Source organism: Cibotium barometz, chromosome 42 (genome assembly GCF_041138505.1).
Source record: "Cibotium barometz isolate CiBa-2024 chromosome 42, ASM4113850v1, whole genome shotgun sequence".
Lineage (NCBI taxonomy): Eukaryota > Viridiplantae > Streptophyta > Polypodiopsida > Cyatheales > Cibotiaceae > Cibotium > Cibotium barometz.
Genome location: NC_141087.1, coordinates 44,704,806 through 44,776,894, shown reverse-complemented (window position 1 = coordinate 44,776,894; position 72,089 = coordinate 44,704,806). Strand labels below are relative to the sequence as shown.

At 40.2% G+C, this 72,089-nt stretch overlaps 1 protein-coding gene and 1 pseudogene across 1 annotated transcript; one reads left to right on the top strand and one right to left on the bottom strand.

Annotated features, from left to right (window-relative positions):
• Positions 1 to 26,840: 26,840 nt before the first annotated feature.
• LOC147614531 (uncharacterized) lies at positions 26,841 to 34,130 on the top strand. Its single transcript, XM_086781083.1, has one exon. The coding sequence runs from the start codon at positions 32,123 to 32,125 to the stop codon at positions 34,037 to 34,039; it is 1,917 nt and encodes a 638-aa protein (XP_086637209.1). The 5' UTR covers positions 26,841 to 32,122; the 3' UTR covers positions 34,040 to 34,130.
• An 8,326-nt stretch (positions 34,131 to 42,456) lies between these two features.
• Positions 42,457 to 43,303, bottom strand: LOC147614530 (uncharacterized; annotated as a pseudogene).
• Positions 43,304 to 72,089: the final 28,786 nt, after the last annotated feature.

Below are 72,089 nucleotides of genomic sequence, written 5' to 3'. Positions count from 1 at the left end.
CATGTATGTGGTATTGTGTGATGTAATAGCAACTTGGGAGCAAGCACTAGCATCGATTTAAAGCCATCTGATGCATTGAACAAGAGGAAAAATCACTGTTTTTGGAAGCTTCACAAACCAGAGAGTATATGCCCAAAGTTGATGCCATTGGAGGTGTGTAATGCACAAATTGGAAGCATTCATGTGTCAGGAGCATACATAGGTGGATTGCTAAGGTATATGTGCACCCATTGATCATTGCAAAGCTTCCCAAACTCACTAGGAGCTGGAGGTGCAGAGAAAACAGTCCATTGGAGAGCAGAATTTCACAATTTTACACATGTTTGGTACCCCTAGGAGCTACATGAAGTGATTGGTTACACATGGAGCTTAGAAAATTGGTGCACATTGATGTGGAGAAGCCCTTGCAACACTTGGTTAAGTTTATTGAGCAATAAGGAGATGATTTGGAGCAGATTAGCAGAGGATTAAGCCTATAATTAGCAAAACAGAGCTTACTAATTCATCAAATTACTCACTCAATACTTAAAATTGGATCATTTCCTCTTACATGGAGGTGAAGCAACTTCATATGGAGCTAATGAATGCTTGGGCCTTGAATTTGGATCTCATTTGAAGTGATTAGAGTTGGATTAGTGACTATAAACCACTGTTTACAGGTTATTATCAAAACAGAGTACAACATTTCGCATCTGTTTAATGACCTTGGATGATGTTTATATGCTACATGGAGGACGTATGGATGTTAGTGCATATTGTCCACACTTGATTTGATCATTTCCTAGTGTTTTGGAAGATTGGAAAGCTCAGAAAAATCCATCACAACAAGGCAAAGTGGACTGTTTGTACATGGTTGAGCTCAAATGCTATGTGGATGATCTTGTATGCATAACACGAGCAAATTAAAGGTTTTTGGAAAGTGGAGGACTATTTTGGATGCTTTTCAGCATTTGCAAACAATGTTTTTGAGTCCAAGAAGTTGTCGGCCATAAACATTTTGGGATGTGTGGACAACATTGGTGCGGAGGTGTATGTGCGTATGTGCATGTCTGAGTTGATTATTGGATATGAGCATTGTGCTAAACAAAATGAGTGACAGTCCTGATAAAATTGTTGGTGAGAAGCTTGACAGGCACAACTTTCGCATTTGGAAGTATGGAAGTATCGTATGATAAATTTTCTCAAAGGCAAAGGCCTATGGAACTTGGTGATAGGTGATGAGGTGGAGCCAAGGTTTCCCCAAATGAATGCAACACCTGCCTAGCTTACAGCACATCGAAATTAGACAGAGAGAGCCTTCAAAGTGCTGCATTACTTCTCAATATGTGTTACAAATAACATGTTATGCCATACACAAGACTCACAAAATCCCAAGGATACATGGGATACTTTGGTAAAGTTGTATGATGCGACTATAGCACCAAAAAAGATGCAATTGAAGCGGAAGATTTATGGTGTGACTCGAGGCAATAGAAGTGTAAATGATTATGTACAAGAGATCAAAGAATGTGCTGATGCACTAGAAACTATTGGTGCCCCTATGAATGATGATGACTTGATAGCCATTACATTGAATGGCTTGGGTAAAGAGTACAAGGCATTTGAAACCTCTATCATGTGGGTTTACAAAGTGAAGTGTAAATCAGATGGTTCAATAGAGAGGTATAAAGCAAGGTTGGTTGCAAAAGGATATGCACAGACACATGGTTTGGATTATGATGAGACATTTAGCCCAGTGGGCTAAGATGGCTCCAGTTAGGTCTGTGATATCTATGGCCGCTTCTTGTGGATGGAATTTGTTTCAAATGGATGTGAAGAATGCCTTCCTCAATTGTGAGCTACAAGAGGAAGTATTTATGGAACAGCCACCAGAGGGGTATGTACACCCTAAGTATCCCACACGTGTATGTAGATTGAAGAAAGCATTGTATGGTTTAAAGCAGGCACCAAGAGCTTGGAGTGACAAAGTCAGTATGAGCATTGGTTTTCATGTGGGAAACTCAGATTCTTCACTTTATGTGAAGAAGACAGAATGGATTGGTTGTGATAGTCATTTATGTGGACGGCTTGATTATGATAGGGGATCATGGGAAAGACATTGAGGATGTGAAGACATCTTTAAGCACACAATTTGATATGAAGGATTTGGGTGAACTCAGATTCTTTGTTGGTATTGAGGTGATCAAGACATCTCATGGCATATGGTTGGTGCAAAGGTAATATGCCTTAGACATGTTAGCAAAGTATGGAATGACAAGTTGTAAACCTATGATGACACCTTTGGAGCAGAATATGAAGCTTATGGCTGATTTGGGTGATGAACTGGAAGATGTCACCATGTACAGGAAAATGGTTGGTAGTCTTATCTACTTGACTATTACGAGGCTGGACTTATGTTATGCTGTGGGACTAGTGAGTCAGTTTATGCAGAGTCCTAGGAAGCCTCATTTGGATGCTGTCAGGAGGATTATGAGATATGTGAAGGAGGCCACTGCCCATTATGGTCTATTTTATGAGTCAGGGGGAAAGAGTTGAATGTGTATGGTTACACAGATGTAGATTGGGCAGGAAGTTCATATGACAAGAGATCTACTAGTGGGTATGCGCTTAGCATTGGGAGTTCTGCAGTGAGTTAGAGTAGCAAGAAGCAACCCACAGTTGCCTTGTCTAGTACAGAGGCAAAGTATAGAGGTGCGGCTATGGCCGCATGTGAGGCGATGTGGCTGAAAAAGCTACTTGGTGATTTGGGTCAACACTATGATGATGGAGTTGTCATACACTGTGACAACATGAGCAATATACAGTTGGCTAGTAACCCTGTCTATCATGCGAGGACCAAACACATAGAGGTCCATTATCATTTCATCAGGGAGAAAGTGTTGGATGGACAGATTGTGATGGTGAGTAGAGATGTGTTTGTTTCTTGTGTGTGTTGATTTGAAGGAGAAGGCATGATTGACATGTTTGGTGGTGCAGTCCACCACGGAGTTACACTCTCACAGTGCACTTTGTGCCAGCCTTCGATTACCTCGTCTCATGAACACGGTGAGAGCATATGTGTTTGTTAGGTGTTTACTTTGACTATGGTGCCCCTGTTTTGTGCTAGTGATTCCAAGGTTGGGGGAGTGGGAAGCTATAGAGGCCTATTTCCTTGTTTTTTTTCCACTCCACAGCTTTTTGGTGCCCCCACTGAGGAGAGACAAGTATTTTTCTTTGTCTACAAGGGTGTATGCCCCAGGGGTTGAAGGTTTCAGGGAAGGTGTTTTTCTTGTTTTTTTCTTGGGATTTGAGGTGAAGCTTGGGGATCAAAATGATGTTGTATCCAGAGTTTATTGGTGGTCCTAATGAAGATGTAGTAGATTTTCTTGAAAGAATGGAGGTTGCGTGCATAAGCAACCACATCAATGAACCGGCACAAGTATTGCGGTTGTTGAGTATATGTTTGAAGGGAGATGCGAGGACATGGTTCCGAACTTTTAAAGAGTCGTTAAGGGATGCTGAGCCATGAATTCCAATGACTGAGGATGGATTGAAGACTGCACTTTTGAACAGGTTCAAGAAGGTTCAGGACCCAGACAGAGTCTGGCATGAAGTGCAAGGGTTGACACAGGGCGAATTAGAGCCAATTGATGATTATGTAAAGAAATTCTCCTTGCTGTGGGAGACTTTGTGCAAGGCTTTAGGGGAGGATCAAGTACCTTCAGACATGATGAAGAAGGATCGTTTTGTTGCGAGATTGAAAGGGGACATTCGCTGGAAGGTTGAACTAAAAAAAGCCCAAATCTTATGAGGATGCTGTGGAGATTGCCAAATCAAAGGATTGGAAGTTGCAACGGATGAACCAGCTAGGGATGGTTCCAGTGGTAGTGAGGCCTGAAATTAGAAGGGTAGAAGAGGTATCGATGAGAACCGTGCTGGAAAGAGTGCAACCAAGAGAAGCTCAAATGAATAATGCCACACCACAGGGGACAAAGGTAGCACCCACAACTGTTTACAGCTTCTCATGAAGGGCTTCAATAGGACATGAGGCAAATAGTGGATTGTATGAAGAATTTGAGTCTGAAAATGATAGGGAATACAGGTGGTGGTGGACATGGCCGAGGCAGAGGTTATAATCAGGAAGGGGTTGAAGGTCAGACAGGCTATGGAAGTAGCCGTGGTTTTGGCAGGGGTAGACGGTTTATTCCTACATGTTGGAATTGTGGTGAATTGGGGCATATAAGTCCCGACTGTGTGATAAGCCGCCGCGAATGGGGGGTGATATGTATCCCTTACCCTCTCAGATTCCCACTAGGGCAAATGATTATGGAATTGAAATTAAAGGTGAGCAGGGACCAGTGGGTTAACAAATGAGGAGAAGGGTAAAACTAAGGTGGTGAATGTGGTCACCCTTGAGAAGACAAAGGAGATGGAAGCTGATGTAATGCCTTTGGGGAAACAGACGCCACAGGAAAGGGAAGACAGGGATGCTGCAGGGCCTAGCAAGAATAAAGGTAAAGTGAAGGAAGGAGGGGATGTAAAGGTCAAGCGGAAGCAAAAGCCTCGTAGGAAGTTTCAAGTGACTGATTTTCCATTGGGGGTTGGGCAGGATAGCTACAATTTGCAAGAGGACATGGCTGGAAGGAAAGCTAATATTACTTTTGGGCAATTGATAGAGTTAGCTCCCAAATTGAAACGTCAGTGTGGAAAAGACTCGTGAACCCGAGAGAGAAGGAACCTGCCAGGGGGACAGTGACTGTTTTATCTATTGAGGAGTTGCCTGATATATGTCCTGTGGTGGATGTATGGCACAAAGGGAAGAAACTGGGAGAGGCATATATAGATGGTGGTGCACAAATTTGCGTAATCACACTAGCAACTGTGGAGAGGCTTAGTCTTCATATTACTGAAGCGTCTGGTTTCCATATTCGGTTGGCCAATCACCAGAAGGTCAAATGCTTAGGTGTGATCAAGGGATTAGAACTGTAGGCTTTTGATGTAAAGGTGCTTGTGGACTGTCATGTTATGCCAGCAGGAATGGGTGCATTCCCCATCATTTTGGGAAGACCATGGCTAAGAGCGATGAAAGCTATTCAAGATTGGAGGAAAGGGGTCATTACTCTGTATGACAGGCAAGGGGATAAGGAGCAATTTAATATGGATAATCAGAAGCCTGTTGATGATGAAGGGGAAAATGAAGCTGATTCGAGTGTTGATGACACGACTAGTAGCACTACTACTAGTGAGGGATCAGAGGATACTTCATCCAGTGAGGAGGATGTAGAGATGGCTGCCCTGGTTATTGATGAGGAAGTGCTTAGTGATAAGGTTGCCCAACAAGAAGAGGCCATACAGGAAGAATGCGAGGAAGTAGCACGACTGATTTTATGACAGAGGATGCCCTTGAAGAGTATATGTTTTTCGAGGCAGATTTCCTTCAAGATCCTGATGTACTTCCTTTGGATGCTATGGTTGAGGAATCATGAGGAGATATATGCATGTGATGTGGAAGAGTATGCTTTTGAGTCTTTAGATGATGTACCTTTGTGGGATGAGTGGGATATAGAAAGTCTGCAGGGAGGACGATGAACCCGAGTTGGAGTTGGATGATCAGATATGCATTAATGTTAAGAAAGCCACGAACAGAATTGATGCTATGAAGGAGGAGCAACACCAGAAGACTATGAATGATGTTGATGCTATGGATGAGATTATGGATGCTATGATAGATGAATTTCTTATTGGCCTTGATAAAGATGAACACACAAAAACTGAGGTGGATGCTTTAGCAATGGTGCCTTTTGAAGGGGAGTTTGTTTTGCCTGTAGTGGATGGCTTTGATGGTGATGTTTCTTATGTTGATGGACAAGAGAGTGCTATGGGGCAAGAGGTTATAGAGTTTTGTTCTTTGGGATGTGTACAGCAGGCCTTTCTTGATGAAGCTTTTATCAGTTTTTATTACCCTGCGTAGGAATTGCTTCACTGGTTTTCCAATAATAGTGGCGCGACCACATCAGTGATTATGGAATTGAAATGAGGCAGGATGCTATGTATGTCAAAAGCTTTGTTTCCAAAAGTTCTCATATTATGTTGTGGGATGTGGGATGGCAAACTACGTTTTGGGAAGATGACAATGTTTCTTCGAACACATGGAATAGAGATGTTTTGGTTACTTTGTATGATGCTCAAACGTGGTCGTATGTTTTTTGCTGCTGATCATAAATGATTCAGCAGGCTAGGGGTTGGGCAAAGTATGTTAGGCAAAATTTTACAAAAGTGTTTTGGGCTTGTATACATATGGGATGCATGGCATGCAAAAAAGCTTTGCCCTGAATGCCCTGGCAGGTGTACAGAGTGGGTGGTTTTGTAGTAGGCTAGTACATGCATGTTTTTTTCTGGGAGCAGGTGCTTGAGGTTCTTGAGTGCTGTGGAAGGCTTGTTCCAGAAAGAGAATACAGGGAGCCCTTGTATTTGAGCCACGTGTTCTCTTGCAAGATGTAAAGAGGATCTCAAGGTAAGCGTGGGAATGTGCCTTTGGACAGAATAAGTTGAGGACCCTTGTGTTAGGTGGGAACAAGGACTAAGGCGCACTTAAATCAAATGTTTTGTTACTAAGGTTTGAGCTTTGGCTGAAGATTAATGCCTCCACGTGGAAGCACATAGAAACCCAAATTGGCAGGATGGCAGATTGATCTGGGGTTGATTCTGGATGCAGTCCATGGTGCTCCATTTTTAGCAGGCACGTGATGATGGTTAGCAGTGCATGGCACCGATTGCAATAGCCATGTTTGGTAATTTATGGTGTAGTTAATGAAGAGTGTGTGGTGGCTCTGCAGTGTGTGCTGACGATGGCAATAGGGCTGCTCTTGCGTTCATTTTGGAAAGGTGCAGGCGCTGCACATAATACTGGTGAAGCACGAGGGATCGTAGAGGCCCTTCTGGAATCGTGGGCGTGAGCATTAAGGCCACCAGTCCAGGACGCCACTGTGGCCATCCTCTAGGCCTTCCGAGATGCCACCGTGGCCATCCTCCAGGCCTTTCGAGATGCCATCGTGGCCGGAAAAGTCGACTTCTAGGTCCTGGCCGCCCGCTTCTTTGACTGCACCAAGCGCAACGGAGACTTCGGCTGGTTTTTTTCGTGGTCAGATGCAGAAACCTTTTGAAAATGTGACCTATGCTTTGGATATAGGGGAGTTTTGTTTCATTGAGTTTGCCGCCTGTGGTAGCGGGGAGTTTTCTGGTGTTTCTTTGCTTTGTCTCACCGGCAGAGTAGGCAGCAGCTGGTAGCAAGGAGAGTGAGTATATAGCCACCGCAACTGCAGAGCTTTTCCTGTGTGTTGATTTTGTTTGTCTAGTTGTGGTGGCTGGTGTCTGAGCCCAGCTCATGGGATGAGGTGATGATGTTCTAAGAAGAGGTGAGAGAGGGATTAGTCATCATGTTTGTGGGCAGCTTGTAGCAAAAGGATGTATTGTCTTTTACTAGTATTACTGCTGTTGCTGCTGATGGTGAGCAGAGATGTGATTGTTTCTTGTGTGTGTTGATTTGAAGGAGAAGGCATGATTGACGTGTTTGGTGGTGCAGTCCATGGAGTTACACTCTCACAGCGCACTTTGTGCCAGCCTTCGATTACCTCGTCATGCACACGATGAGAGCATATGTGTTTGCTGGGTGTTTACTTTGACTATGGTGCCCCTGTTTTGTGCTAGTGATTCCAAGGTTGGGGGAGTGGGAAGCTATAGAGGCCTGTTTCCTTGTTTTTTTTCGACTCCACAATGCCGATTACAAGCAGTACGCTTGTTTGGTTGTGGGAAGACACATAGTCTATTTGTTGAAAGAGATGCATTGTTACATGGCCAGGGATTTCATTAACGTCTTCACAATTTCGTGATCACGTTAACAAAACCTATTGTTAACATAAAAATTCTTGTGATCACAATGTATATTCACGGGCATTTTTTATGACCTGCAAAAATCTTCTCTGCCAGTAATCCCGCTGGGAAAATGTCCAATTCCCGGCGGGCCCGCCGGGAAAACCATTTTCCCGGCGGGAAAATTAAAAAAATAAAAAAAATAAAAAAAATAAAAAAATAAAAAAAATAAAAAAATAAAAAAAATAAAAAAAATAAAAAAATCATGTTCACATTCATTCTTACCATTTTTGGGCTTTCTGGACTCATTTATGATGTCAAAAGTTCAAAATTATTGGCACAAAAAAAGTTTTGTATAATTTGCTGGCCTTAAGTTCAATTGACACACCAATTAAATCTAACTATACTTACATCAATTGACTCAATTGTCCATGACATCATTGCACTCAATTGAGTCCAATTGGACTCAATTACACTTGATTTACACTCAATTGATATTAATTGGGTGTCAATTGATGTCAATTGTGCCTAATTCGACGCAATTGAGCCCAATTTACACCAAATTTGCAAAAATTGGGTGTAAACTAAGTATCAATTGAGTCGAATTGGACTCAATTGATAATAATTGGATGTTAATTGATATTAATTAAGCCCAATTGACTTCAATTGGGTGTTAATTTATTATAATTAATGTCAATTAAGCTCAATTGAGCTCAGTTGACATCAATTGGGTGTCAATTGAGCTCAGTTGACATCAATTGGGTGTCAATTGATATCAATTAAGCTCAATTGAGCTCAGTTGACATTAATTGGGTGTCAATTGATATCAATTGAGCTCAATTGGGCTCAATTGCACTCAATTGACACTCAATTGGGTGTTAATTGCATCCTATTGTGCTCAATTGAGCCCAATAGGATGCAATTAACATCAATCGGGTGTCAATTGATCACAATTGATATCAATTGGGCTCAATTGCACTCAATTGTGTGATTAATTGTGTGTCAATTAATATCAATTGAGCCTAATATGATACAATTGAGCTCAATTCACGCCCAATTGGATGTAAATTGAGTGTCAATTGAGCCGAATTAGACTCAATTGATAGCAATTGGGTGTTAATTGATATCAATTAATATCCAATTAACACAATTGAAGTCAATTAAGTCTAATTGACTTCAATTGGATAATTTGGGTGTCAATTGAGCTCAATTGGACGTAAATGATATCAATTAGGGGTCAATTAACATCAATTGAACCTTATTGACATCAATTGGGTGCCAATTAACATCAATTGGACTCAATTGACATCAGTTAGGTTTCAATTGAGCCAAATTGGATGCAACTGACATCAATTGGGTGTCAATTGATTACAACTGAGCTGAATTGGGCTCAATTGCACTCAATTGATATTAATTGGGTGTCAGTTAAACCTAATTCCATGCAATTGAGCTCAATTGACATCAATTCACATCAATTGCTCTCAATTGATATTAATTGGATATCAATCGATGTCAATTGAGCCTAATTCAATGCAATTGAGCTCAATTCACATCAGTTCATATCAATTGGGTGTCAATTGATGTCAATTGAGTAAAATTGAGTCTAATTGGGTGTCAATTGAGTCAAATTGAGTATAATTGGGTGTCAATTGATATCAATTGAGCTAAATTGAGTCTAATTGAGTCCAATTAGACTTAATTAAGCTAAATTGAGTCCAATTGGGTGTCAATTGATGTCAATTGAGCCAAATTGAGTCTAATTGGGTGTCAATGGAGTCTAATTGACATCAATTGGGTGTCAATTGATGTCAATTGAGCCCAATTGAAGCTAATTGTGTATCAATTGAAACACAATTGATGTCAATTGGGCTCAATTGACATCAATTGGATTCAATTGACACACAATTGATGTCACATGGGCTCAATTGACATCAATTAACACCTAATTGATGTCAATTAATATCAATTGGGTGTCAATTGATTATAATTGATGCTAAATTGAATGAATTGAGTTCAATTGACATCAATTAAGTCTAATTGGGTATTAATTGATCAATTGGACTCAATTGATATCAATTGACACCTAATTGGACTCAATTGACATCAATTGGACTCAAAAGGGTGTTAACTGATGTTAATTGAGCCCAATTGACATCAATTGGGTGTTAATTGAGCTCAATTGGACACAATTAACAATAATTGGGTATGAATTGAACTCAATTGACATCAATTAGGTGTCAATTGAGCCTAATTGCATCCAATTGAACTCAATTGACATCAATTGGACAAATTGCATCCAATTTAATTCAATTGACATCAATTAAGCTTAATTACATCCAATTTAACCCAATTAGACTCAATTGAATCCAATTGGACTCAATTGACATCAGTTAGGTGTCAATTGAGCCTAATTGTATCTATTTGGACTTAATTAACATCAATTGGGTGTCAATTAAACCCAATTGGAGTCAATTGATATCAATTGGGTGTTTATTGATATTAATTGAGTTTAATTGACATCAATTGGGTGTTTATTAATGTCAATCGAGTCCAATTAGATGCAATTGGACTCAATTGGGTGTGAATTAGACTCAATTAATATCAATTGGGCTCAATTGATATCAATTAGGTGTGAATTGATGTCAATTGAGCCCAATTCGATGCAATTGATATCACTTGGGTGTCAATTAGACTCAATTGGCACCCAATTGATGTCAATTGAGTCCAAGTGGATGTCAATTGATATCAATTGAGCCCAATTGATCAATTGATACCCAATTAGACTTAATTGATATCAATTTGACTCAATTAGGTGTTAATTGATATCAATTAGACTCAATTAGATACTAATTGATATTAATTGAGCTCAATTAGACTCAATTGACATCAATTAGATGCTAATTGAGTGTAATTGATGTCCATTAAGCTCAATTTGGCTTAATTGACATCAATTGGGTATCAATTGACTACAATTGATATCAATTGAGCTCAATTGACATCAATTGGGTGTTAATTAATGTCAATCGAGTCCAATTAATATCAATTAGGTATCAATTAAGCCAAAGTGATATCAATTGGGTGTCAATTGAGCCTAATTGGGTGTAAATTGAACCTAATTGGACTCAATTAACATCAATTAGGTGTGAATTGATGTCAATTGACCCCACTTGGATGCAATTGATATCAATTTGGTGTCAATTGGACTCAATTGGCACCCAATTGATATCAATTGAGTCCACTTGGATGTCAATTGATATCAATTGAGCCCAATTGATCAATTGACACCCAATTAGACTTAATTGATATCACTTTGACTCAATTGGGTATTAATTGATGTCAATTGAACTCAATTGGATGTTAATTGATGTTAATTGAGTCTCAATTGACATCAATTGGGTGCCAATTGAGTGCAATTGATGTCAATTAAGCCCAATTTGACTCAATTGGGTATTAATTGATGTCAATTGAACTCAATTGGATGTTAATTGATGTTAATTGAGTCTCAATTGACATCAATTGGGTGTCAATTGAGTGCAATTGATGTCAATTAAGCCTAATTTGGCTCAATTAACATCAATTAGGTGTCAATTAACTACGATTGATGTCAATTGAGCTGAATTGATATCAATTGGGTGTTAATTGATGTTAATTGAGTTTAATTGACATCAATTGGGTGTTAATTGATGTCACTTGAGTCCAATTAGATGTAATTAGACTCAATTGGGTTTGAATTAGACTCAATTGATATCAATTGGGCTGAGTTAATTGGGTGTCAATTGAGCCCAATTGACATCAATTGGGTGTGAATTGAACGTGATTGGACTCAATTGACATTAATTAGGTGTGAATTGATGTCAATTGAGCCCAATTGGATGCAATGGATATCAATTGGGTGTCACTTGGACTCAATTGGCACCCAATTGAGGTCAATTGAGTCCAATTGGATGTCAATTGGTACCAATTGAGCCCAATTGATCAATTGACATCCAATTAGACTTAATTGATATCAATTTGACTCAATTAGGTATTAATTGATATCAATTAGACTTAATTAGATGTTAATTGATGTTAATTGAGTCTAATAGAACTCAATTGATATCAATTGGGTGCCAATTGAGTGTAATTAATATCAATTAAGCTCAATTCGGCTCAATTGGCATCAATTGGGTGTCAATTGACTACGATTGATGTCAATTGACATCAATTGGGTGTTAATTGATGTCAATTGAGTCCAATTAACATCAATTGGATGTCAATTGAGCCCAATTGACATCAATTGGGTGTGAATTGAACTGGATTAGACTCAATTGACATCAATTAGGTGTAAATTGATGTCAATTAAGCCCAATTGGATGCAATTGATATCAATTGGGTGTCACTTGGACTCAATTGGCACCCAATTGATGTCAATTAAGTCCAATTGGATGCAATTGATATCAATTGGGTGTCAGTTGGACTCAATTGGCACCCAATTGATGTCAATTGAGTCCAATTGGATATCAATTGATATCAGTTGAGTCGAATTGATTAATTGACACCCAATTATACTTAATTGATATCAATTTGACTCAATTGGGCATTAGTTGATGTCAATTGGACTCAATTGGGTGTTAATTGATGTTAATTGAGGACTCAATTGACATCAATTGGGTACCAATTGAGTGCAATTGGTGTCAATTCGGCTTAATTGGCATCAATTGGATATCAATTGACTAGGATTGATGTCGATTGAGCTCAATGGACATCAATTGGGTGTTAATCGATGTCAATTGAGTCCAATTAAGCCCAGTTGTGTCCAATTGGGTGTCAATTGATTGAATCCAATTAAGTTCAATTAAGCCCAATTGAGTCCAATGGGGTGTCAATTGAGCCCAATCGATCAATTGACACCCAATTAGACTTAATTGATACCAATTGGACTCAATTGGATATTAATTGATGTCAATTAGACTCAATTGGAAGTATAATAAGATCTAATTGATGGTAATCGAGCTTAAGGTGATAAATTTAGAGATAACTTTTTTTGTACAAAGAATTTTGAACTTTTGACATCATAAATGAGTCCAGAAGGCCCAAAAATGGTAGGAATGACTGTGAACATGAATATATTTTGACCATTTTTTTAACTTGTTTTTTCTGCCGGGAAAATGGATTTTCCCGGCGGGCCCGCCGGGAAAACAAAAAGCCCGGCGGGCTTCGGCAGGTTACCAGGTCACTGGTAACCTGCTATTTTGAGAACATGAAAACATGTGAACATGTTAATAACATGTTCACAAGTGTTATTAACAAAAAAAATCTTGTGATCACGTGAATATAAAATCCCTGTACATGGCTCATGAGGGATTCCATGACCAAGCTGAGTTCGTGTCACATGTTCTTGAATTTGGCAACAAAGACTGCCATGTGTTGCCATGTAAATCTTCCTTAGAGCTTGCACATTCATAAGATTGTCTTCAGATATCTTTAATTGCTGAAGTATAGTCTCCTTTACATTGGCATATTTGTTTTCCTAGTCATCTTCGATCATGTAAATAATGTTTCTGAATTCTTGTATACAATGAAGAATCTCCTTGTTGGTTATGCTTTTTTCACTGGTCTCCGCTCCATCAAGAAAACTTAAATACGCTTCCTCATTCAACACACTTGAGGCCAAATCATGTTCATTGTCAACAATGATTGGGATAATGGCTTGTATGTGTGGAAAATGATGGGTAACTATCGAGCATATGCCATAGAGGTGCTTTCACTCACTACTCAAATCTAGGCAGTCACAATAGTTAGCTTGCATGCTTACATGGTACCAATGGCTTGGATTATTGCTACTCCAAATAATAAAGAACAATGTCATCTCATTCATAATCACAAGGCATGATGGATCACTTTGATACCATTGTAGAAATTTCTCCCCCTCATGCAATTTGTAAGGGTGTCTCTTTGTTGATCCTTGGATGTCGAAGCATTTGGAATCAGTATACTAAAAAAAACAAAAAACAAATTGAGAACATAATAAGAGGCGAGGTATGCATAAGTCACCTATTTCTTGATTTTTCTTGAAGAAATCAAGTAAGGATCCACCCATGCGAGTGCTAGTTTTAGAATCCCCAATAGGTGCATGCACTAGATCTATCATCATAGACCTATTAATAAGTGCATCCAAGAGAGTATATTTGATATACTTCCACAACCTTTCTACTAAGTTAGTTGTATCAACATTTCCATAGTTAAATAGTTGGCCAAATTTGGGCCATCATCTCCTCCCTATACAATTATGCTCGCACCATCCATTTGTGACATAACGGACCACATTGTTGTATGTTATTTTTCTAGGAATTATTAGTACTTATGCTCAAAGTCTTCTTCAGTGTGATGATGGTATGCATGAGATTTGACAATGATGTGTAAACATCATCTCATAATTCCTTTGGAACTAGATTAAAACAACCAAGTAAAACATTTCTTTACTCACCTCACTATAATGCATTAATAATATATAAGTGTGGAGGACAAATAAGGTGCAAGCCTCTACCTGTGTCAGAAGGTTCTCCACCCATGCCTTCTTAGTATGAAACCAAGCCAACAGTGAGGATCATTGTTTACCACCTCGAGTATTGCATCTAGTTCTAGTTGTGACTTATGAATTACAATAGCCATGGGATGAACATTACCCATAATGAAAGAATCATCGTCGTGAGTGTTAGTTCCAAGGCAATGGTCTCTTGATTGGAACCCGGATCATTGGTGCACATCATGAAACATAGATGTATGATGTCGATTCAAAGTTGGTTTGGTAAAACTGTTGCATACAAAGGCATACCAAACATGTTGGCCTTAAAAGTGCTATCTATGGCCCACACATTGTTTTTAGAGAAACGTAAGGTCATTTGTAACATCCATTCATCTTGAATAATGAGGATGAAGGGCTTGTCTTTGTCATTTTCTACATTAGGGTTATATGGTTGGCAATATAACACTTAAATGGAACATGTTATGTTAGCTAAGGGGAATTATTCTCGTGCTAAATACATATAAAAGATGATACCTTTTTCAACATTAAAGACATTGAATCATCATTCAAGATTTTTCCTACATAAACAAAGCATATGAATAAGTTTTTTGATTTCTCCACTTTATGTTCACTTATAATTGAGCTTAAAGATGATACCTTGATTATGTACTTAGTAGGACATCATAGATATTTCCTTTGGAATCATGAAGAACTTATAGATGGTGTGATCAAGGAGAGAAGATTGCTCCATATGAAATCTCTTTTTGGATTGGGACATATTTGCAACATGCTGAGATGTACCTACTTCAAACAAATCTTCCATGAAATTTTCAATGACCTTTGGATGAACGGGAAAATGGTACAATCACTACGACTCCTTGGTGCATGTCCTTCATGAAAAAAGTGTAGAAAAATGAATACATTGTGGGTGCCAACCATATACTCCACTTTCACCTTGAATGGGCAACCGCATTTCTTTGATGTCCTCAACCTCCTAATTGAACCCACTTGTCATGCTCTCCCACCTCTATGGCACAAAACTTGGATGAGCCATTATTTTTAGTTGAGCACGGATCTTAACTATTCTCACCTTATGTTCAAGCATTATCTCCATCAAATGTGACTCCACCTCAGCCTTATTTGTGCTTATCACCTTTGTAGCCATCCTTTATTTATCATTCTTTATTACTCTCTTCTTGCAACCACACGCATTGATTAAATCTTTAATATAAGAAGTGGGCATTCCATGCTTTCTAATATCAATAGATCACCTAGACTTGATTGTTTCAAGTGTTTTATTTACTCCTTGGTGATAACCCTTATCTTCCAGGTAATGACCCTTGAGAATGCTTTCCCACTCCTCTTGATGCATGCAATTCATAACTTTGCTGTTTCCATTAGACAAAGACAAAGGATACCATCCTCATTCTTTCCTAAGCAAAGGTGGTCTTTCATTCTTTGCCACTTCTTCAAATCAAGCATCCCGTTGCTATCACAATCATTTAGACTCTCCAATGTCATCAAATACATCCCCTTGTATTGCTCTCTTCATCAAGTTATAACTTTTTCTATCAAATGAGAAATAAGTAGTAGATAAATAGGAAATTGAATTAAGTGTGTCCCCATCACTTTGATTGTTGAACATTACTGCGCTTTGATTGGTAATAGGTATTATGAAAGAGTTCTTCCACATCTTGGTCATCACTCATGGTGGTATAGCTTGTATCATTATTGGAGTCCTCTTCGAGCTCAAAAACACTAGGGCCATCCTCGAGACAATCCATATTTCTAGAATAAAGATCACATGAATAAGAACAAGTTGATATACACATATTTCAAATCACACAAGTATATGTTAATTTATATTGTAAGCTATCTATTAATTTGAGTATATAGACAAAGTTACATTATATAAATTTAATCCACACACACACACACACACACACACACACACACACACACACACACACACACACACACACACACACACACACATCCCTTGCATATTAATCTATAGAATGAATCGACACATGTGTTGATACAAATGTACGTTATATAAATTTAATCTACACACACAAACATCCCTTGCATAGTAATCTATAGAAATTAATGAATCGATACATGTGTTTATACAAATCATGCATGAGCGATGGAGTAGGTAACTCAAACTTAAAATGATCACAGTCAAATATGTCTTCAATAGTTCGTCTTCTTTGTAGTGTAAGTGCTTATTGCATTAGAGAGATAGAGAGAGCTTTTAAAATGGTAATAGGAATGGCTAAGTGATAGAGTGAGTAGATTTTAACGAGGATAGAAAAATGCTACGCTTGTGCGTCTGAGTTTACTTTAGGGCCGAGTTTACTGTTTGGTCCGAGTTCAACTCATTGCATTTAATCAATCAGGCTGACCTTTCGACATCATCTAACATCAGCCCATGCAGAGAGAATTATAAAAATCTTAAAAGTCTTGACATATTGCCTATTTCAGAGAAGATTTTCTCGTAGTAGTAAAATTATATGTTAGGCTAAGTTTAATGTTGGACCAAGTTTATTTGGTGCTCGATCGAATTGATTATACACTAGCTGTAGTGGTGCGCCAATGCTCGGATTCTTTGATCCTAGTTTATCTTTGGTCCGAGTTTACTTTTACGATGCATGAGATAATGAACTGGCATCATGGAGAGCTCATTATTGTGGCCACACTACCTCTACTGGGCCACTGTCACATCATGTGAGATAGTGTCGAGGTGCGAGGTGCGAGGTGTGACTATGATTGTGATGATGATGGCAAGGTGAGGTGTGACTGTGATTGTGAATGGCACTATGTGAGTGTGATTGTGACGATGATGGCCAGTGAGGATAAGGTGACGGTAGAGAGGTGATGGCAAAGCTGACGGGAGTACCAATATTTTGTTTCAAAAAGATAGCCATTTTATTAGTTCTTTCCATTGTGTAATGCGTTATACTCATGCTCTTTCCTCCAAGTCTTAAGGTTTAATTTTCAAGGAAACAATCCCATGCTCCCACATATAATACCACCTTAATCTCTTACTATCTCTCTTCTTATGCACAGATCTCTCCCTAATCCCTTATGTAAATTTCTCCCAAATTATGAGTAGTAATACCTCCCATTTCCATAGTGATTCCACTCTGTCCATTCTAAGAAACATCATAAACAAGTTTAACAAGATAAAAAAGAGTCATCTTTGATGTATACATAATCACTATTGCATAACATAGAGCCAATCTTAAGCTCAACCCCGCTAAAACCTGCTTATTTCTTACAAATAAGAGTTTAAAACAAAGCTAATCACAAGGTTAATGTATTAGCACAAGAAACTTGATAAATAAAAAATCTTAATACATAACTACGAAACAACAATAGCAAGATGTCAAGAGTAGATTAGCACAAGAGTTTAACATAATGCATAAGTGGTCTATTACAAAAAGTAGAGAAATTAACTTATTACAATGGGATAAGATAAGTGTGGACAGTCCACACTTAGCCTAGTGCCCACAAGTCACTTATACCTTATTCTAAATCTTTACTTTATTTTTAAAATAAGTGTGTGACACATTATTGAGCATACCCTAGTGCCATCATAGGATTCTATTCTATTAGCTCATCAATTGACCCGTCTATGCTAACTATAGAAGAGTTATCAATGCCAAACTTATAGAATTGGAATGCATAATAAGAAGTGAAAATTTACTCCTTATTGTGTTGCAATTACAGTGTAGAGCCTCTATGGGCTGCTTCACAAATCCAGATTTGAAAGTATCCAGAGTATCCATCACACACTGGTGAATACAACTCATGACCTGCAACTTGATCCAAAATCTCATCCTGAAAGGGTAGAGGATAATAATCCCTCTTTGTGCATGCATTCAGAGGGCGAAAGTCCACACACACACGCCATTTTCCACCCTTTTTGGGAGTGACTACAACTGGGAAAATCCACTCTGAATTCTCTACTGGAAAAATAAATCGAGCTTCAAGCAAATTAGTTACCTCATTCTTAAGCACCCCCGCTTGCACTACTCCCAAACACCTTAGCTTACTTTGGGGCTTGAGATCAATCTTGTGCTCTACTAGGGTGACTTGGTGTACTTGTGAGTAGCTGTTTGCAAAAAGGTTAGGAAATCCATCCAACATTTTTAAGTAATTCTCCCTTTCAGTACCTACTATGGATCAAGAAGAAGTTCATTCTGTTGGTGAAGACTAGTGAGGTCCACATCTCCTTTCTTGAACATGGTTGAAGAAGCTTCCCCTTCCAAGGTTCCATTGTCTTCAGCATCCCCTCGATCCCTTCCCAGGGAAAGACCAAATGCAACTCCCTCTACCTCCCCTTCTGAGGTGGAATCCTCGGAGCTACCACTTTGGACTCTTGATGTTGTAGTGGATCTTCTTATTCTCACCTTGTAGAATAAGATCACTTGTCTCACACTTTTGAATTGCCTTCACTTGGCAAAGACATGGCCTATCCAATATCAATGGGTAAGCCCTAGCATTAGGCTTTGTAGGAATGACCTGGAAAATTGTAGGCAAAGAAATACCACGTACATCCACTCCCAAATTCGTGACAATTCCTAAGGTTTTCACCCTAGTATTATCAGCAAGTTTGATGCGATAGGGAGATTTAGTAGAAGACAACTTTAAATCGGCATCTTTCATTGTTTTTTTCACTCATGACATTGATTGACACACCTCCATCAATGTATGCATTAAAAATTGTTTGCCCCCCTCAATGATGATGTCAATCACAGGCACATCATCTCCTACATCAATATCCACCTTTTGAGCCATAGGAGTCCCATTATCCCTCTTCTTATTTTTCTTAGATTCCCTTGTGCTAGCCAGCTTACCCCATTCCTTTCTGAGCTTTGGAGAGAGTGCCAAAAGCTGTCCAAATGTGATTTGTGCCGTTTTCTCCCTAAGATCTATTAAGAGGTCATAACTAAGAGATCCTTGTCCAAGAGGAAAGTTAGATTGTCCAATTTTTCTCCTAGACGACTTCTTCTTCTTCTTATTTTCCTCCTCTTCTTCAGATTTATCTTCTTGTTCTTCTTCTTCTTGGCTCCTAGTTTTACGACCCCTTTTTGCCATTAATGGCATCAATGTTTCCTCTTCTTCTTCTGAGCATGTTTTCTCTAAAAGTGCTAAACTTTTATCCTCTTTTTTCCTCAATTTTGGATACTCTCAGTGCGATTGTGCCCCTTCTCTTGACATTCAGAGCATGTGACACTACTTCTATCCCTAGGTTTATCCTCAACTCGTGGAACCCTAGGTGGCCTTACGTTGACTAAGTGTAACTTTAAATCAGTAAATTGAGCTTGTACCTGAGATGCTGAGGCTATCTCTACTCCTGGTGGGGTCGGCACACTCGGAGAATATTGGAATGTGGACTCAATATGAAGAGTGGCCTTCTTCTTCAAAGCAATACGAAGAGCCTCTTTAAAATTAGTGGGATCTTTGCTAAGAACTTTTCCATGCAAGCGGGGATCCAAAGCCATGATAAACTTGCTCATCTTAAGGTGCTCCATTGCTAAAGAACTCTTTGAATCTCCCATAGAAGGTGAAAAAGAAGAAACAACAACATGTAAAGCAGCTTGTTGATATTTGATGAACAAGGCTTCATACCTCACTGAAAAGGCAAAAATTGACTCTCCTTTCTTTTAGAAAATCTGATCCAATTGCAATAGTAAAGCATTTAGTGACTCCACTGTCCCAAATCTCTCCTTCATTGCTTTGTTCAACCTTTCCCAGTCTTTCTTGGACTCCTCTGGCAAAGCCTCATGCCAAGCTAAGGCCACACCCTCCAAGAAATCTGGAAGTATTTCTCCCCTCTCCTTCATAGACTAACCCTTCAAGCAGCATGCTCGGTTAAACTCTCGGAGATAACTCCTCGAGTCTTCTCTTTCCGATCCTTAGAACATCGGAATGTTGAACATCTTGCACCAAAAGATGAGTAGCAACAAGGGAAATTTACTTATTTCAAAATAACTTTTCTTTAATCATGCGGGACCTTGAGGTTAAAATAGAATAATTCTAAGTAAAACCTGCCCGCCGTCTCCACCAAAAGATGACACAAAGTTGGGATTTTGACTTCGATCACTTCTTAGAATCAAAACACACTTGTATGAAACTTCACAGCCTCCTCACCTCCCTTTCTCTCCCTAGGTTAAGATAAAGATAAACACATCAAAGGTGAGATCATAATTCATGGAAGGAAAGATGAAAGGCTAGGGAGACGCAAGAATTTCTGCCAGTCTTGCAGCTCCAAACAAGAGGGCAATTCTTTGTTGGAAGAAAATCTTCCGACTCAGGATTATGTGAACGGAAACATACGAGGAATGTTGGTAAGGTTCATCCGTTCGAATTGGGCAATTTGGATGGAACATCTTAAAGTAAAAGAATATAGCAATCACTTACAAGAGGATAAGATACATGGGATTTGGCTTTTGATAAGATATTAAGAGGAATTAATCATTATTAAGAAGAAATAATGGTCAAAAGTCTATAAAAATAGAGATACACAGAGAATTACAATTTTAAATTCATATATAGACTATATAAAAGAGGATTACATAGGTACATAGAGCTTGAAGAGAGCTTCGCGCCTATATAAAATTTTTTGAAAACAGGCAACTGAGCAAAAAGTTATGAGCATTTTACACAAGATTATAAAACTGCCAAAATTCACCTAAAAGTTAGTAACTTTGGGAGAAATTCTGATCATAAATGAAGTAAAGGATTAAGAAATTAGTTACGTGAGTGGAAAGAGCATATAAAGAGCTTCCTAGCCATATGTGCCTACAATTGTCGATTGAGCCACTGTGATCGACCAACTGAGCTGCCAAATCGTCAACTGCATCACTCCAATCATTGATGGATTAACTACTAATAGCATTGGGAATGGAAACTACTGATAGCACTGGGATTCAGTGATAATTCCATGCATCACATAAATGTGAAGAATACTACAAATGAAGCTTGGGTAACCTTGGATACCTCATGTGGAGCACAATCTAAAAATTCCAAAATTTCACTTTTCATAAAATCCTTTGAGCTGGACTCCCTCACTTAAATTATATGAAGAGCATCTTAACCCAACTTGCAAGGATCAACAACAACATTGAAGGCCATTATGAAGCAAATGCACTACTTATAAAGAGCCTACCTCGGATTCTTTTAGGCAAGGGAGAATATAAGATACCTCTTTCCTTTACCTTGTAAAATTCATTCATGAGAAATTGTTAAGAGTAGAAAATTTAGAGAGAGAGAGAGAGAGAGAGAGAGAGAGAATTCATAAATAGAGGTATGCATATTGTCTAACCCAGCAAAGATTTAGAAAAATAAGAAAATTATTCTTTCTAGTAAAATAAAAAGAAAATTAAAAATTAAAACTAGTGGGTGCAAGGTACATGTGTGTGTGCACCATTCCAGTGTAAAAGTGTACATATGCATAGGGATACATGTATAATAGAACAAAAACCTTAAGAAAAGGAGTTATCGAGCATAAGAAAATTAACCGGCTCATAATCTAATGAGGGGCGGGCCACCCTTTATAAATATGAATGAGACCTAAAAGCACATGTGTGCATGTGCATTCACACTAGAGCCCATTATCCTTGAAATAATTTAGAAAATTTGATATTAATTTTGGAGCATTTACTACACCTTTTGAAATTTTCAAAGGCACAAGTCGCCCTAGTCTTGATATTAATCACGTTGCTTTTTGGAGCATTTACTACACCTTTAAAAAAAATTCAAAGGCACGAGTCCCCATCTAAGAAATTCATGGACTTCATCTTAGAATTGGAGGCTCTCTTCACACTCTACAACATACGCACAACAAGCTTTTAACAAATTACAAGTAGGTTATTTACCTTTTGATTCAAATTTTTGAATTTGTGCAAGTACATTGTCCCTTTAACCTAAATGAAAATTTTAACTTTTATTCTTTTGCTTCTCTGTTAAAAATAGCAATGAATAAAAAAATAGCAGTGAATAAAAATGGAAAATTGAATTAAATTTGTGAACCTTTATGTCTCTAGAAATGGTGTACAATCAATCCTTTCTAGAATGGTGTACAATAAATCCTTCGACTAGCTTATTTATTAAAACTCAGAAAAAATAGTATTTTAAATGCTCTTACCCATTGGTAATGTGACCTATAGTGAATTAATGCAATAAGCATAGGATACAGTTTTAGTTTATTTTTGACAATTCCATTCATGACGTTAGGGGATGACCTTATAGACAAACATAAAATGATTTTTTAAAGCTCTAAATTAGATTAGTGTTAAGGGGACCTTGGAGACTATAAGGAGGTTAATTAATTGTGCATCAAGATTATAATTTTAATGTGCACTAAAAACATGCACATAGATATAATTTTCATCTCCTAGTTTGTTGGTTCTTCTGCTAAAAGGAAGAGTGTAAATCATAGGCTAAAATGGTTTTAGAATTAACTCTAAAATTAATAAGTTTGGTCAAAAAATGAGGCCACGATAATCTCAGGACTATATTGTGTCCCAGATTTATGTAAATCCAAGTGTAAATTGTGCATGTGAACACTGCCAACAATTACCTACACAAGTAGGTAGGCTTGTGTGGGAAATTAGGAGTAAAAAGGCCCATCAAAATTTTAATGGAGTAATTTCTCTAAAAGTTGGCCATCTCTTGAATAGATGTGCAATGTATGCGGTAGTATTATGTGCAAATCTTCATAGAAATAGTCCCTAAGAAAATAAATTCAATTGTGAAAAGATCCTTAAATTTTTGGTAGGTATTAAAAATGTTGAGTTAGAGAAAAGAAGCATAAGCTTAGAAAGAGAAAGAAATCCTAGAGAGGGATAATGAAACCCTACAGAGAGGAAAGTACGTTTACAAATAAACATTGTTAACCCATTCTTAGGGTTAATCAAAGCTATCGCCATTATCTTACATCAAGGAGTCACGGTAGATACACCAGGGTCATACATTTAAGATACGTTTACAAATAAACATTGTTAACCCATTCTTAGGGTTAATCAAAGCTATCGCCATTATCTTACATCAAGGAGTCACGGTAGATACACCAGGGTCATACATTTAAGATATGAAGCAATAGTGTCCAAAGCTATAACTTGGACGGGCACCCGTAATGGTGTTGTGACATGAAAAATTAATATCTTTCATTTTCAATTTTGTACATATTTTGATGGTTTCTCAATGGTAATAAGGTGGAAGCTTGTCCAAGAGGCATGGAATAACGACATGGTGATACGGCAGCTTGGCAGCTACCCTGATAACAGCATTCTATCTTCAAATATAATGGTTTTACTTGATTTAGGGTGCACACATTGTAAATGCCACAAGTATGCTTGATAAATACTTTGGTATGGTAGATAGGCCAGTGATGTGGAAAATAAAAGTGGGCCTTCATGCTCACATGGATTTTAATTATATTATTAATATAGTATCCACCATAAGGCTACAAGTTGGGCCCAGTGTGGAAGTCATGTGGAGAAGTATGTGTAGGTGCATAATTGGGAAAGATCCTTCTAGAATGCTTACATGGAGAAGGAGAATTCCGCCATGTGTAAGTGGGATCTCCACCTACATGCCACTTAGACTTGGCTATTATCTCATCACACTTTCAAAGTCAAAAAGTCTTCAATTTAATAATCAATAGAAGACTTAGCCTAAGAGGACAATTGATGGTTGGTGACATCTACCCTTATGTCATTGAGGGGTTTTAAAGATTTTTATGTTGTAATTTGTAAAAATGGAAGAGAGGGTGATTCTCCACCTATAAAAGGAGCCCTCCCCTCCCTTTCAAATCAATGAATGAAGCCTCCTCAATTGAGCATTTTGTGTCATTGCCATTCTCTTATCTTCAAACCCTTATTCAAACACTCACTTTACATGTGAATGTCTCATTTAGCATTAGCTCCTCATGCTTAACCCAATTTTGGACCTCTTTGATGATTCATGATAAGTGGGATAAGGAGTTATTATCTTGGTGGGCCTATGACTTCTCAAGGTAGCCCTTGCCTTATTGCCGCCCTCCTTTGGAGGTACCAATGGTTTTAGCGGCGGTAAGGAGCATGTGGAAAGACTTTGGGGACCATAGGTAAATCTTTACGATTGTCCATGAGCAATGTTAACCCTTACCCTCTAGCTTGAATCATGAAGGAGATGAAAGGCAAGAGGCTATGTGAAAATTGAGGTTTCATGCAAAGAGAGGGAAGGCTTACAATTTTTATGGTCTAATACCCAAATTTCAACCCTCATCACTCGGGTATTGGTTTCCAAAATTGATCAATCTTGATCATGATCAAAGAATCAGATTATTGTTGCGATTGGAGTTCACAGTTAAGCTTTTGATGAAAATTTGATGAAATCTCTTGAGATTTGAACCACAATAGGTATCAAGTGTGGATTGAAGAATTAAATACTCAATTTTACCAAGCTTGATTGAATTGCTATTGCATTGCAATTCTTTCTGAGAAAACGTTGTCGCCGCCTGCTATGCAGATCTACTCTTTTTGCTATTCTCCACACGTTTGAGCTAGATGAGGAGCTAGATATAGTTACCTCTAGAGTGTGTGGGAGCCTCTGAAGAGCTTAACGTGAAGGAGATCTAGTATAATAGCTCAAATGAGCTCATTGGGGAAAAATAGAGATGAAGAGCTTTTGAGTTTATTGATGACATTAGTTAAGCAAGATCTTTGCTCTGATACCATTTGATGGAATAAAGATGAAGAGAAGCAACCCTAATGACTAGGGTGGACCAAAACACACAAACGTCATTGTGTTGATAACATGATTAAAGAAAATTAATTAGCACTTAATTGAGACAAGAATTGAGCATAAGTGGGGCTTAATCACACATAATTGTAGTAGTGAGAAGATGCCTCTTTTATAGGTTTTTTTACAAATATAAGTGAGACGACATCATTGATGATGTGAAATGATTGCTAGAGATGCTCTTGCAATCTCTCCCTTGATCCTCTCCATGAATCTAGCCCCCAAAATCAACATTATGGACTATCATAAATGCTAGAAGATGATTCTTCCACTCATGTACTTTTCACCTCACCTATTGGCATAAAAGTAGAAATATAAGAAGATAAACATGGGAAATAACCTTAGAACAAATGTGCCTTTGTCCCAATGCTCCATAGGCATGAATATTAAAGGTGATTCTAATAGGTTTCTTATTCTTCCCATTTGCAATGTCCCAAAGTCCATTTTTCATTAATACAAACTTCAGCTTAGTCTGCCTATCAAGTGTGTGAAAGCCTTTCCCATCAAATTTATTACTGTGCCCTTGGAATCCATTTAAGCAAGGTCTTACCTCTTGGATTATTATAGCCCAACGGTAGTGTCTAATGCTTTACAAAAAGAAAACAGTCAACAATCAGCACCAATCAACAACGACATCAAAAATCAATAGTCGATGTAATTAACAATCAGCAGTTGATACAATCGGCATCGACAATGGGTATTGATATGACCAATCATTGGCAATCAGCAAAATCGGCAAGAAGCAATCACCAAATTGGCAAGAAGAAATCACCAAATTGGCAAACAAGCGGTAGTCAACAATTACTAGTAAGTCGCAGTTGACTCAACAGTCACCAATTAGCAAGCGACAGTCGCCAATCTGCAAGCGCCCGTGTATCAAGAACATGGCCCACCGACCACGGCCCACTAATAACGGACCTAGTATCTGAGAGAATATACTAGGGAATATTCCTCATACCGTCGCCTCAGGGATTCCCGCCCTGAACCCCCACAGAGGGTCACAATAATGACCCCATCAACGTCTAAGCCAAGGTTCCCACTAAACAAATATGCACCATGGCTACTCCTCATAATGGAGGCCTAATAAATGTGCATTATACATCAAAGTGAGATACATGCTGAGATGCGGGCATTGAGTGTATACTAACAATCTCAACCCCACTACCTCCTTATTACAAACTAATAACAAAAAGGGTACCAACCCTTCTCTTTCATCAAAGAAGGTAACTCCACCATGACAACCAATGTCTATATATCTTCATGGTATTAAGAGGTGATTGAAAAAGCGGATACTTGTGGGGCTCAAGGCTAGTATAAGGGTCCAAATCCAATTTTGCTGCATCAACAACCAAAGCCTCAATCCAAATGCAAATCTCAACGACCAAAAAAGAAAACTACTCCATAACATCATTCACAAAAACTTGGTGCGAGTTCACCAACAAACTCCGTGGACATTGCTATAAGGTCAAGGTAGTTCCAAAGATTGGATTCCCAAGTGCCTCCAAATGTCACCTAAGCCTACACTAAGAAAAAACCCTCAACATTATAGGCATCAACGAATGGTTCATAATGTTTATCAAAGGTAGGTGCTTGTGTACATACTTCAAGAGCAGGGGTATTATGATGACAATTCCATCATACGGTTGCTCAAACCAAACAAAATGAAGAAAGCCTTGTGAGTCAAGGCGTCGATGCTGGGTTTCTTATTAATTAGATGATCAAATTTTTAAACCGGAGGTTTTTAATCTTATTTCGCTAATATTTAATTTGGAAAAGTGAAATCCCTCCTCCTTTTCATTAGGAACTAGTCAATAGGATTTCGCTAATATTTAATTTGGAAAAGTGAAATCCCTCCTTTTCATTAGGAACTAGTCAATAGGATTTAATCTTATTTCGCTAATATTTAATTTGGAAAAGTGAAATCCCTCCTTCTTTTCATTAGGAACTAGTCAATAGGATTTCGCTAATATTTAATTTGGAAAAGTGAAATCCCTCCTTTTCATTAGGAACTAGTCAATAGGATTTAATCTTATTTCGCTAATATTTAATTTGGAAAAGTGAAATCCCTCCTTCTTTTCATTAGGAACTAGTCAATAGGATTGATGTGATCTACCTACAAAGTAGACCTAGCCATCAATGTTGTCCTTGGTTTACCACTCGCCTTTCTTTAAAAAAAAAAACTCCCCTTTTTTTTCTTAAAAAAAAAAAAACAAACAGGAGGAAACGGAATACAAAATGCTTTTTAAACATAGAAGCATCTCTTAACGCATATATCTTTTGAGCTACAAGTTCTGAAATTTTTCCTACAATTGATTCATCCCTCTGGTTGATGATCCTCATCGCTTCTTCTATTGTTTCCATGCTTGATTGAACTGGGAGTTGTTGGATACTTGGGTGAGCTTGTCGACTTTCTTGTTGGCTCTACTCACTGACTCTTGGTGCTTGCGTTGTTATTTGGGAGGGAGTCAATGGCATCTGCAAATTCTGAAGGGAGCAGATTTGAATCCAGCTAGGCAGCCAGAGAAGTAGGGGGTACCTTTTCCCTGGATTCTGCTATTATTCTTTTGCACTTGGTCTTTTCTTCATCTTCCTCCCTGGGGGGGGGCTGAAAATATTAGCAAAGTGGTCTGAAATACCCCTAATGTTTTCTTCCACTGTCAGCCTTCCTACCATCAGGACCTACCATCATGGGTAGGAAGTCCTTTGCTTGTTTTCTCTTGAGGGCTATGAACATAGCTTTCGTAGGTCTCTCCCACTTTCTACCCCACCACTCTCTGAAATATAGTCTCAGATGGTGACATTGTATCTCCTCTTCTCTTCTCAGGTCCGCTTTGGCTTGCAGCACAGAGGGTTGAAGGGAGAGGTTGCCTTTGTTTACCTCCTGTTCCAGCTGGAGCAATCTCTTGTATTTGGCATTTCTCCTTTTTGGTCTGACTTCAGCCACTGCCGTTCTTATATGGCTTAGGAACCCCTGAGTTTCTTTTACCGCCAGGGACCATCTCCTGGCTAGGAGTGATTTCCCTTGGAAGTGCCTGCGCCAAATTTCTTCCACCCCTACTTTGATAGAAGGCAAGTCAAATAAAGCTGGATCAGTGTGAAACCACCTGACCTTATTTTTGAATCATTTTTTTCCAGCTGTACTAAGATAGGTTGGTGGTACAAAGATAGGTTGGTGGTCTGAGAGGGCTATGTGAGTGGCTAAAGTTACTTTGGCCTTTAGGTATATGTTGTAGAGGTTGGAGGCCAGGTAGCAGTGGTCCAGCCTTGTCTTTCTGAGTAGGTTCCCTTGTCTATTATTGCTTTAGGTGAACTCCTTTTTTTGATCTATGTCCTAAGGTCTTGCAAACCTGTAAGATTCTCCAAGGTCCTCTTTTCCCTTCATGAGATTGTGATTCCTTGACATTGGTATCTGTCATCTGGGGATTCCACCATGTTGAAATCACGTATTAGAACCATAGGAGGAGGGAGACTACCATCATGACCTAGTACCATCATGGGTAGGAAGTCCTTTGCTTGTTTTCTCTTGAGGGCTATGAACGTAGCTTTCGTAGGTCTCTCCCACTTTCTAGCCCACCACTCTCTGAAATATAGTCTCAGATGGTGACATTGAATCTCCTCTTCTCTTCTCAGGTCCGCTTTGGCTTGCACAGCACAGAGGGTTGAAGGGAGAGGTTGCCTTTGTTTACCTCCTGTTCCAGCTGGAGCAATCTCTTGTATTTGGTATTTCTCCTTTCTTGTCTGACTTCAGCCACTGCCCTTCTTATATGGCTTAGGAACCCCTGAGTTTCTTTTACTGCCAGGGACCATCTCCTGGCTAGGAGTGATTTCCCTTGGAAGTGCCTGCGCCAAATTTCTTCCACCCTTACTTTGACAGAAGGCAAGTCAAATAAAGCTGGATCAGTGTGAAACCACCTTGACCTTATTTTTGAATCACTTTTTTCCAGCTGTACTAAGATAGGTTGGTGGTCTGAGAGGGCTATGTGAGTGGCTAAAGTTACTTTGGCCTTTAGGTATCTGTTGTAGAGGTTGGAGGCCAGGTAGCAGTGGTCCAGCCTTGCCTTTCTGAGTAGGTTCCCTTGTCTATTATTGCTTTAGGTGAACTCCTTTTTTTGATCTATGTCCATAAGGTATTGCTTCAGGTGAACTCCTTTTTTTGATCTATTTCCATAAGGTCTTGCAAACCTGTAAGATTCTCCAAGGCCCTCTTTTCCCTTCATGAGATTGTGATTCCTTGACATTGGTATCTGTCATCTGGGGATTCCACCATGTTGAAATCACCTATTAGAACCATAGGAGGAGGGAGACTACGGAGGGAGTTATATAGCTCTGGTTTGGAACCTGATGGTCTAGAGGCATAAACACTCACACATGTCAGGGGATCCTGGCCTCCTATCTACACAGCAACCCATTTATGATTGGGGTCAGTGAAGGTTTTTGAGATCAATGGTGAGAGATTAGGGAAAATCCCTATTGTTGTACCACCTGAACCTTGGGCATGGTTAGTACAGTACCAAGCAAATTCCTTTGCTATTGCTATTCGGGGAGGAACATTTCAGTTCTTGAAGGCATATAATATCTGGCTTTATTTGCTGATCTCTAAGCCACTGGCTAATGATCATTGCTCTAGAGGGCTTAGATAGCCCTTTGATGTTGAATGACGTAATCTTCATTTTTTATGTGAGGAGGTTTTCCTATGCTCCATTGTTCTAGGAATCTTGTCAGCTGGGGGAGTAAAGCCAGGTTGGCAGGCCTTCTCCTTTCCTTAGGGTCTGTCTTAGGTGGTGGTGGGAGGGGGAGTCTCTCTTCCTCAGCTTGGGTAAGGTGGGTATCAGCCATTTCTATATTGTCCAGATGGTTATAGAGCTGAATGTCCATATTGTTGACTTCAGCAATTAGAGGGTTTGGCTCTAGCAAAGTTTGTAGCTGGGTGTCCATTACAAATCCCTCTTCGTCATCATTATCTGAATCCTCCATGACTGGGCGTTGTAGCATGTCTTGAGAGGGGTCATTCACATCTTCTAGAAGTGCAGTGAAATGATTGCCCTTTTTGGGTCTGATCCCTGGTTTGGAAGGTTTTGGTTTGCCAGTGTTCCTAGCTTTTCTCTGAACTGTTTTAAAGCCATTATCTTGCTTATTGGCATCAACAAGGGTCTGAGGTGGAGCCTTAGAAGGGCAATCCTTAATAAAATGTCCCTTCAAGCCATAGTGGAAGCAAGCATCGGGAAGTTGTTTGTATAACACCTTTTGGTGGATAGTGTTGCCTCCCCCAATGTGAATGATGAGGTTTTCGGTCAAGTCCTGGTTAAGGTCTAACTTAACCAGGATTTGGGGGTGCCATCTAGGGTTAAACTCCTGTGTGCGGGCCTCACACCGAGGACTTTCCCTAAGGGAGCCACTAGTCTTTTGATTAGCGGGTAGAGATGAACGGGAAGATTGGGAAGCTCCACCCAGACCGGACAAAGGGATGGTTTAGGCCCATCTGGGGTGAAGTCAGCCATCCACCTGAACAAGACTAGGGGGCGTTTCTAATCAACCATTGCCCTGCCCCTAACGCATTCAAGGCCATCTCCTCCTCTTTGAAGAGAAACACAAAGTAATTATTCGGGAGGACTTGCACAGTCTCGACGTTGATCCCCCTTGGGGACCATTCCTGGTTGATCCACGACCTGAGAACTTCTACAGGGGGTCTAGCCCCAAAGATCAGGCCTACAAGGGCCCTACCTTGGTAGTCTATCTCCAAATGTTTAACATCCTCCTCAGGCAAGGAGACGGAGATGGACTTACCGCATGGCTGTCTTGCGAGTGATGGGCTAAGCAGTCCATTCTGCAATCATCATCAAGTTGAACTCCAGCAGACGCTGAAGCTCCTACACCTCCTCCATGGACAGGTTCTTCCGGTCCATGTCTCTCCACCGGCGGGAGCCCCAGGGGGTCCTGAGCTTTAGTGGAGTTGAATAGATGTTTAGCAAAAAGCATGCGGCTTTCACCTAGCCCCAGACCATGCCCTAGGTTGGTTCTACATGGGATCCCTGGTGTCTTCTCGGATATGACCGGATGACCCTGGCTTTGACGCCAGCCGGCGGCGCTACTCTGGGGTAAAACTAGTGATGACATCTACGCGGATCCTGTGGCTCGTGGTAAGTGGCCGCCTCTGCTGTGAGGAACGGCCGCGTGGAGGGCATGCAGCAGACGGATGTGAGCAAGCTTTGCATGCAGTAGATGTGGAGGGCATGCAGCAAACCCTAACCTTCTTTCTCAAACCTTAGATGTTGGGATCTGTAGCCATTCTTTTGATTAAGAGCCTTAAAGAGGGTGTAGCACCAAGACTTCCCGGGAGGTCACCCATCCCAGTACTTTCTGGCCCAAGCGCACTACTGTGGAGGTCACCCCTTTCATTTTTTAGTGGTAGGCAAGGTAGATATGGGTAGGTCCCTTAGTGTCGAGGCTATCAAAACATGTCAGAGTGGCATTGTATGGTCACGTAACGGTCGAAAAAAACGGCATTCTAGTGTATTTGTATTGGCCAGAATTAAGAAAACCGAATGAGATTTTAAGTAGCCCTTATTTTAAGGAAATATTTTTCATGTATATTAGTTATAAAACCGGTATTTTGTAAAGATTTCGAAAACAAAAACCTGATAGATTTAAGAGTTGTCCTTATTTTGATTGGTTGAAAAATATGTTTTTTTTATCTCACTAGTATGGTGTTTAGGGGAGACATAATATGGGGGGATTTAAGGTTAAAATCCATCTACGTACTGATTTGATGAGATTGGGTGTGCTCATTGGGGTACAGTTTTGTGTTCGGGCCTTTATAGACTTCTAGGGCACACATCCATGCTTGCCCATAGCATGGGCATGCATTAATTTCGAAATCCAGTAGTAACTATGAAGATCAACTAACCAAATATTCTTTCCGGTGCAGCGGTGCAAGAAGAGAGAAAGTAAGGAGCTCAACAAGTCACAGACAGAATGACAAGTCATGGGCAATCACTAGAGGCACATAGTGGAGAAATTGGAGAGAGAACAGTAGTTGAAAACAACACACAGTCAGCCGCCCAGCCACAGAGTGGGGAGGTCAGTACTGACCCAATCATTTTACATGCAATCAATATACAGTCAACATCACAAACATCACAGGAAACTTCAAGGGGCTTGATGACTTCCAACTGGTTCTGCAATTGGCTTCTAAATCATGTATGTGGTGCGCCTCAAAGATTGCAAGAAGAAATGATGAGAGATTATGGGGCAGCAGTGAAGACAGTGAGATTGTTGGCCTTGAGAAACTCTGCAATAGTGAGCTTGAACCGCTTCTTAGGGTTTTGCGTGCTCACTTGGGCATCCGCGGTAGTGTTGGGTGGTCTCATCAGCGGGCTGGAAACAGTGGAGTTCTTCTTGGTTGGAGCTTTACTTCTGCTGCAAGCTATTCAGTTTGCAGCTGCCGCTATTTGGCGTAGCTTTTTGCCGGCTCGGATGTCCAAGGCCACCTCTCCAACAGCTACCAACGCTGTGGCTTATCTCAAAAGACCAACTGTGGGATTGGAAAGAGGGTCATTCTTCTTCATCTTGGAGATGCTTTGCATCATATGCCTAATGTTTGGAAGCATTATCCTATTTGCAGTCGAAGCCAGGAAATGTGTCGGTTCTGTTCTATGCAGCGTTACCGCAGATTGCCAAGGAAATTCCACATGCCAAGGGAATGCGGAGCTTCTCACTTACCACTCTCTTGTTATATTTTGTTTTATTGTGATGCTGAATGCTGCAGTTGCTACAACTGGGATATTGTATGGTCGCCGCCATCGCTACCAGGTTGCATCACCATGTTTGGAGAAGTACTATGACAAGGTGGTGCGGGTGGCAATAGAGAATGGATTGTTGCTTGCAGGCCAGGTGGAGCTAGTTGACACTGCATTTGAAGCGATGAGTGAGGAATACAGGCATAAAAAACAAGCCAGTGCGGTGTTCAAGGTTTACGAAGACGCGGTGCACCACATGTACGAGCATGAAGGCTTTGAAGCTGCTTTGGTGGCACTGGGGTCAGATGACCGCTATTTGCAGGAAGCTGCAGCAAACATGGTGGGCTTTTGGGTGGAATCCGAGCCCAAATACTCTCAAAAGCGGCTCCGGTTTGAGAGAGTGTTACTGATGAGGCTTGCAGACCTGGCCACAAAAAGTGTAGGGCCCATTGCGAGGGCGGCTGCAAACAGCTTACAAAAGCTTGCAGAGCATGATCCACAGGGAATGGTGATTGGGAAGGGAGGGCACAGTCTACTGGATATCCTTGTGCAGCGCGTGGTAGAGCTTGTAGATTTGTGTGAGCACGAGTGTCACGCAAACCATTCAAGTAGCAGACTTAATGAGCTGCTCCCCCTCATCATCAAGGCTCTTATCCCACTTCTATCTGATTCTACCTGCTGTCGTTCACGCTTTACATCTGAGCAAACTGTACAGTTATCTCAGAAATTGCTCGTGGTATTTGAGAGCCAACACTCATCAAAGCGCAACCAGGCGGTTGCAGGCTGTGCGCTACGTGTTCTCGACAGCAATGTTCCCTGTGAAGACAGCGTGCATCGCCATTTGAGGGCAAGGGAGGGGGCGCCCGCACATACCCAAGACATTTTCCAAGATGAACTAGAATGCCTGCATCGTCTTATCGGCGATGTCCAATCTTTAGAATGGGATGAAAAACTCCTAAACGTCATCCCCATTCGCTATAAGAGTCTAAAGCTATCACCCGGTGGATGGGTCAAGGTGACATTTCTTCCATCCATCATGTTTATAGTCTACATTTTACTAGTAATTCTTGGAGTATTTTATTTGGCAGCAGTCATTGTGCTCTACACTTACAGTGTGAAGGAACTAAACCTCTCCAAAGCCACTGGACTTTAAATGAGTCATGACATAGCCTAACTTCTCTATATTGTTTATCCTAAATTATGTAAAAAAAAACTTAGTAATAATAAACGTGACTATATTGCCATAGTAGAGATTGTCAACGAGATGATTTTGTATATTCTTTGAGAGCTTGGGCTTGTTTAACTATGCTTTAAGATTAATATTTACTTTCTTTTTAATATTTTTTTTTCTTTTAAGAGAATGATTGGTCTTAGAAGACCTTTGCCATTTCAACAATAGCATCTACATAAGAAAAATTGTTGTATACTAGTAGCAGTAGCTAGCTCTCATGTAAACAATCTATCCATGCATAGTTTCATTAATCTACGAAATCTGAATGCAAGTAAAATAGGTTCTCACGTTCAAGGGAAAACATTAATTAATTAAGTTGAGCCTTACAAATGTAATCCAATATATTTCTGTAATGATTTGAATAAATATGTTATTCTACCCATATACATTAAAGTTACAAAAATCAAAAACAAAAAGGGGAAAAAAACTAAATAAAAATGGCCTTATAGGCTATATATATCCCCACATTGCATGCACATGACTATTGCAAATTATATTGATAATACAAGATGTTTTTTAAAAGAAAATGTGATAATGCATTTCTTTGGCTTCCCACCAATAGCTATTGGCTTCCTACCAATATCTCTCAAAGGAATGCATTTCTTTTCCTCGAGGGATGGTAGTGCAGATGAAGGAATTTTGGTCTAATCATTACCCAGGCGTGCATTCAAGCATATACTTTTTTTTGAACTTCTATCCATGAAGGTTTGGATATCCTTGGATCAAATGATCACAAATGGAATAACATACATTAATCTAAGATATAATTTATATAAATTAATCAATGAATTAATGCATCCATCAAACATATTTTAGTACACATCCAACAAGTAGTCTAAGCATCCCCATGTATCAAATAAGCCTCAAGTTCACACAAACGTGCTAAGAAATCCAATCATCACAAACTTCTCATATCATGCTGAGAAATCCAATCATCACAAGCTTCCCACATAACATGCTAAGAAATCCAATCATCACAAGCTTCGCATAACATGCTAAGAAATCCAATTATCACAAGCTTCTCATAATAAACAACAAATCTATGTGTGCAAGCATGGATTCATCTTGACAATCTATCAATACATGTGAGAGCCATGAACCAAAGAAAAACCAAATGGAATCTAAAATATACATGTCATGACAACAATGACCTCGAGGAAACATGGGACGGAACCATTAAAGAGAGCAAGAGTATTCATTCAATTAGTTGTTAGCACACTATCTGACCCTCCTCACACTCATCCACATAAAAGCATGATGCTCGACGATGTGTCCGTGGCATCCTTTTGTAGTCTAAGGGTAAAAGGACAAAAGGACCAGATGTGCAAGAGATTAGAGCAAATCAACACAACATGAAATGGATAAATGAGTGTTTGTATAATGGTGAAGTAATCCAGTACAAGAGACCCTCTGATGTGAGGTGACTCTAAGTAGTCGACTGACGAAGAATCAAAGACGAAGTTGAAGTTAGAGGCTCAGTCAATGATGAAGGCTCGCGTCAGGGATAGTGGTGGCACTCCGTGGTGGGGAAGTAGAGGTAGAAGGCTGCAACCTCAGGACTATAGTAGATGCAGGTGTGCTATTAAATACTAATGGAGTAGCAATGCTACTAATGGAGCAGCAATGCTACTAATGGAGTAGCAATGCTGTGTGTGCGTAGATCAGTTGGGCCTTTACTATGGTAAATCTGACGATTGAAAGTGATGCGCAAGGTTGAAAATGCTATTGACTGCGTTGAATATGTTGGTTGATACAGACAGGAGCTGTTGTCATATAATGTGAATGCGCAGGAAGTGGAGTCGTGCATCAAGATGATGATGATCAACGAAGCGTTGATGAAGGTTCAGCTGAGCTGCAGACGTATCATGCGTGGGAGGCATTGAGTCATGTAGATGATCAAAGCACCAGCTGCCTGGTGTGAGTGTTGTTGACGTTGATATTCAGCCAGGTGCTACTGAAGCGAGGAGCCGACGACTACTAGCCCATTTCTCATAGATAGAGGTGATAAGCCCACTTGGCACTATAGACCACCTATGTGGTTATTCCTTCCCCCACCCATTATATGAGATAGCCTTCTCAGGGTCATCAAGAAGGTCATTGTGAGACTGGATACTCAAAGGTCCTGGCGCTCACCCGTTCAACCCCTAGGGATGAAGATGGACTTCTACAGAGATCATCTTCTTCGCTTGACAGAGGACGGTTTCATCATACGCCCGTGCTACATGGACACACATCTGTCATTTGGGGTGCGATGTGCGATTGGATAGATCCGCACCTCATCTCATCAGTTGCACCATATATGGGCCAGGGCAGCAGCAGTAGAGGATAGGATATGCCAGCTTTATCATACACAGGCTAAGACAGAGGCCCACTATATATACTGATGCCCGGTATACTATGAGATCAGAGGGAGGTTCCACTACCTCTTCTGAGATGGATTCTGACCACTTTCTAGATCATGGATCTCCCATTCTAGAGATGCCTATGGCTCTTACTTTTGGAGCTCTGCAGATATAGGGAGTCCTTACTGTGGCCTAGACCATCTGCACCCGAGCAGAGTGAGCTCTCATTGACTTCTTTAGACTAGAGCTCCGAGAGAAAATTCACCCGCTACATGATGCAAGAGCTCGACCGAGAGAGAGGAGTAACCCATCGAGCTATGTAGAGCACCTCGATGCCCATCAAGCTATGTAGAGCACCTCGATGCCCTGAATCTCGTGGCCCCTGCCCATGCTTGCATCACCCATAAGAGGATTAGAGCCATCATTTCCCACCACCATAAGAATTTGTCCCATCGGCTGGACTTTACTACATTGGGTACCATAATGCAACACCTTATGCGAGATATTTTAGGGTGATGTGAGAGCTCGATGCTCTTTGTGTTGGGATCGGTTTTGGCATTTCAGCTCTTGTTCCTTTCTTTTAAATTTTTGTACCCATGATGAGAATAAGGGAGCTAATGGGAGAGAAGAAAACCCAGTGTCAAGAGCCATAGTGGGCATTATCTAAGAGCCCATAAAAAACATGATATAATCTTTGGTCTCATAGGTCATTTTGGCCTTTTATAGATGTTAATACAACTGTCTTCTTTCTCTTTTCTTTCTCACACACACATAGAGCATAGCTCTCTCTCTCTCTCTCTCTCTCTCTCTCTCTCTCTCTCTCTCTCACACACACACACACACACACACACACACACACACACACACACAAACAATCACATGCTTCACTCTCTTGATCTTTACATGGCATCATGAGCCTCAATATGGTAACGGTCTTCAAGTTGTCCACCAAGAGGAGGTCTTCTTCAAGCCATTGAAGAAGACCTCCAAGAGGAGGTCTTCTTCAAGCCATTGAAAAATCAAGGCAAGGGAAGAAGAGGTGTCGAGAGACGTATTAGGCTGTGTGAAGAGGAAGGCCCTACTCTCAGCTTGAGAGGGGGGAAGGAGAAGAAGAAGAGGAGATGAAGCATCTTTAAGCCCGATTCAAGTGCTCTACAACTAGCTCTTCATCAACAAGGACCACGCAATGATAGGCCAAGCTCTCAAACAACAAGAGTAAGTCAGATCTAGTGGCTTTTCCTTCAAATATGTATGCTTTAAGGTCTTTCCATAGTCTCCTTTTCATTATCAAGCTTGCATCTTGCAAGAAGAAGAGTATATTCCATGAGAAAAAAGATGGTGAAGAAGTAAGAAGACCCCTAGCTTGGTGATAGAGAAGCAGGCAAGCCCTCATCTTAATAAAGAGCAATCAAGCCACCAGCTTGTGAGAGAAGTAGCAAGCCCTTAGCTTAAGACTAGTCTTGTAAGAAAAAAGCCACTTTTGTGGCTATTCGGACCCTTCAGTAATTAAAATCATACTCTTTGACTATAAAGTTGCATAGAAAATCCTCTCATGGATTTTGTCCCACATCATTTAGTAAGTACTTAAAAAAATAAAAAAGAGTTCGACTTTAAAAGTCTACCTATTCATGGTCATGATTAAGGCTCCTTTTGTAAAAAAGTATTCACTTTTAGTTTTTCAACTAAAAGAGATGTCCCAAAAAATGTAGGTTACAAATATCATGAAAAATCCACCTACGTGTATCTATGGTATATGTATAAGGGTCACTTTAATTGCATGAAAGCTGTCAACTTTTCAACTCCCATGAAACCACTATGCTGAGTGCTTTCTCGCAACATTTTTGGTGTTTTTAAGAAAACCATTTTTTTAAATAAAAGAACATTTGACTGAAACTTTTTCTGAGTTATTTATATGCTGGATAAGCACACTTGGAAAGTATCATCGCTTTTGGATATAGTACTCAAAAGTTATTACAAATTTATGAAACAGATCTTGAGCCCCTTTTGTGGCAAGTTACAAGACTAGTGTTAAAGCACATAGTCCGGTAGGTGTGTGCACCTCGGTAGTAGTAATATGGAAATGTCAATGGATCAGTACTAGCTTAATACCGTGGTATTTGAAGGGGAGATAATTCCAAAGAAGCAACTTCTTTGATTTGCCTTCACGTTACCCAAACAAGACTTGTCCATGGTTGTCATCCTCCATCAAAATTAGTTGTAGACCTAGGGTGCCCCAAGACTCTCTGTAGACTTTGCAGTCATATGCCTGAAGCATGTATCTGTTCTTGAGCTGCTTAACACCATAAACAAAGTTCTTTCCTCTCTCCACCTACACAAAGTGAAAGTCTCTAGTATATTCCCACAACTCTTGAGGTGGTTGTCTGTGGTGTCACTCATTGTTCTGCTTCATATCAAATCTAGAAAATCTTTTCTCTTTGTCACAAGAACTATTCCTCTTAAGAGAAATCCATCCCAAAATATGGCATTTAGAGCATCCATGTAGCAAAATTCAGCAACTTTAATCAGAGCTAAATATTCCAAATGGATATTAAGTAGGAAAGTTGACTATATAAAGAATAATAGCGACTTAACTCATGATGATAACTAGTTAGTGACTCGACATCCATGATCAAGAGTAATATTCAAGGTTTTCATAGAGATTATATTCAAGTACAAATATTATGCCGCACATGTAGAAATACTACAACTCAAATAATCTATCATTTGTTAGTGGGCTAGCAAGATAGAATGCCTAGAGTGAGGGCTTCAAAATGAACATAAGCTTCCAAGGAATGATGAAGATTTGAGAAGTCTTGATATCTAACAAGGTCAGGGTTATTTTTAAGGGAACTTGTTGAGCTAAAAAAAACTTGAGATAAAGAAAAGTCGCGCAATCTAGAGTACCATAGTGGGGAACATTCTAACATAATTTGCATATTTTTGGGTGGAAACAGTGAGTCATGAAAAACGATAACAAGTCATGAGTTGTTGTTTTGCAACAAGCTATCTTGATTTTTCACTAGTCCTAAATATTGATCAATTTTACACTCTTTTAGAGACATTGAAGAGAAATGAATTTAGAAATTTCACAAAATAAGCATAGTTTTAAACGTCTTTTTAAAAATGTACATATTGCTAATTAAAAGGTGGAAAAATTTTCACTTTTCGTTGTCGAATAACAAAATGAAAAAACAAGGTCAATACAAGATCTAATATTCTTTAAAACTACTAATAATTCACACATGTCTATGTAATGTATAATATATTCTTTACTTAGAATTACAAAAATGTACTTTTTTTTTCTAAAAATTTAACTAACTTCATCCCAATAATTGCATTGTTGGGGTTCATCAACACATGATAGACTCACTCTGAAACACCATTACTCATCACAATGAATCAACATAGAAAGCACTTCAGACATAGCAGCACTTGCACAAAGACAACTTCAGATTGAATAGAATAATGCACAGAGGTAGATCCGGCAAAGCAGAAAACATGACTGAACTTGCTTCATTGAGTAAATACATCAGCATCAGAACACGACTACCTCACCCTAACTCTACCCCACAAGGCGCATTCTAACCTCTTGAAGTAACAAGAAAAAAGTAGTTGTAACTGCCCAAAACAATGTTCTTGGCATAAACATCCGACAGCCACATCAGACCTAGCAAAACCCGACTTAGCATAATCCGACTAAGCATTACAATATCCAGTTCAACACATGGCACGTCCCGGTGGTGGATTTCAAAGAAATCTGACTCGAATTCACATATCCCTTGATCACAAAACCTATTGAACTAAGACCCAAAAAAAAAAATCCTTATTTAACTAAGATGCAATCCTGTTGATCATTCCAATCTTGCTTGAGTAGGTATGGACTTTGTCTACATTGCAAAACAGTCTCTAGCTCACCAATAGGCACTTCAGAGTCAGCAGCACAGCTGCCTCTGGTACCTCCACAGCTACACCTGCACTCTGTTCTTTTTCAGCCTCTTGCTTTCCTTCTTCCACCACTAGTCTCTCTAAAGATGCTCCATCCTCTGGAACCTACTTCACCTGATTTGGATTTTGCTTCTCCCGCTCTGACACTTGCTTCCCCATTTCCTTTGCTATATACTATTGACACTTGCTTCATCCAAAACTCCCTCTCTTTCTTCAACTGGTCAATCTCCACCAACAAATTTGCTTCATAAGCACTCACAAAACCTGTTTTAACCATTTCATGTGGATATTTCAACACAGAGGACAACCTTTCTCTAATGGCCTTCCATGCTTCCTGCATATTGTCCACCATTTGTTGCCTAATCACTTGAACATCTCCCTCAGACATTAATACTCCATTGACATCAACTTCCTCCTATCCCAAACACTCTTATTGATAGCAAAATCTGGCTTCCTTGCTTTCTGCAAACTTCTCTGGCTCAAGCAACCCTGCTATTGGCCAATCTAAATGAGGTGGCTTACCCTGAAACTTCTTCAACCTGAAACCATTGACAGATTTCTCTACTCTAGTACCAAAAACATCAGCCACAATAAATGAGCCTTGACCCAAATCCTACACAATCTGATAAGGTCCTTTATACCTCAAAGTCAACTTTCGTGGATGTGGTCCTAGCCTGGAATTGTACAACATCACCCAGTCTCCAACTTGAAATACCTTAAACTTCACATTCATGCCTACCCATGCTTGCCTTCTTCTTTGAATCACCTCAGTAATGTAGGCACTAACCAATCTATCTTCTTCCAACTGCATCAGATATTTACTCCTATGCTGAACTGACAATCAGCTGAAAAACTTGTTCGCATAGTCCCATATGTCAAAAATATCAACATCTGATCATACCATGACTCAGATATTGCATTTTGCACCTCAAACGGCTCTGTATCAGGTAAATCATCATTGGTACATGTTGGCTCTTCAGTTTCTAATCTAGGTAATCAGCTATAGCATGCTCCTTGCCTGGTGTGTGGACAACAATGACAAAATCAAACTCCTGTAACAACAGCATCCATCTGGCTAACCTTCCAGTTAACAATGGCTTCTTAATGAGATACAGCAATGCTTGATGGTCAACATGAAAAATCACCTTGTTGCTCAATAAATAATGTCTAAATTTGTTCAAAGCATACACCATACCAAGAGCTTCTCTCTCAGTCCTCACTGTATAATTCCTTTCAGCTTCTGTCAAGACTACTAGCATAATATACAGGCCTGAACCACCCTCTGACTTTTTCCTGCATAAGAACAGCTCCTATAGCCATATCCGATGCATCAACAAACACATGAAAAGGTGAAGTCCAATCTGGAGGTTGTAATACTGGAGCCACTGATAACATTTTCTTTAACATTTGAAATGACTTCTCCTGAGGTTCAGGCCAAACAAATGGCACATTCTTCTTTGTTAAATGAGTAAGAGGCATACAAACATTAGCCAAATATTTGATGTACCTGGCATGCCATTTTACCTGTCCAACAAACGTACTCACTTCCTTCACATTCTCTGGAACTTTAGCTGCCTTGATAACTTCAATTTTCTTTTCATCAAGACATCCCCTCTTTGGACACAACATGTCATCCCAACAAAATTCCACTCGTGATAGCAAAAACACTCTTATAGGGGTTGAGGGACATCGTGAACTTTCTACATCTTTCAAAAAACAACTTCAGATGCTGCAAATGCAAATCCTTCTTTCCAAAAACTGAAAAATCATCCACAAATACCCTCATAAAATCCTGTAAGTAAGGTTCAAATGTTTTGTAGGCTATGTAGTTAAAGGATGGTGGTCCATTCTTGAGCCCAAAACTCATGACTGTATAGAAAAAAGCTCCCCATTCCGTAATAAAGGCTGTTTTATGCTGATCCTCCTCAACAACCTTAATCTGATTGTACCCAAAAAAACCATCTAAAAAGCTATACAACTCTTGCCCTGCTACTGCATCCAATATTGCATCACAAAATGGCATTGGAAATGGATCAGTAATGGTGGCTGCATTTAGCTTCCTGTAGTCAACACACACTCTTAACTTGCCATTTTTCTTAGGCACCACAATGATAGGAGATAACCATGTCACCTCATTGTTGACAGGTTTGATAAACCCTACAGCCAACAACTTATCAATCTCCACCTTAACCTGTTGAGCAAAGTTTGGATTCATCCTGTACCTCTGCTGCTGCTGCACAATCGGAACTACATCCTCTTTAAGATTGATGTGATGCTGGTGCAAATCTGGATCAATACCTTTTACATCAACATAATCCCATGCAAATACATCCTTATACTCCAACAATAGCTGAAATAGATCATTCAAGAACTGTCCTTCCACATGAATGCTCACCTTTACCATCTTTGGATCCTCATTTGTGCCCAAATTGAGCTCCTTCAACTCATCCTGTTTCACCCTGTTGGAACCTCCAAATCTCTTGTTGTATATGTTTTCTACCATATCCCTTGCTTCCCTCTCTTCTTGAGCTACGGCTTCTTTTGATCTAGAGGCTTCATTCTGATCTACCATCTGTATCAATTCAAATCCTTCTATTATAACATGTCCAGGAACTAGATCAGAGCGTGTTTCCACTAACTCATCTTCCTTATGCAAGATCCCTCCAACATCATCTTCAAAGACAGGCACAATTGATGGGTTGGCCTTAAAAAATGCTTCCTCATCATCTTCAACTTCCTCTACCAAATCAATGGTTTGGGCATACAATGGTATCTCTTTGAAAGGAATGTTCCTCCTACCTAGCATAAGTATAGTTACCACCTGTTTACCTTTTTTCAAAACAATCTTATTTTCACCCCAATCCTGCTTAACTCTGAACCAAGGTCTTCCCAATAACATCTCATAAGAAGCATCTCCCTGCTCCATTTTCAAAACCAGAAAGTTCACCAGAAAATTCATACTTGCAATCTGAATGGACTGCTGCCTCAGAATCCCTAAAGGTTGAACCCTTCTCTGATCTACCATCTTAACCTGAAAAGGTGCTGGGTCTAATTTTCCCAACTGCATTTTCTGCTAGACTAACTCAGCTAATATGTTAACTCCAGATCCTCCATCAAGCAACACTTCTTCAAATAAGCTGCCCTGAAAAGTTACCTTTATGACACAAACTACAAAATCAACATCTGCTGGATCAATCTTATGCACTACTGCCTCAGCTGTTTGGTTCATCTAAACTTTATATTCCTTACCTAGCAGCTTATTCAACAACCTCTCCCTGAATGCTGGTACAATACATAACATTTGATCTAAGGACAGCTGTAATGGAAAGTTACTCACAATACCTCAAACCAATCCTTTTGATCTCCTTTCACTTTAGGCTTGACTTCCACATGCTCCTTCTGCTTACCAATCTGATTGTCTGTATTCATCTCATCTAAAATCTAATTTCTCTGTTGATGCTTGACCTATTTTTGTACCCGATCCCTAATTCCTTTCTGCTCTTTCTAATCAATTGGTCCTTTACCTTTAGACCTGGTAACAACCATCACATCCACATCCTGATTTTCATAACATTGGTTGCAATCACATGCCCACTCATCACAGTGTTCCTTAATAAGCTACTCCTGATTTGCTTCATGCACCTCTGCCGGTTCTTGTTGCTGAGTCGTGTCAATTATTATCACATTTGCTTGAGCCTGTGGTGGGTTGATTCTGTTGCTGCTGTGCTGAGGCCTTGCTTGCTGGTCATCCTGATTGTACTGTACCACTGGCATCCCTCTTTCTTCTCTATGTTTCAACCATAATGCACAATTTAGGCCTACCCAATGATCTGGTGCACCACAATACACACACGGCATTACTCCAGGTGGTCTTCTCTGATTATTTTCCTGACTCCTCCAAGGTGGTCTTGGAGGTCTGGGAGGTCTCTGGAATGGCGGCCTTCCTTCAAATGGAGGTCTGGGAGGTCTCTGGAATGGCGATCTTCCTTTAAATGGAGCTACTTGATTAGCTTCCACATTATTTCTTCCTCTACCTCCATTGGGAGTTGGCTTGTGGGAGTTGGCCTGGCCCTATTATTAGGGTTATACCAGCACTGAGTAGGGCTATGGCCTTCTCTTTCACAAAATTTGACAAAATTGCTTCTCTTTTGGTGCTACAACACATCCATCTCTTCATCCATGGCTTTCTGCCATACATGCTCTCCAATAGCCTCTGTATAGCATGTAGGTTCCACATGCTTTACCATAGATGTCATGTATGCATAATGCATAGCAAAATCCCTATATGTCAATCTTTCAACTGGATATCTGACTCTCTGGGATCTCCGCAATGCATGCGGGTCACTCTATACACCTGTAACTCTAGCATGTGGTGGCACATATCTGTCCTGCCTAGCACCAGGTGTGCGTACAATAGGTATCCCGAGCTCCTCATCCAAACTCTCTGAACTAGAGGACTCATAGCCTGTGATCCCAATTCCTTCGACTTTCTTCTTGCCTTTATCCATAGCACTACTCCCAATGCTCACACTCTCATGCCTCAAACGTCCTGACCATGGACGTACACTGCTACTACTCTCAGCTTCTGCTGCTGGCCCAGACATAGTAGTAGAACTAGAACTTGCTTGTGATGGCAAGTTCACAGGCACATTAGCCTCAAGTGAGTCAATAACTCCCTCATCTTTTGCTTTGTACCAACTAGCAAGCTCATCAAACACCACATCACGTGAGATGACTACTTGTCTAGTTTGAGGGTTATAACATTTGTAGGCCTTTCGATCCTGTGCATATCCAACAAATACACATTTCTCTGCTTTAGGATCCAACTTCCGTCTTCTTTCATCAGGCACATGAACATAAGCTACACATCCAAAGACTTTCAGATGTCCAATATCTGGCGGCCTGTAACCTGTAAGCCGCATCTCTGGCGTGCTTCCATGAATGGCAGCTGTAGGTGTTTTGTTCAGGATATACACTGCAGTAGCACATGCTTCTGCCCAATAGTAATCTGGCATGCTCTTTTCATTGAGCATTGCCCTTGCCACTTCACATATGACTCGATTCTTTCTCTCAGCCATACCATTCTGCTGAGGTGTATACCTGCATGTCAACTGTCTCCTTATCCCATGCTTCCGCAAGAAATGCTCAAAAGCTTTTGAGGTGTATTCACCACCTCCATCTGTTCTCAGACACTTAATTCAACAGCCATATTGTTTTTCTACAAGAGCTTTGAAATCCATGAATTTTTCCAGCACTTCACTCTTCTCTCTCAAAAAATATATCCATGTCATCCTGCTGAAGTCATCTATAAATGTCACATAGTATAGACTTCCTTTGATAGATGGGTTTTGTGCTGGGCCCCATACATCACTGTGCACTATCTCAAGTGGTCTATTACTCATGTTTCCTTCTCTAGGAAACCTCAACCTTGCCTGCTTTCCAAACTGACAGGCTTCACAAACATGCATATGTCCATCATATTTGAATCGAGGCAATCCACTGACAATGCCTCTTGTTTGCATGTTCTTTAATCTCTGTATATTGACATGGCTAATTCTCTTGTGCCACATGTCAATATCCTGCACAATCCCATTGCTCTTTGAAAACATGGCTGAGCTCAATTCTGGTATGCCTGCATCCAATTTGAACAACCTTCCTTCCTTCTTGCCCTTGGCAATCAATCTACAGCCATGCTTAAAATCTTCCACAAAACAGCCTTTCTCATTGAATCTTACTTGTAGTCCCTGCTCAACCATTTGGCCTACTGATGCCAAATTCTTTGTGATGGATGGTACATATAACACTTCTGACATATTCTTCACATTTCCATCATGCATCCTCAAAGGCACACTGCCAACATGTGTTATAGGATGCTGAGTACCAATGGTTGCATCTTCTCAAACCACTCACCATGACATGTCATGTGGTTTGAGGCACCTGAATCCATATACCATGACTCATCTCCAGCATTCTGAGAATCCATTGTCCCCATAACATGCTTCATTGCAAAAAGATGATTCGAACTCCCATCATTGTTACTGGTAGATGCATAATTTCCATGTTGTGGTCTTCCATTCCTCATATCATTCTGCTTTTTGTAACAATCTTTTGCCATATGTCCAAGTTTGCCACAATAGTGACATTCAATCCCATTCAAATTTTGTTGAGGACCTTGCCATCGTCCTCTACCACGAGCACCTATTCCAAATCTCCCCCTATGGGATTGAAATCCACGACCTCCACGTGATCCAAATGATGACTGTGAATTCTGAAAATTCTGATTTGATTGTGGTTGAGTAGACCTGTCATTCCAACCACGTCCTCCACGGCCTCGAGGGGTAAATCTCCCCCTGTCTCGAAAGCCTCTAGATGAGTAAAAAGCCTGATTCCTTGCATGCTCATCATTGCTTGACGAGGATGCACCACCTGTAACACTCATACCACCAAGACCAAGCTTCAATTCTTCCACAATGAGCAATGACACAAGCTCATTAAAATCTGGCATTCCTCCCAACCTTACTGAGATGGAAGTGTCAAAAGATTTGTATTCTTTGCCTAAACCACGCAATGTGAGAGCAACCAAATCATCATCATCCATTGGGGCATGGATTGATGACAAGGAATCTGCATAACCCTTGATTTCCTGAACATACTCATGGATACTCCTATTCCTTCGTGTGACGCTGTGAATCTGTTGCTTTAGTTGTATTTTTCTTGCACCAGTGTCTGTCTCATACATTCGGCACAATATACCCCATGCTTCTTTCGGTGTATCTGCATCTTGTTGGATGTGAATAAGCAAGGCATCTGTTACACATATTGAAAAATAATGCAACACCTTCGAAGACCGCTCTACCCATTGCTTGTGAGCCAGTAACTGAGCATTATTTGGTTGAGGAGGTAGGTATGGCTCCGGGTCTTCCTCCGAGACAAGACTCCATAAATCTTTGCCTTTCAAAAAACTCTTCATTCGAAACTTCCACACTTGAAAGTTAGTGCGGTCAAGCTTCTCTCCAACAATCTGTATCGGACCATCTCCCATTGTTGCAAAAAAAAATAGAGTAGATGTACCCTTTCGATCACAATGTATGAAGTACCTGTAATGCTCCAAATCTCTCCAAATCACATCAAATGCTTTCAAATTGTGTGCATTTACATCCCACAATGATTCATCAACAATGTACACTCGATCAAAGTTGAAAACAAATGATACTCCTTCACAAAAAAAATTTTGGTTTTTTTTCTCGCCAGAGAACCAGTCAAAGATCTTGCTCTAAATCCTTCAAATCTTGTCCAAATGCAATGATTCAACTTGCATTAGCTTCCCAACACATTGCTCCAACATATCCTAGAAGGGTTTGATCAAATTCTTCAAGGTGAATGAGAACCACCAATTTTTGTAGCTTCTGGTTTGCCTTTTTCTGCGTCTGTCAGGTACCACCTCTCACTAAAAATGCTCTATCTCCTTCAAATCTTCTCCAAATTCAAAACTTTTTGATTCAAAAGTTTAGCAACTCATAGGACTCTACTTGTACCAAAGGAATTAGGCCAATTTGATATAGACAAGGATTAATGCCTTGATTAAAAATGCTCTGTTTCTGGACAGACTTTCTGCAAACCTGCACACCTCTGATAAATCACTTCAATGAGCTCCAAATACATCAAATGAGCTGCAACCAAGCATCACAAGACCTTAGCAATGTCTTTGCTAAACTCTCCAAGCTTTAAAGCATTCACTTTGGTGACCAAATGAGGAAATTAGATCAAAATCTTTGCAAACTGTCCAAGTATCTGCATCAGCATGCGCCGCCTGCTCCAGGAGCTCTAGGAGAGAGGGGAAATCACAATTGAAGTGACAAGCTTCTTAGCAATGACCTAAACTACCTTGCTCTTGAAGGGTTTAGCTCAATTTTGCCTCTAGCTCCTGCAATTGATCCTCCCCACCACGGGGGGTATGTCCACTGTTTTTGTGAAAAAACCAGAAACTTTTGCATAAATCCACTTTCTCTTGATTTTACTCAAATCTGTATGCATCAATCTGCTTCAAGATTCTGTATGTTGCTTGTGCCCACTTTGCCAATACATGTGCAAGCTCAATTACACATGCCTTTGCGTATACATTTGCCAAGAGTGTACATTCACTTCAAGCTTTCCATGAAAGCTTAGAGAAAAAACCAAAAATTTTCACTTGCTTTATGCACTTCAATCTTCACTGAACCTGCTCTTTGATACCTGCAATCCGCAGAGGGGGTCTTGCTACACTTACCAATGGTCCTTAGCTCTCAGATCTGATGTCGGTGTGTGCTCCACAGCTTTTCCTTTGCTCCAAGCTCCAATGGCTTCCTTCACAGCTTTTTTCTTCTTCTTCCCTCTTCTCTCACTCACTCACACAACTCAGCTAATGAGCTCTTGGCTCTGATACCATGATAAAAAACAGAAGCAAGAGACAGCACACACAAGAGAAGCAAACCCTAATCCATAACAATCAATCATAAAGAAGGAGAGAAGCCATAGTCACAATCTCTCTCACACACACAAAGAGGAACACAACATAGTGTTATGTCCACACTACAAAGTAAACCTAATGTAATGTCCACACCACACATGACCAGCTGGACGCGGTCATAAACACACCACACAATATCTATCTACCATACTGTCACTCTATCAGCACCCATGTGCTATCCTCCAGCTGTATACGAGCTTGATATTTCAACAGTTTTTGCATTAGCTATTGTACTGTGTTGTGTGTGAGAAAGAAGAGGATAAGGTGGGTGTGGTAAAGAAAAAGATTGAAAAACTAAGTGATTTGTATTGTGTTTTTTTTGTTTAAGTGATTTGGGAGCCTAGAGGAAAGAGATTCATTAGGTTTTTCATTTATTTTGGTGTTTGTGCAACCCTATTTCTCACACATGAAGATGTAGGCTTGTGCCTATTTTTGTTTTTTCTTAAAAAAAACCATCAAAATTTAAAAAAAGTAAAAACCATTGGGATTGTTTTGACACATTATTATATTTGTCATGCTATTTAGTCCCAAACTCAATAATTTGTCCATGAAAATCATTCATGAGATTCATTAAAATTAATTCTATTTTCTGCCCTAGTTTTTTCATGAGAATCTCGATAAGTGATTTTGAGAAAATCATGTGTTAACTTATCCCTTAAATCATGGCATAATCATAGGTATCTCCTTGCTAAAATTAAAAACCATTTATTGAGAATTTGATATCATGTGTTAACTTATCCCTTAAATCATGGCATAATCATAGGTATCTCCTTGCTAAAATTAAAAACCATTTATTGAGAATTTGATGACCCTATCCTTAACGTTTCTTCACGTGATTATCTTGGCATTGTCATGCCTAGCTATGCTAAGAAATTCACGAGATTGAAATGGCAAGTAAATGCTAAAAGAGAGTTAAGAGTGCTTGATTTACACCTAATTAATCACAAGAAAGTGGATCAAGCATTTGTCTGGACATCTCAACTACTCTGATCAATGGGTCGGACCAAGTCAATGGTGTAAGGCAATCTTGTCCATACAAAGCTTTGAAAGGACTTGTCCCAATGCTTCAATGATAAGAAGCATTGTAAGCAAATTCTAGTAGATGTAAATGGCTTAACCACTTTTTGTGTTCCCTGCCGTAGCATGACCGAATGATATCTTCTATTACCTGATTCACTCTTTCAATCTAGCCAAGTGATCGGCTGTGCTGAGATCCAAGAAAGTTCCTACTACTTCGAAGATATAATCATGAATCAACCTCTCATACTCTTTGCTAAGGAAATCAATCTTCTAAGTGTATCCTCTTGGCATTATAACCCATCCTTAGAAGTCCATATATTCAACCTTATTGTAAGGTGTTTTTCTAAGATCATAGATATATTTTTGTTGATAAGATTACTAACCTTCTTGTTAAAATCTAGTGTTTGGAGATTGGATCGGGTAGATCAAAACTCTTTAAAAGTCCTTTTTCTTATTCAAAAGGGTTCTTCTCTTATTAAAGAGATTATTCTTTATCTAAAGAAGACCTTCAAGATTCTTTATCTAAATTTAGAAGTCCATATAATCAACCTTATCATAAGGTCTTTTGCTAAGATCATTCTTGATGATAAGAGAACTAACCTCCTTTTTAAAACCTAGTGTTTGGAAGTTGGATTGGGTAGATCAAAACTCTTTAAAAGTCCATTTTCTTTTTAAAAAAGGTCCTTCTTTCATTAAACAAATTATTATTCATTTAAATAAGTCCTTTAAGATTCTTATTGATTCAATCTCGTTTAATATCTAAGTTCCTAAGATTAGTTCTCTATACCACGTTTAATATCTAAGTTGCTAAGATTATTTCTCTATAAAGACAATATTAGATAATTTGGGAAAAATCTCATACTTTGGGAATTACCTTTTCAACATAGTTTTGGCCATATCTTGAGCATATTAACTCCAAATTTGTCGGACATTATAGATTTAGATCCTACTCTTCAAGATCTTTCCAATGATATGTCACATGATGGGGTTTTGACAAAAGCTTGGATAGGTTCACCATGATCCCATTTTTCAAATGGGAATGGGATTTTTCCCAAATTATCTAATATGGTGTTTATACACATCAATTCACTGTTGTTTGATTTCTTATTTGTCATTGAACTAAGCTCCTATTAGTTCCATACTTGGGTTTAAGTCAACTAATTTTTTCTAAGCTTAATCTTCTATTAATGATTGTTAAGGCTCACCCTAAACCCCCTTGAAACACATCCAACAAAAGATTACCTGGTGAACCGCAATTGTCATGAGGATCTTTCCAATAGCCGAGCTCGTATCCCTTGAGGTCTCCAAGGTCTACATTCCATTGCACCTCTTGCGAGCATTGTCACACCGCGGCATTGCACTACGGGTACTCGTCCCTCCTCTCACCTCACTTCACTCACACACACTCACTCTAGCATGCATTAGGGAGAGAGATTAGCAAGAGCAAGACTCAATTGCACAATGGGAGAGTATGTTGTATTATGAGAGATATTCACTTATATACATGGCCATAAGTGTTCACACTCACTTAACCTGTGGCGGCCAGGCGGGCACTTTAGGCTCATAAGAGGCCTAATGCTATTATAATGACTACTCTCATAATATATTCATGAAGTACATCACTTAGGACTTCATCCTAACTTGCTAGCACACACTCTTGAAGCGGGAATCGCCATAAATACTCTGTCACACCATCACGGGATCCCGTCCAAATTGTAGCTTTGGACACTATTGATTCATATCTTGAATGTATGACCCTAATTATAAACAAACTTTCCTCTCTGTAGGGTTTCATTACCCCTCTCTAGGATTTCTTTCTCTTTCTAAGCTTATGCTTCTTTTCTCTAACTCAACATTATTAATTTCTACCAAAAATTTAAGGATCTTTTCACAATTGAATTTATTTTCTTAGGGGCTATTTCTATGAAGATTTGCACATAATATTACCGCATATATTGCACATCTATTCAAGAGATGGCCAACTTTTAGGAAAATTACTCACTAAAATTTTGATGGGCCTTTTTACTCCTAATTTCACACACAAGCCTACCTACTTGTATAGGTAAATGTTGGTAGTGTGCACATGCACAATTTACACTTGGATCTACATAAATATGGGGCACAATATAGTTCTAAGATTATCGTGGCCTCATTTTTTGACCAAACTTATTAATTTTAGAGTTAATTATAAAACCATTTTAACTTATGATTTACACTCTTCCTTTTAGCAAAAGAACCAAAAAACTAGGAGATGAAAATTATACCAATGTGCATGTTTTAGCGGACATTAAAATTATAATCTTGATGCACAATTAATTAACCTCCTTATAGTCTCCAAGGTCCCCTTAACACTAATCTAATTTAGAGCTTTAAAAATTTAATTTATGTTCATCTATAAGGTCATCCCCCCTAACATCATAAAGGTAATTGTCAAAAATAAACTAAAATCGTATCCTATGTTTATTGCATTAATTCACTATAGGTCACATTACCAATGGGTAAGATAGCATTTAAAAGACTATTTTTTCTTAGTTTTAATTAATAAGCTAGTCGAAGGATTTATTGTACACCATTTTAGAAAGGATTGATTGTACACCATTTCTAGAGACATAAAGGTTCACAAATTTAATTCAATTTTCCATTTTTATTACCTGCTATTTTTAACAGAGAAGCAAAATAATTAAAAATGTCAAATTTTACATTTAGCTTAAAGGGACAATGTACTTGCACAAATTCAAAAATTTGAATCAAAAGGTAAATAACCTACTTGTAATTTGTCAAAATCTTGTTATGTGTATGATATAGAGTGTGAGGAGAGCCTCCAATTCTATGATGAAGTCCATGAATTTCTTAGATGGGGACATGTGCCTTTAAAAATTCAAAAGGTGTAGTAAATGCTCCAAAAAGCAATGTGATTAATATCAAGACTAGGGGGACGTGCCTTTGAAAATTCCAAAAGGTGTAGTAAATGCTCCAAAATTAATATCAGATTTTCTAAATTATTTAAAGGATAATGGGCTCTAGTGTAAATGTACATGCACGCATGTGCTTTTAGCTCTCATTCATATTTATAAAGGGTGGTCCCTCATTAGATTATGAGCCAGTTAATTTTCTTATGCTCTATAACCCCTTTTCTTAAGGTTTTTGTTCTATTATACATGTATCACTGTGCATATGTACACCTTTACAATGGAATGGTGCACACACACATGTACCTTGCACCCACTAGTTTTAATTTTTAATTTTCTTTTTATGTTACTAGAAAGACTAATTTTCTTATTTTTCTAAATCTTCTCTCTCTCTCTCTCTCTCTATATATATATATATATATATTTTTATAATCTTAACAATTTCTCATGAATGATTTTTACAAGGTAAAGGAAAAGGTACCTTATATTCTCCCCTGCCTAAAAAGAATCCCAGGTAAGCTCTTTATAAGTACTGCATTTGCTTCATTGTCTTCAATATTCTTGTTGATCCTTGCAAGCTGGGTTAAGATGCTCTCCATATAATTTAAGTGAGGGAGTCCCCCATATATCCGTTTTCAGCTGAAAGAATTTTATGAAAAGTGAAATTTTGGAATTTTTAGATTGTGCTCCACGAGGTATCCACCGTTACCCAAGCTTTATTTGTAGTGTTCTTCCTATTTGTGTGATGCATGGAATTATCACTGAATCCCAGTGCTATCAGTAGTTTCCATTCCTAGTGTAGTTGACAATTTGGCAGTTTAGTTGGTCGATTAGAGTGGCTCAATCGACCATTGTAGGCACAGTCTTGATCATGATCAAAGAATTAGATTATTGCGATTGGAGTTCACAGTTAAGCTTTTGATGATAATTTGATGAAATTAGTATGAAAGCTTGATGAAATCTCTTGAGATTTGAACCACAGCAGAGGTATCAAGTGTGGATTGAAGAATTAAATACTCAATTTTACCAAGCTTGATTGAATTGCTATTGCATTGCAATTCTTTCTAAGAAAACGTTGTTGCTTGCTATGCAGATCTACTTTTTTTGCTATTCTCCACATGGTTTGAGCTAGATATAGTTACCTCTAGAGTGTGTGGGAGCATGTGAAGAGATTAACTTGAAGGAGATCTAGTATAATAGCTCAAATGAGCTCATGAAGAGCTTTTGAGTTCATTGATGACATTAGTGATGAGCAAGATCTTTGCTCTGATACCATTTGATGGAATAAAGATGAAGAGCAAAAACCCTAAATGACTAGGGTGGACCAAAACGCACAAACATATCATTGTGTTGATAACATGATTAAAGAAAAGTAATTAGCACTTAATTGAGACAAGATTTGAGCATTAAGTGGGGCTTAATCACACATAATTGTATGCCTCTTTTATAGGTTTTTTAAAAGTATAAGTGAGACGACATCATTGATGATCTGAAATGATTCCTAGAGATGCTCATGCAATCTCTCCCTTGATACTCTCCATGAATCTAGCCCCCAAAATCAACATTATGGACTATCATAAATGCTAAAAGATGATTCTTCCACTCATTTACTTATCACCTCATCTATTTGGCATAAAAGTAGAAATATAAGAAGATAAACATGGGAAATGAGCCTATGAGATCTTGTTTTCACCTATTCTTCCACTCATGTACTTTTCACCTCACCTGCACCTAGACTTGGTGAAGAAGCCCATCCATGATATCTTGTGAGATATGGTAATGGATTCCTCCACTTTAGCTAGGTACTTTCCTAGAAAATAGGAAAAAAAGGGCAAGAAGAGATTAGAGATGCTTTAGGCATAATGATGAGTTTAATCATGGCTAATCAAAACCATCCTCAGATACTATATTAGCTAAATGCATTCAAGGGGTTAAACACTTGAGAAGGCTTCACATTTCATGGTGGATCAAAGAAACACATAAGCATGATTAAAGACATAATTAGGAATGGTAAAGTGACTAGAGAACTTAATAAAAATTGTGAATCATTAGAGAAGATAAATAGTAATTTTATTCATGATGAGGCAACTCTTATATAGGCTGAATACAAAGCATAACTTGAGTGAAGTCAAATCCTAGTATTTCTCCCAAATTCTCTCCCATAATATTTCCTAGCCCCACTATTCTCTCTACATGATTCTAGCTCCCTAGATGCAAGGTGGGCTAATTGGCATCTTCCTAACCACTTGTAAATATAGAGATTCATTAGTAAACTAAGTTGCTTTTACAATCATGAAAATAATCTTACACCATATGACCCTTACACACATAAATGACCGGGGATATTTGGTGAACGTTGCCAACAAACAAACCCCCTTTATTGTGTGCAAGTTTTAATGTTTGAGTAGGTGTTGGAATTAGATATAATTCTGGGATGTGATGGATCATTGCTACTCAAGAAATAATGTGCTTCACAGGTAATACAATCATCTTGATTGTCCATAACACAAAGATGGCAGTAACACTTTGCAAAAAAAGGATCTGACATTGAAGGATTTATATGATATTGAGCTCAAAAGGCAACAAGCCTCCTCTTGAGAAGCTTCTCCAATTGAAAACATACCTTCTACATTAATTGTCTTTTTGTCAAAGCATGTATTCATTCAACTTTGACCTCACCATCTAAAGGACGGGCTTCTACCTCCAACTTCACAACCTCGTAGTCGACAACCACTCTTGAAAAAATATCTTCAACTATTCTCCTAGCAATAAAGCAACTCAAAGAAAAAGCCTCGACTCCAACAAAACCCAGCAACCAACCTCACCAAAGGAGAAAGCAACAAGTTCAAAAACCTCACCACATTGACAATCACCTTGTTAAAGACCCAAAGCTTATCATCACAATGCCCAACAATATCCATAAGAATATGGCACAGCGAAAAGAGATAGCAAGACAAAGCACAATAGACAATGCAACAGATACACAATGGAGAGAATTTAAAATTCTGATTACACCAAAGAGGTATAAGTGATGGTGCTATCCACCCGTGCACTCTCAATAAGAGCTTACATGGGTGCTATCCACCCGTGCACTCTTAATAAGAGCTTACATGGCAATCTAGACAGACTCTGGGGATGGAGTATGTACAAAGTGTAAAAGGGGGTGGAGAGTCACAAGCTTTGGATAACTTAGCTCATGGCAACCATGTCCATATATAGTACTATAGGCGGTGTGGTAGACAGACTCTGGGGATGGAGTATGTACAAAGTGTAAAAGGGGGTGGAGAGTCACAAGCTTTGGATAACTTAGCTCATGGCAACCATGTCCATATATAGTACTATAGGCGGTGTGGTAGACGTGTATACAACGAGGGCGGTTACACTCCATAGACACGGTCATCGCCTGTGGATCAGCCGACCATCACCCACTAATGATGGACCTGGTGTCTGAGGGAATATTCTAGGGAATATTCCTCCTTGGAGGCTCCTGCCCACTCGAACCCCTGCCAGGGGAGCATCAGTGGTCACAATAGTGATCCCATCGGCATTTAAGCTGGGGTTCCCACTAAACACATATGCACCATGGCTACTCCTCATAATGGGGGCCTAACAAATGTGCATTATATATCAAAGTGAGATACATGCTGAGAGGCGGGCATTGAGTGTATACTAACAATCTCAACCCCACTACCTCCTTACAAACTAATGGCAAAAAGGGTACCAACCTTTCTTTTTATCAAAGAAGGTAACTCCACCATGAAAACCAATGTCTAGATATGTTCATGGTATTTAAAAGATGATTGAGAAAGTGGATACTTTTGGCTCAAGGCTACTATAAGGGTCCAAATCTAATTTTGCTGCCTCAACAACCAAAGCCTCAATCCAAACGCAAATCTCAACGACCAAAAAAGAAAATTACTCCATAACATGATCCACAAAAACCTGTGCGAGTTCACCAACAACAGACTCCGTCGACTTAACACGTGTGGGTACAAAAGCAATTACTATAAGGTCAAGGTAGTTCCAAAGATTGGTTTCCCAAGTGCATACAAATATCAGCTAAGCCTACACTAAGAAAGAGCCTTCCTCAGCTCAACCACACTTTGATGAGTGTTCCAGATACTCCAAAGTAGTCAACAAACTTCAATTTTGATGTAGAAAATCAAAATGTATGCATCCAAAATGAATTGGCACACGCAGTCCAAAAGGTACCCTATTTTGACGCACTTTCCAAGGCTCCAAATTGGAATGTAGTGGTTCAATCAAGTGTGGATAACTTGCATTGACACCTAAACAAGCTCAATGTTGAATATCAACACCAACCAAGGTGCGTACATACCAATTTTGTCAAACCCCCTTCTCTGTTTTAAGAAAAACCAGAAAAACCAGAAAAACCAGTAAAACCAGTAAAACCAGTAGTAGTAAATTGGCTCTAACTTCTTCAATCCTTGTCCAAATTAAGAGACCATGCACTCATTAACTTAGCAATGATGTCCACTAACTCCATGTAAAGGGAATTAGACCAATTGCTTAAGATGAGAGAGTAATTAGTCGATTAATCACACTCTGTTTCACTAATGACAATAGACAGCCTATTTAATCAGCTCATTTCCAGCTCCATAGATCATATTTGCTCCAACCAATCATGTAGCCTCCTTCTTAGGTGTATGTATCAACCAATTGCTAAGGCAATTTTGGAATTTATCAAGCACAAGAGTGGATTTGTGGCCTCCACTTAGCAAATAGATAAAAAAATGCTCTGTTTCTGCATACCAGGCTGTGCCGCCTGCTCCTAAAGGGATTTGGAGAGATTATAATGATAATTGATGTTGCATTTAGATGCCCAACACTCCTAGGCATGTGTACATCCCATCAATGGTATGATTTTTGCCAAAAACTTGGTTTAATTTCATCAAAAGTTGACCTCTTTTTCTCTGTTTTGTGAGAGCTTCAAAACCAGTGATTTTCAATCACTCAAATGCATCATATTTGCTCCAAAATCAGTTGTAGGGCTTGTACATGAGTTGCCAATACATTCATCCTTGTCACATACATGTTTCTTTGCCAGATTTGCATCTATTTTCACCATACATCACCGCTTCCAAGCTCTAATGGAAAGCTTCCAAAAAACCATAATTTTCCTTTCCTTTGGGAAACCCTAATTTGCTTTGTTTCTGCTTGAATCACCTGCAATCTGCTCAAGGGTTTTTAGTAGACCTTACCCGGTAGGCCAAGCTCTCGAATCTAATAGAAATTGGTGTGCTCCAAGCTTCACAGCATCAATGGCAAGCTTCACAGCTTTTCTTCACAGCTTCTTCTCCCTCTTCTCTCACTCTCATAAACCCTAATAGAGAGGACCAAGCTCTGATACCATGATGAAAAACAGGTAGAGGGAGAGGAGACACACACACAGGAGCAAACCCTAATGTATATTACAAACCCTAACCATAGAGGGAAGCCATCTCCCTTCTCACACAATGCATAAAGCCATAATCCATAATACACAAGACACACTATGTGTTGTGTCCATACACTACTAACCCTAGCTAATGTCCACACACTATGACCAGCTAGACGCGGTCATTTATGTCTCACACATGTTCCTACCTAACATGCTAGCACATAGCACAACTAGCACATACCGACATTGAGCTTGAATCTCAACAGCCCCTCTCAAGCTCATGATGTACTGCCATAGATGAAGATGTAGATGAGCTTGGGCTATCAAAGCTCTCAACAAGATGGGGTGACTTTGTATCTCCTCTTCTCTTCTCACATCCGCTCTGGCTTGCAGCACAGAGGGTTGAAGGGAGAGGTTGTCTTTGTTTACCTCTTGTTCCAGCTGGAGCAATCTCTTGTATTTGGCATTTCTCCTTTCTTGTCTGACTTCAGCCACAGTGCCTTTCTATTGACATCATGCCAGGAAGATCGACAAATGGTTTGCAGTGGTGTTTAGCCCATTGCATATTTCGATAAATAAAGAAATGGAATCTTTGTGGACCAAAGCTGAAACAAAACCCTTTTGAAGCATTGAGACTTCATGTTAGCAAAGGACCAGTGTTGGATATTCTAGACCTTCTTTTGTGGTTGACCATGACGAGATTGCATTGGGGTAGTCTTGAACCAAGAAGACAATGTTGTGGCCATTGAATGTCAAAGCCAATAAGGAAGTAGATGCATTATCTCAGAGACCCTTGAGCCATGTGGTTTCTATGGGTTACCATATGGATTTCACTTTGATGAAGGATCCTTATGCTACCAAAGAGGGTTTCAAAGATGTTTTGGAACAGATTGCAAAATAGAAATTTGATGACTTTTATGTCATCAAGAAGGGTCTTATAATACAAACCCAGGTCATGTGTAACACACGGAATTGAGACCAAAGTAATGGAAGAGTGCACTGCTTCTCCATACATGGGGCATAGAGACACCCTGACTACACTTCAAGCTTTGGAGAGCTATTTTTATTGGCCTAGTATGAGAAAGACATTGAGCTTTATGATTCGAGAATGTTTTCTTTGTCAAAAGTTTGATCGACAAACACCAGCAGGATTATTGCACCCATTGAATGATCTATGGGAGAATATTGCTATGGATTTTATCTTTGGATTGCCAAAGTCAGGGGATGATGGTATATGGACCTTTCCAGGATACCAAGAAGATCAACCATGTATGTCATCGGTTGGACCTTTCAAATCATTGGAGGATATATAATGTTTTTCGTAACAGTTTATTGAAACCATGTACTGGTTATCCCCAAAGGAACTTGTTTTGAAGAATCCACTATGGGTGGAAGAGCCAGAACAGATTGTGTTTCATTCTGTGAGAAAAAGAGGAAAGATAGAGGTTAAAAAGTTTATCTTGGACTTTGAGAATTATTCGCTATTGGATGGGAAATGGATGCCAAGGAAGGACTTCAAGGACTACTCAGATATACTTCAAGCTTATGAGCATTGAGGAAGTGGCTGGCCGAGATGTATTTGAAGTACAGATCTGGATGTCTTGTGATCAAGACAGATTCAAGAGGGAGGGATCATACATCTAGCCCTCTTCACTATATATATATTAGACTGGAATTGATCATTATTATGCTTATAATGGTTATTTGGACATGCTCTAGTTTGGGTGCATTAGGGAAAATGTGGACTAAGAAATTGCCAAGTCATCATTCTATTACGAAGAGGGGGATCGTGGATAACTCTATCCATAGTACCTCAAAACTATATCATGTAACATATCATTGGAAAGATCTTGATGAGAGGATTCTAACGCACCAACCTCCGATAAATTTTGAGTTTTTAAGCTCAAGTTATGGCCTCCTCACCAAAAAGTAACCTCAAAAGTTCCGTAACGGAAGCCTCACCCTCATTGGTCCTTATGGAATATTCCCTAGAATCTCAAAGAGCTTAAAAGGCCCAAAAGTGAGTCCAAATTTTTCCTAATGGCAACGATGCCCGCGATAGCCCAAGGAGCAAGATTTGTATATGGATGGCAACAATGATGCTAGAACGAGATTTGTATATGGGAGGTAACGATGCCGGATGACCCATTGGTTGGATGGCAAAACGATGCTAGATATATTGGACTTCATAGTCGGGCAGTCATTGCGAGACGAGATGGCCCAGATGACTATATTGGATTTCGTAGTCGGGCAGTCATTGCGACCAGATGGCCCAAATGACTGTATTGGATTTTACAGTCGGGTGATCATTGCGAGCACATGACCCAGATGACTATTGGATTTCATAGTCGGGCGGTCAATGTGACCAGATGGCCCAGATGACTATTGATGAACTCGCGAGTGATCCTAGTAACCAGATGACCTTGAGGAAAAGTCTGAGCAGTCCTAGTGACCAGATGGCTCAGCACGGTTTCAATGAAACCAGACAGGACAATCCATGAATAGGAGGATCATTACTTGTGCATTGCATACGGATGTATGTTTGAATTTATTTGATTTTGTGTGCTGTTTTTGATGCGTGGACAATCCTTGGATTTATGGCATGTGATAGTCCACTGGGCTCCAGAGACGAGACCTGGCTAGTACCTAGAATGCCCAGTAGATGCGGATGATGCATACTTGTTTGTTGACTAGCTTGTGTCTAGTTTTTTCAAGAGAGGTAAGTATGCATTTATTTTATCTAACACATGTGACAGGCCATGAAGATGTCCCATCAAGAACAAGGACATCGGTCAAAGAAAAGGCATTGAGATGTTGCCAACAGATGAGCAAATGACACCACAGATATGGGGAAAGATAAGATGCACAAGCTCACAAGTGGGGCTAGTACCTTGCAACATATGGATGTACATCATGTACTTTCAAACATATGGATGTACATCATGTACATTCAAACATATGGAAGTACTTCATATACTTGGAACACACAGATATACTTGGACGATATGGACATGCTTGAAAGACTTGCGGTCCGCTGCAACTACGATATAAGAGGGAGGGAATGTAACTATTTGGTCCTCCTAGCTCTATTTCACATGATGAAATCCATGCCCAGACACCACACAGGTGGAAGCAGACATGGGGACAAGGTCCATAAGGATTGATTAAGAAAAAGCACCATTCTTGGTCAAAAAGTAGGGAAAAAGGAAAAAGTCAAATAGGATTGACCACGAACCAAGGGCACCATTGGAAAGAGGAGACTAAGCCAGACCAAAAAGCTAAAAGAAACTTTCTCAAAAAGTAGCTCCAAGGCCAAGACACACTATGTGTTGTGTCCATACACTACTAACCCTAGCTAATGTCCACACACTATGACCAGCTAGACGCGGTCATTTATGTCTCACACATGTTCCTACCTAACATGCTAGCACATAGCACAACTAGCACATACCGACATTGAGCTTGAATCTCAACAGCCCCTCTCAAGCTCATGATGTACTGCCATAGATGAAGATGTAGATGAGCTTGGGCTATCAAAGCTCTCAACAAGATGGGGTGACTTTGTATCTCCTCTTCTCTTCTCACATCCGCTCTGGCTTGCAGCACAGAGGGTTGAAGGGAGAGGTTGTCTTTGTTTACCTCTTGTTCCAGCTGGAGCAATCTCTTGTATTTGGCATTTCTCCTTTCTTGTCTGACTTCAGCCACAGTGCCTTTCTATTGACATCATGCCAGGAAGATCGACAAATGGTTTGCAGTGGTGTTTAGCCCATTGCATATTTCGATAAATAAAGAAATGGAATCTTTGTGGACCAAAGCTGAAACAAAACCCTTTTGAAGCATTGAGACTTTATGTTAGCAAAGGACCAGTGTTGGATATTCTAGACCTTCTTTTGTGGTTGACCATGACGAGATTGCATTGGGGTAGTCTTGAACCAAGAAGACAATGTTGTGGCCATTGAATGTCAAAGCCAATAAGGAAGTAGATGCATTATCTCAGAGACCCTTGAGCAATGTGGTTTCTATGGGTTACCATATGGATTTCACTTTGATGAAGGATCCTTATGCTACCAAAGAGGGTTTCAAAGATGTTTTGGAACAGATTGCAAAATAGAAATTTGATGACTTTTATGTCATCAAGAAGGGTCTTATAATACAAACCCAGGTCATGTGTAACACACGGAATTGAGACCAAAGTAATGGAAGAGTGCACTGCTTCTCCATACATGGGGCATAGAGACACCCTGACTACACTTCAAGCTTTGGAGAGCTATTTTTATTGGCCTAGTATGAGAAAGACATTGAGCTTTATGATTCGAGAATGTTTTCTTTGTCAAAAGTTTGATCGACAAACATCAGCAAGATTATTGCACCCATTGAATGATCTATGGGAGAATATTGCTATAGATTTTATCTTTGGATTGCCAAAGTCAGGGGATGATGGTATATGGACCTTTCCAGGATACCAAGAAGATCAACCATGTATGTCATCGGTTGGACCTTTCAAATCATTGGAGGATATATAATGTTTTTCGTAACAGTTTATTGAAACCATGTACTGGTTATCCCCAAAGGAACTTGTTTTGAAGAATCCACTATGGGTGGAAGAGCCAGAACAGATTGTGTTTCATTCTGTGAGAAAAAGAGGAAAGATAGAGGTTAAAAAGTTTATCTTGGACTTTGAGAATTATTTGCTATTGGATGGGAAATGGATGCCAAGGAAGGACTTCAAGGACTACTCAGATATACTTCAAGCTTATGAGCATTGAGGAAGTGGCTAGCCGAGATGTATTTGAAGTACAGATCTGGATGTCTTGTGATCAAGACAGATTCAAGAGGGAGGGATCATACATCTAGCCCTCTTCACTATATATATATTAGACTGGAATTGATCATTATTATGCTTATAATGGTTATTTGGACATGCTCTAGTTTGGGTGCATTAGGGAAAATGTGGACTAAGAAATTGCCAAGTCATCATTCTATTACGAAGAGGGGGATCGTGGATAACTCTATCCATAGTACCTCAAAACTATATCATGTAACATATCATTGGAAAGATCTTGATGAGAGGATTCTAACGCACCAACCTCCGATAAATTTTGAGTTTTTAAGCTCAAGTTATGGCCTCCTCACCAAAAAGTAACCTCAAAAGTTCCGTAACGGAAGCCTCACCCTCATTGGTCCTTATGGAATATTCCCTAGAATCTCAAAGAGCTTAAAAGGCCCAAAAGTGAGTCCAAATTTTTCCTAATGGCAACGATGCCCGCGATAGCCCAAGGAGCAAGATTTGTATATGGATGGCAACAATGATGCTAGAACGAGATTTGTATATGGGAGGTAACGATGCCAGATGACCCATTGGTTGGATGGCAAAACGATGCTAGATATATTGGACTTCATAGTCGGGCAGTCATTGCGAGACGAGATGGCCCAGATGACTATATTGGATTTCGTAGTCGGGCAGTCACTGCGACCAGATGGCCCAAATGACTGTATTGGATTTTACAGTCGGGTGATCATTGCGAGCACATGACCCAGATGACTATTGGATTTCATAGTCGGGCGGTCAATGTGACCAGATGGCCCAGATGACTATTGATGAACTCGCGAGTGATCCTAGTAACCAGATGACCTTGAGGAAAAGTCTGAGCAGTCCTAGTGACCAGATGGCTCAGCACGGTTTCAATGAAACCAGACAGGACAATCCATGAATAGGAGGATCATTACTTGTGCATTGCATACGGATGTATGTTTGAATTTATTTGATTTTGTGTGTTGTTTTTGATGCGTGGACAATCCTTGGATTTATGGCATGTGATAGTCCACTGGGCTCCAGAGACGAGACCTGGCTAGTACCTAGAATGCCCAGTAGATGCGGATGATGCATACTTGTTTGTTGACTAGCTTGTGTCTAGTTTTTTCAAGAGAGGTAAGTATGCATTTATTTTATCTAACACATGTGACAGGCCATGAAGATGTCCCATCAAGAACAAGGACATCGGTCAAAGAAAAGGCATTGAGATGTTGCCAACAGATGAGCAAATGACACCACAGATATGGGGAAAGATAAGATGCACAAGCTCACAAGTGGGGCTAGTACCTTGCAACATATGGATGTACATCATGTACTTTCAAACATATGGATGTACATCATGTACTTTCAAACATATGGAAGTACTTCATGTACTTGGAACACACAGATATACTTGGACGATATGGACATGCTTGAAGACCAAAGATATGTACAGGCCGCAACTAGAAACACTTGTCAATAACATGAATAAATGTTGGCCCCAAGGCACAAGCAACCATGACTAAATGTTGGTCGTAGGGCACAAGCATCTATACAGACCATGAATAAATGTTGGCCCCAGGGCAATAGCACATGTACAAACCATGAATCTAGTCCCCCCAGCACTACAATGTCTGTATAGACCAGAGATTTCAAAAGTAATCTTGTCATGTCGTTGGCCTCCAAATGGCATATACTACCACAAGATCCATACACATGCCCAATATTAACAAAAGAAGTTCCAAAAAATTATGGATTGGTGACATTCGATGCACCAACTCTTCCATAAGATAAGAATGAATCACAAGCAGAGAGATCGTGTTCTCCATAAGTATGTTTGTTACAGATAGTTTTATAGGCATTTCGGTCGATGATAGAATTCCATAGAAAAAAATCCTCAATCCATAAGGTATCCATAAATTCCAGAAATCCAAGACATCCTGTAGAACAGGGAGCGAGAAAAACACACTCCATCCTAGTAAAGGGAAGCCATAGAATTCTATATAAAGCCCAAGAATCACTGAGGGAATGATAACCATATAGATGCACCAAACCATCGTATATGTATAAATCCTTGAGCAAAAAAATTAACCAAAAATATAGTCCATAGTCTTAAACATAAACCAGGCCTTTCAACCATTAATATTGTTTACCTAAAATAGTTCAAGGTAAACAAATAATACACAATTCTCCTTGTAAGTACGAGCATACAAGGGTTAAGTGTCCAAAAATACTTACAATAAATTGCAAAAAGCATCAACTTTGTAAAACTCAAAGTATACTTAGCTTTTCTTTGCAACATTCATCATCATGAAGCCAAAAGAGAAATCTCGTCACCATATCCATAAGATATCGTGAGCTTGCTTCATAAACTTGATTTATAATCCATATCCATAAGATATCGTGAGCTTGCTTCATAAACTTGATTTATAATCCACAATAATCCATATGGAAAGAGTGTTGGATGAACACGGGCACAGAAAACCAACTCCATAATTTGAGGATAAATTCTATGAATCCATAAATCCTTAGACCAAGCTATCTACTCCTCATGCTTCTGATACATGACTGCTTTCCATAAGCTCAATAGCAAATATGGAAGGAAGTCTCTGCTTTCGAGAAAGCCTAAGCTCTGATACCACTATAATTGGACGAGAAACCTGGAACAATAGACAGACGCTTCAAATATACCAAACAACAGAGCTATGATACATAACCCAAAGAAACCACAATAAAATAATGACACCGCACTAAGCCGGAATGGCTGGTCCCCTATAGCAACTTCTTTGTTCAAACAAAAGCTTTTACAAGAAACCAAGGTGCAGATGCAATCTTGCAATGGATTTCCCACAAAGCGTAGCAAGACTCTTGCCTAGATCTTTGTCTAGAGCCAAGAGAAAAACAGCACCAAAACCTATCCAAAACAGTATCAAAACAGCCACATAATCAACCCAGACATGGCCAGAATAAAGAGAAGAAACCAGCAACTGTATGGCTAGTTCTGTAAGGCCTCTTCTGTAGAAAATAGGCTGAGGCCAGCCAACAGAAAAGAGGGCAGTGCTGCTACTGTATGGCCAACCTCAGAAGAGAAAACAGATCAGCATGTTGTCGCGTGTGTATGACTAGCGCTAGGAAACCACCATATGAACCTACTATACGGCAAGCACAAGGAGAAGAGAGGAACAATGCCTATAGTGTATGGCCAGAATCACCTACCGTCACCTAATGTACGGCCAACGCTGAAAGAGAGAGGAAAGGCAGTTGCTAACCAAGGGATGTGGGCGCCTGATGATAAAAACAGCCCCCTTCCTTGCTTTATAAAGTCGACCATCCCCCTACTTTTGGCCTTGTGCTTTTTCGTTTTGCCAAAAGTGGCTAGGTGTGCCCAAAAATACCTGCTTTTCCCAGTTTGTAGCCCAAGTTTTGTCTACGTGCCTCCTTTTGTCCATTTGTCCATGCCCAAAATAATAATATGTCCCCCGTCATTAATGATGTGTGAACTCTCTGACTTACAAACATTATAAGTCACTTTGATAAATAAATCACATGGTGCTCATGCTGTTTGGCCATCTTTCAAGCCAATCCTTGGCAATGAATGCTTTGGGTTTCTTCTATGGAAAATCCCCATTCTCAACTTGGTTTTTTTCTGTGTATGGGCTTGCTCCAAAACATTGATCAAGACTGGTTAAGGGACCAAATGGTGATACCTTCCACCTCCTGCTGCCCCCACCAAACCTCGGCTTGTTTGGGTTTATAGACGAGTTGCACACACTTTTGTTCCACTTGATGATTAGAGATCACATCAAAGTGGGACAGCTGCTTCTACAGATGTTGTCGCATCTCCTTTGGAGCAAGATGTATTACATGGGGATCTATTACATGAGGATGTGTTGCATGGTGATGTACAACAGACTATGCAGGCAAATAAGTCAGATGTACATGCCTTCTAGCATCTTGGTATTGAAATCCATGTTGATGTTTTATACTCCTCGATTGCCATCACACCTGAGAACTTTCCACCCCTTAAAGGGTAACCTTTGAGAGGCGCCATACTAGATCTGGTGCCAAGCATAGTAACAAAAAAACCTGTTTCTAGCTTTCGAAACCTCGAAACCTCAAAACTTCGAAATGGTAAAAACCTCGAAACCTCTCCAATATGGAAATTTAGCCCAAATTTCAGGTTCCCTCCCCCCCTGTTTTTTTGGGATTTTTTTATTTTTTATTTTCTTCCATATCTTCATCACCTTCCTTCCCTCTTCTTCTCCTGCCTCCCTCCTTCCCTTTTCCATCTTCTACTACCTCTTCTTCTCCTGCCTCCCTCCTTTCCTTTTCCATCTTCTACTACCTCTTCTTCTCCTGCCTCCCTCCTTTCCTTTTCCATCTTTTGCTACTTTCTTTCACCCTCTTTTCTTCATTCTCTACTTCTCTCCTCTTCTTCTTCCTATCCCTTCTTCACTCCTCTTCTTCTCCCTTGCTTTTCTTCTCTTCTCTGCTTTCCCCTTTTTCTTCATACACCATCCTTCAATGTCTTAAATCTTTTCCAATTTCTACCTTCTCTTCTTCAATTTCTTAAGAGTCCCTGATTAAATCACTTGTGGCATCTAATCAACCAAAATTGCCATAATGCCTCACCAAAATAAGGATAGTTCCCCGAGATGTGTGAGAAGATAGCATTTTTTCATCATTACACTATGTTTAGATGGTTACTATAAGTTCTTTAAGTATTTATACTTTATGAAATTATTGATTTTTTGAAACCTTAGCGGAGGGACGAAACCTTTTGAAACAAAACCTAAAAAACCTCAAAAAAAGAAAAAAACCTCCAAACGTTTCTTGCGTGACTATGGTGCCAAATGATTTGGCAAGCTTTTATCTGGGCATACCTTTTGGTATGCTGATAGATGGAACTAAGGTGGAGCGTGTATTTCAGTGATAGCTACACTTGTACGATCTCCATGCAAGGCAAGCAAGTTCTGTGTACCTAGCCTCATTAAAAAAACATGAGAGAGAAGAAGATGAACTCAAGAATAGCAAAAATAAACCTAGCTTGGAAGTTGGCATACCATGTTAACCATTATATATACCAGTGACCCCCCCCCCCCCCCCCAGCGTCCAATGTGTATCTTCCCCCCAGCGTCCAATGTGTATCTTCCCAGAGCTACACACCATACTCACACACCCTGTGTGTCCCCATTTGGTAACCCCTTGTTGCTACACATCATTGGGTCTTTGGCCTACAACCGTCACCCACGAATGTTACCCGTTCACACTTATTATTATAAGTGATGATGTGCAATAGTATGCTGCCATTGGTTTTTCCATACAACGTCCGTGTGTCCCACACATTACTGGCATGTAAATCCCACGTAACAAAGTACGCGTCCCACCCCCTTTCACTCTTCTGCCCCCCTATTCGCTCCTTTGTCCCCTCCCCCTCTTTGAGTTGCTCAACGCCTCCCTCTCCCCCCTCTTCCTTTGTTTCTGGCCGACTCCCCATCTCTTGCCTACCCCCCCTTTTTTCTCTAAGCCGCCCCCCTCTTTTTTCTTTCCATCCCCCTTTTTTGTTTCTCTGCCTCTCTCCTCTCCCCCCTCCCATGTAGGTTAGTGATTCTTGGCTTTTAGGTTCTTAGCTTTATTTGGCAAGCCTTGGCCTATTCTAGTCTTCACCCTCAGGAGGACTCCATGGTAGCCGCTCTGTCATCCCCGACCGAATCTGTCATTTCTTGCATGTCCTTCTCCGAAGTGGATCTTCATGTTCTCACCCCACAACTATTGCCTCACTTGAGGCCTCCACTCTAGTCTCCAAAATTGTTGATAGTCACACGCGGACAACTCAGGGATCTTTTACGGGGCCAGCCTCGTCTCGGGATCTTTTACAAGCAAAGATCACTGATATTCACCCTCTGGGAGCATATACTACGAGGTGGAGTTCGACTCGCCATCGATGTCAGATGGAGTCATGCAGCTAAGTCCCCTTGCATTACACATACGGCACATGCCTTATTTGCACAGTGGCAGCACGGCTTTGATCCAATGTTTGATACATTGGCTAGCGTTTCGAACTTCCCAGTGACAGTTTGCTTCCCAGGCCTTAGGAAGGAGTATCTTCCTCTTCTCCTAGTGATTGGTAGCGCCATTGGGAGAGTCATGGAGTCCTCCTCAAACCGCTGCCTCGGCCCTCACGAGGGCAGCAGGGATTTCATCCCTCCACATCTGTGTGGCCTCGTCGGAGTCTATACCACATTTTATATCTATTCCTAGCCTCTGGGGCGACCCCATACAGCACCGCGTGGAGTACTTAGGCCTTCTAGGCCAATGCTTCATTTGCAAACAGATGGGTCATTTAGCCAGAGCTTTCCCTCTGTGTGGCAATCCAGGAGACCGCCTCCAATGGTTCCTCCCCCCGGTCCTCGTGCTGATCCTCACCAGCTGATCCTCACCAAGGGGCAGAGAGAGAGGCAGGCCCTCAGGTAGCAGAGCACCAGGTCCCGACTTCGGGTGACCTAGCTGCCGGCGAGTGCGGATGGTTGGCCCGTGCGCCTGAGCTGCCAGCAACAGTAGACGAGCACCATGCCGAGCATTGCCGCCGTGCACGCCAGGCTTGTAGATCTCAGGAGGATTGGGTTTTGTCAGAGAACCATTACGAGCATTTATCTCAGTATTTTCTCGTTGGTGACCCTCTTCAATCCCAAAGCGGCGGGCCCTTTCGTCCCCACCAGTATGGGGGCCGATTCCTCGTCAAGGTTCGCCCCCCAACCCCTAGTGTTTTGAGAGGCTGGTTAGCCTCTCTGAGCCCCCAAGTGGGCCCTTCCCCACAACTTTTCTCTCCGATGGATCCATCACAGCAACACCCCTCCCGACCTCTCTGCCCCTCAGCCCTCCCTTGCTGCCTCCCCCACCTCCTCCCTCTCCTCCTTCCCCAACCTCGACACCGACTATACCCACCACCGCAGTTCACTCCGCCCCACCTTCATCATCCAAGCAATCCCCCCCCCTCTACCTCTCTAGAGCACTTGGCACCCCCCAGCAGCCCTGACTCGAAGCGGAGATAGCCAGCAAGATCCATCCGTCGCTTGATTCCTCGATTTTTGGAGCCGGTAGAGATGACCATTGCTGCCTTCTCGGTGAGGGCTCTCTCGCTAGAGTCCGCAGGTGGGTCCCCCAGGATCTTGGGATAGCCTGTGTACTATAGTTTCTTCCGATGTCTGCCGCGCGACGGAAGGGACTGACATGTTTGAGGAGACAATAACCCTTGTTCGGGTATGTGTGGTTTTTCACCACTCCATGCCCTCTACACCAGATAATGGTGCGATGATTCCCGAGGACAGAGTGGGATCCTAAGTTGGTGGCAACTTCTATCCAGGGTCAAGCAGTCGAGCTCTCCCACACCATCTCCACAATCTTCGCATCACCGACATTCTCACCCATTTTTAGGCTCTAGCTAGGATGGAGCTTGGAGGTTCAGCCCATTGTTGAGGCCAGGATGGGGAGATGGTAGTCTCTAGTCTCTAGAGGTGTTGCTCTTTATATTCACGCATACTTCTGTCACGGTACCTCTTCCCCCCTCTTACAGATACCTCCACTGTGATAGATGGAGTCCGGAGTATTCATATGCGTGCGCTCGTACAGGGTGGCATCACATGGAGGACATGATTAGTGCCCACCTTGCCCCCGCACGGATTGTGATTATTCCCTGTCTAAAACCTTGCCCAAGACTCTTCAAGTGGAGGGAAATTCTGTTAGTACTGCATCCCTCAGTGCTTTCATAGATGAGGTGTCATAGTGGGGGGGCCCATAGACATTCTTTTCCTCCAGGAGCATCATCTCTCAGAGGGACGCACCCACAGATGTGGGAAGATTCTTCTAGGTAAGAGTCACACTTTATGGTCCCCATCCTCCGGCCCCTCTGGGAGACGTAGGGAGGGGTGTGTATATCTATCAGTGAGAGTAGCTGCTATGCTGCTCACGGTAGTGAGACTGGCTCAGGAGTCATTGTCTCGGGGCGTGCACAGTGGATTGCCATTACTATTCTCCACAGGAGGTGCAAGAAGTTGGTAGAGCTCAGCCCCACCTGTGCCTTACATGGCAACTACCAAAATTTTAATTTTTTTTCGCCCTGTTCTGTCACCAGTTTACGATAGCTATGGTTCCGTCTGCCATCCGTTCACCGGTTACTCCTTACCGTCTACATCTCACGTCATCCGCCCGCCCTAATGATGTCTTTAGCCCCAACTAACGTCGCCTCACCTGCACCTCCTCGCCCTTCAGCTCGATGTTTGTCGCCTGGTCGCCCTCTGCAGCTTTGTCGCGCTAGCCTTTTGCTCCCAGACTTTGTCCGCCCCTGCAAGCTATCTTCAACTATTCACTGCCTCGAGCCTCGTCTACAGTGGGCCTCCACAAGTTCATGCCCGTTAGCCAGCCCTCCTCCTATGTCTTCTGTGCAGGTACACAAATTTGGGGGTTTGGCAAAATTCCCCTTTGCATGGAAAATTGAAGGCTATGTCAGGAATCACCATCTGCGGATTTCTCAATTTGATGCATAATTGCCAAAATTGAACATTCTGCTTTGCTTGGAATTTGGGGGTTTTTCAAATTGAGGTCAGAATCAGTCTCAATAGAGCCTTATTCAATTGCAAAAATTTGGGACTTTTGTGAAAATTGGGCAATTAACTACACATTGAAGCAATAACAGTGCATAAAAATTGGTGCTTTTCAGTTTGGAGCATGTAACAAGGGATTACAACAGTGATTTGTCACATATATATACACATTGAGTATACTTGGACAATTTGGTGCAGGTTTATACTTGCTTAAAGTTGCAGGCAAAAGTTTGCACATGACATTTGGTTGCCTGGCAGTGCACATTGGTGCTTGGTTTGCTTGCAGGTGTATTTTCTCTACATGGCTCAAAATGCAACAAATGTATTTGGTGTGCTCACCCCAAGAGGACAAGTTGGATGGATCAAATTACTCCCTATGGAGTTTCATGATCTAAAGGGCTTTGCGGCATCGTGTGCGGTGAGGACACATGCCCACTTACCATACAGCTAGCAATGC

What these genes read in the sequence shown, in the direction of transcription:
- LOC147614531 (XM_086781083.1), top strand. Translation starts at nt 32,123, where the DNA reads ATGACAAGTCATGGGCAATCACTAGAGGCACATAGTGGAGAAATTGGA.